The 72,089-nt window shown below is 44.8% G+C and overlaps 1 protein-coding gene across 1 annotated transcript; it reads left to right on the forward strand.

Moving 5' to 3' along the window:
- The first annotated feature begins 22,639 nt into the window (after positions 1–22,639).
- LOC123441379 (pentatricopeptide repeat-containing protein At2g30780-like) lies at positions 22,640–24,154 on the forward strand. The gene is given in 2 exon segments (XM_045117844.1): positions 22,640–24,006; positions 24,008–24,154. Coding segments are annotated over 2 exon segments (1,308 nt in total). The 5' UTR covers positions 22,640–22,746; the 3' UTR covers positions 24,056–24,154.
- Positions 24,155–72,089: the final 47,935 nt, after the last annotated feature.

Raw genomic sequence — 72,089 nt, forward strand, 5'->3', positions numbered from 1 at the left:
ATTGCCATAATTGTTAGAGGAGTTACTAGGAAAAGGCCTAGGAACATAGTTTCCTCTAAAAGCATTATTGTTGTCAAAATTGTTCCTACCAACAAAATTCACATCCAAACTAGCGCTGCTACTCTCAATCAAAGAAGATAGTGGCATGTCATTAGGATCTATGGTAGCGTTTCTACTAGCAACCAAATTCATCAACTCGTCCATCTTAGCACTAAGCGAGTTAATCTCTTCTATAGCGTGCACCTTTTTGCTAGCAGGCGACCTTTCAGTGTGCCAATGAGAGTAGTTGGTCATGATATTGTCTAGGAGTTTTGTAGCGTCTCCTAACGTGATTTCCATGAACGTTCCACCTGAGGCGGAGTCCAAGATATTGCGAGAAGCGAAATTCAAGCCAGCGTAAAAGATTTGTATAATCATCCACAAACTCAAGCCATGAGCGGGACAATTTCTAATCATAAGCTTCATCCTCTCCCAAGATTGTGCAACGTGTTCATGATCAAGTTGCTTGAAATTCATGATATCGTTACGTAAGGAGATGATCTTAGCCGGCGGAAAATACTTGGATATGTAAGCATCTTTGCACTTATCCCAAGAATCGATACTATTTTTAGGCAAAGAAGAAAACCAAGTTTTTGCGCGATCTCGCAACGAGAAAGGAAAAAGTTTCAACTTAATCACGTCATTATCCACATCTCTTTTCTTTTGCATGTCACAAAGCTCAATGAAGGTATTGAGATGGGATGCGGCGTCTTCACTAGGAAGGCCAGAGAATTTCTCTTTCATAACAAGATTCGGCAAAGCTGCGTTGATTTCATACGATTCCGCACTAGTGGCGGGAGCAATCGAGTACCAATAAAATCATTATTATTAGTGCTCGAGAAGTCGCAAAGTTTGGTGTTTTCAGCCATGATGACTTCAACAAACAGACAAGCACACAAGCAAGCAAGAAAACCGGCAAAGGGAAACGGCAAAGGCAAAAGAAAACGGCGAAGGAGAAAGGCAAATGGAAACGGCAAATGTGAAGTGGGGGAGAGGAAAACGAGAGGCAACTAGCAACAAAAGTAAATGCAAGAGATGAGTTTGTGAGACCTACTTGGATAGATCTTGATTTCTCCTCCCCGGCAACGGCGCCACAAATACTTCTTCTACTGCAACAAAAGACCTTCCAATGGCGCGAGAAATAGGCACGTTGTCGGGAAATTATCTTGACGTGCTCCTCAGCAGCGGCACCAGGAATACTTCTGCTACGGCTATGCCTTAAGGGACTTCCTAGGCAAGTATGCAAAGGATTTCCCCCGTGGCCTTGGAGCCTTGCGTTGGTGTTCCCTTGAAGCGGAAAGGGTGATGTAGCGTAGCGATGGTAAGTATTTCCCTCAGTTTGAGAACCAAGGTATCAATCCAGTGGGGGAGTATCTCAAGATACTGCACAAACACAAAAGCTTGCTCCCAACGCTATGAAGGGGTTGTCAATCCCTTATAGATTGTTTGCCAAGTGAGAACTGAAAGCAACAAAGTAACAAGCAAAGTAAAAGCGGAGGTGTAAACGATGGATGTGAATAGACCCGGGGGCCGTAGTGTTTACTAGTGGCTTCTCTCATGAAAGCAAGTAGACGGTGGGTGAACAAATTACTGTTGAGCAATTGATAGAACCGCGCAAAGTCGTGACAATATCTATGGCAATGATTATATCTATAGGCATCACGTCCAAAACAAGTAGACCGATACTTTCTGCATCTACTACTGTTACTCCACACGTCGACCGCTATCCAGCATGCATCTAGTGTATTAAGTCCAAAAGAACAGAGTAACACCTTAAGCAAGATGACATGATGTAGAGGGATAATCTCAAACCAATGATGAAAACCCCATCTTTTTACCCTTGATGGGAACTACTTAATGTGTGCCTTGCTGCCCCTACTGTCACTAGGAAAGGTCACCACATGGTAGAACCCAAAACCAAGCACTTCTCCCATTGCAAGAATCATAGATCTAGTTGGCCAAAGAAAACCCAAGACTCGGAGAGACTTACAAGGATATCAAATCATGCATATAAGAAATCAGCAAAGACTCAAATATATATCATAGATAATCTGATCACAAATCCACAATTCATCGGATCTCGACAAACACACCGCCAAAGAAGATTACATCGGATAGATCTCCATGAAGATCATGGAGACCTTTGTATTGAAGATCCAAGAGAGAGAAGAAGCCATCTAACTACTAACTACGAACCCGTAGGTCTGAAGTGAACTACTCACGAATCATTGGAGGGGCGATGATGATGATGAAGAAGCCCTCCAACTCCAAAGTCCCCTCCGGCAGGGCGCCGAGAAGGGTCTCCAGATGAGATCTCACGAAAATGGAAGCTTGCGGCGGCGGAAAAGTATTTTTGAGGCTCCCCTGATTTTTTGCTGAATTTTTGGGAATATATAGGCCAAGGATCTAGGTCAGGGGGCGGCCAGGGAGGGGACAAGCCCTCACACCACCGCCTCCCCTGGTGGCGGAGCGGGAGCTTGTGGGCTCCCTGGAGCCCACTTGGCTTGACCTAGAGGCCCCCTGATCTTCTTCCGTTCGGGAAAAAAATCATTTCGGGGTTTTTATTCCGTTTGGACTCCGTTCCAAAATCAGATCTGAAAAGAGTCAAAAACACAGAAAGAACAGGAACTGGCACTTGGCACTGAATTAATAAGTTAGTCCCAAAAAAGATATAAAAGGTACATAAAACATCCAAAGATGACAAGATAACAGCGTGAAACCATCAAAAATTATAGATACGTTGGAGACGTATCAGTCATCAATACCTACCTCGCGGGAGTGTTGCAACACCCTCAATCTATCGAGATGCGTGAGGGGATGCTGCACATCCGTGATGTTGAGGGGCCCAAGAAGACCGGAAGCATGGAGGCGAGGCTCGAAGCAATGGAGCAACTAGTCTTCAAGTGCCAAGGGATGGTGGAGCGTGGACTCAACGCCAACCACCCGATGATCACGGAGTTCACCAACAAGCACAAGATCGATGTGAATGACATCGAGAAGCACCTCTCCAGGCTCTATGACAGAATTGATCACCTCCAAGCCCAGATCTATGACCTGCAGAACTAAAATTGTGAGTGTGAGTATAGATTTAAATCAATACGGTTGGCTGCAGATTTGAGGATTTCGGAGACTCGGTCGTCTTTCCATGATGGATCACCTATGCCTTGGAAGACGGAGGATCAAACCCATGTTGCAACAACTCCACCACCATCACCTCCAAAGGAAGACGATTAAGCATGGGTATGGGCAATCCCCTTGGCTTGTGCCAAGCTTGGGGGAGTGATACGTCTCAAACGTATCTATAATTTTTGATGGTTTCACGATGTTATCTTGTCATCTTTGGATGTTTTATGTACCTTTTATATCTTTTTTGGGACTAACTTACTAATTCAGTGCCAAGTGCCAGTTCCTATTTTTTATGTGTTTTTGACTCTTTTCAGATCTGATTTTGGAACACAGTCCAAACGGAATAAAAACCCCGAAATGATTTTTTTCCGAACGGAAGAAGATCAGGGGGGCTCTAGGTCAAGCCAGGTGGGCTCCAGGGAGCCCACAAGCTCCCACTCCGCCACCAGGGGGAGGCGGCGGTGTCAGGGCTTGTGGCCTCCCTGGCCGCCCCCTGACCTAGATCCTTGGCCTATATATTCCCAAAAATTCAGCAAAAAATCAGGGGAGCCTCGAAAATACTTTTCCGCCGCCGCAAGCTTCCGTTTCCGCGAGATCTCATTTGGAGACCCTTCCCGGCGCCCTGCCAGAGGGGACTTTGGAGTTGGAGAGCTTCTTCATCATCGTCATCGCCCCTCCAATGACTCATGAGTAGTTCACTTCAGACCTACGGGTCCGTAGTTAGTAGCTAGATGGCTTCTTCTCTCTCTTGGATCTTCAATACAAAGTTCTCATGATCTTCATGGAGATCTATCCGATGTAATCTTATTTGGCGGTGTGTTTGTCGAGATCCGATGAATTGTGGATTTGTGATCAGATTATCTATGATATATATTTGAGTCTTTGCTGATTTCTTATATGCATGATTTGATATCCTTGTAAGTCTCTCCGAGTCTTGGGTTTTCTTTGGCCAACTAGATCTATGATTCTTGCAATGGGAGAAGTGCTTGGTTTTGGGTTCTACCATGTGGTGACCTTTCCCAGTGACAGTAGGGGCAGCAAGGCACACATTAAGTAGTTGCCATCAAGGGTAAAAAGATGGGGTTTTCATCATTGGTTTGAGATTATCCCTCTACATCATGTCATCTTGCTTAAGGCGTTACTCTGTTCTTATGGACTTAATACACTAGATGCATGCTCGATAGCGGTCGACGTGTGGAGTAATAGTAGTAGATGCAGAAAGTATCGGTCTACTTGTTTTGGACGTGATGCCTATAGATACAATCATTGCCATAGATATCGTCACGACTTTGCGCGGTTCTATCAATTGCTCAACAGTAATTTGTTCACCCACCGTCTACTTGCTTTCATGAGAGAAGCCACTAGTAAACACTACGGCCCCGGGGTCTATTCACATCCATCGTTTACACCTCCGCTTTTACTTTGATTTGTTACTTTGTTGCTTTCAGTTCTCACTTGGCAAACAATCTATAAGGGATTGACAACCCCTTCATAGCATTGGGAGCAAGCTTTTGTGTTTGTGCAGGATCTTGAGATACTCCTCCACTGGATTGATACCTTGGTTCTCAAAACTGAGGGAAATACTTACCACCGCTACGCTACATCACCCTTTCCGCTTCGAGGGAACACCAATGCAAGGCTCCTAGGCCACGGGGGAAATCCTTTGCATACTTGCGTAGGAAGTCCCTTAAGGCGTAGCCGTAGCAGAAGGATTCCTGGTGTCGTTGCTGAGGAGCACGTCAAGATAATTTCCCGACAACGTGCCTATTTCTGGCGCCGTTGAAAGGTCTTTGGTTGCAGTAGCAGGGAGTTGCCCCGGTATCGTATCGCCATCACATATTTTGCCTTTACCTTTTCTTAGTTCGATCCTTTTTGGTTTTATCTTTCTCTAGTAGAATAAAGGTCTTAGTGTTTTAGGCTTGAGTTTGCTTTGTGTCACCCCCGATGTATTCGAGCTCGTGCTCATATAATAAAGAGTGTCTTAGTTAAAGGGCCATACTTCATGCCATGATCAAAAGAATGAGAAAAGAAGAAAAGCAAGAAATATCATGTAATGATCTTATGGGAAGTGATGGCTTCACATACAAAAAGAATGTTGATTGAAACTTGTTGAGGGTAGAAAAACGTAGACCTTGGTCATTGTTGCAATTAATAGGAAGTGATAGAGAAGGAGAGGTTCACATATAAATATACCATCTTTGACACCATCTATGATTATGAACACTCACTAAACTATTACATGCTTAGAAGTAAATGTTGGACAAGGAAGACAACATAATGAATTATGTTTGCTTGGTTCCGAACAATGTTATATGATTATAGATCCCTTTAGCATGTGACGATTGCTTCCACCCCATATTAGCCAAAACTTCCACACTAAGTAGAGATACTACTTGTGCATCCATAAACTTTCAACCCAGTTTTGCCATGAGAGTCCACCATACCTACCTATGGATTGAATAAGATCCCTCAAGTAAGTTGTCATCGGTGCAAGAAATAAAAATTGCTCCCTTAGTATGTATGATCTATTAGTGTGTGGAAAATAAGCTTTGTACGAACCTGTGATGAGGAAGACATAAAAGCGACAGACTGCATAATAAAGTTCTTTATCACAGGAGGCAATATAAAGTGACGTTCCTTCACACTAAGAGGTCACACATCCAAACCTCAAAAGCGCATGACAACCTCTGCTTCCCTTTGCGAAGGGCCTATCTTGTACCTTTACTTTTTTCCCTTGAAAAAGTCATGGTGATCTACACCAATTCCTTATTTCACCTTTATCTTGGCTAACGTCATATGCTAGGGAAAGATCTACATTCATATGTCAACTTGGAAGTAAGTATTCATGAATTATTATTGTTGACATTACCCTTGAGGTAAATGGTTGGGAGGTGAAACTATAAGCCCCTATCTTTCTCTGTGTCCGGCTGAAACTTTGATCTCATGAGTACCACGTGAGTTGTAGCAATTGTAGAAGACAAAAAGATGATTGAGTATGTGGATTTGCTTTACAAGCTCTTATTTGACTCTTTCCGATGTTGTGATAAATTGCAATTGCTTCAATGACTAAAGGCTATCGGTTGTTAATTCTCAGTAAGGCTCTTGATCCATACTTTACTTTGTGAAGGAATTGTCACTTTAGCATGAGAGATTATATGATGATATTGTTGTTCTGATTATGATCATGATGCCTGCATGTCCGTATCTTGTTTTGTCGACACCTCTCTCTCTAAACATGTGGGCATATTTATTGATCTCGGCTTTCGCTTGAGGACAAGCGAGGTCTAAGCTTGGGGGAGTTGATACGTCCATTTTGCATCATGCTTTCATGTTGATATTTATCGCTTTTTGGGCTGTTATTACACTTCACGGTACAATACTTATGCCTTTTCTCTCTTATTTTGCAAGGTTTACATGAAGATGGAGAATGCCGACAGCTGGAATTCTGGCCTTAAAAAGGAGCAAGTTTGAGATACCTATTCTGCGCAACTCCAAAAGCCGTGAAAATCAACGAGGATTTATTTTGGAATTTATAAAAAATATTGGGCCGAAGAAGTGCCAGAGGGGAGCTAGCAGGAGGCCACAAGCCTGCTAGGCGCGACCCCCTGGTCGCACCTAGGGGGCTTGTGGGCTCCCTGGTGGCCCTCTGGCCCCATCCTTTGCTACAAGAAGGGTTTCGTTCTAGAAAAAATCAGGAGGAGGCTTTCGGGAGGAATCACCGCCGCCACGAGGCAGAACTTGAGCAGAACCAATCTAGATCCTGCCGGGGAAACTTCCCTCACGGAGGGGGAAATCGTCGCCATCGTCATCACCAACACTCCTCTCATCGGAGGAGACTCATCACCATCAATATCTTCATCAGCACCATCTCATCTCCAAACCCTAGTTCATCTCTTGTAACCAATCTCCATCTCGCGACTCCGATTGGTACTTGTACGGTTGCTAGTAGTGTTAATTACTCTTTGTAGTTGATGCTAGTAGGATTACTTGGTGGAAGATTATATGTTCAGATCTTTGATGATACTCATTACTTCTGTGGTCATGAATATGATTATGCTTTGTGAGTAGTCACTTTTGTTCCTGAGGACATGGGATAAGTCATGCTATAAGTAGTCATGTGAATTTGGTATTCGTTCGATATTTTGATGTGTTGTATGTTGTCTTTCCTCTAGTGGTGTTATGTGAACGACGACTACATAATACTTCACCATTATTTGGGCCTAGAGGAAGGCATTGGGAAGTAGTAAGTAGATGATGGGTTGCTAGAGTGACAGAAGCTTAAACCCTAGTTTATGCGTTGCTTCGTAAGGGGCTGATTTGGATCCACTAGTTTAATGCTATTGTTAGATTTTGTCTTAATTCTTCTTTCGTAGTTGCGGATGCTTGCGAGAGGGGTTAATCATAAGTGGGATGCTTGTCCAAGTAAGGGCAGTACCCAAGCACCGCTCCACCCACATATCAAACTATCAAAGTACCGAACGCGAATCATATGAACATGATGAAAACTAACTTGACATAAATTCCCATGTGTCCTCGGGAGCGTTTTACCTCCTATAAGAGTTTGTCCAGGCTTGTCCCTTGCTACAAAAGGGATTGGGCCACTTTGTTGCACCTTTGTTACCGTTGTTACTTGCTACTTGCTATGAATCATCTTATCACACAACTATCTGTTACCGATAATTTCAGTGCTTGCAGAGATTACCTTGCTGAAAACCACTTGTTAGATCCTTCTGCTCCTCGTTGGGTTCGACACTCTGACTTATCGAAAGGACTACGATAGATCCCCTATACTTGTGGGTCATCATGCTGCTGCACGCTTGGTCGATTGCCTCGTTCCTCGCCGCTGCTGAATCCTTAGGCCCTGCATCCCTTCGTTAGTACGCGTGTTTTTAATTTATTATTAGTTTGGCGTGAAACCAAATGACCCCCGTCTGGGTCTGCAGGGTACTTAGCTCGCGGGTTTGCGCCGGTCCCATCTGTAGCTCCTCTTGAGTATCTCCTGCTCTGTAGGTGGGATGGGGTGGAGACCCTTTCAACACTCTATGTTTGCGGGCCCTGGTCCCGCACCATATGACCGTCGAGGCTCCTGAGGTTTGATGCTCACGAGCCCCCTTTGGCGCTTGAGCGATTCCTCTTACCGTTTCTTTTTTTGGTCATCGCCCAGGACGCCCTGAGGTCTCCTGAGACTATTTGTGGTGATACCATGCTTTGATCCGGACCCCCGAGCAGGGGTTGATCGCCGAAAATGTTTGCCCCTCGGACGACAAGTCCTTGCTTTCGCTCCTTGGCCCTTAGGAGCGGTGTGGAGCATGCAGCTCCTCAGAAAATCCAAAAAAGAGAGGCTTCAAAGCTGGGAAAGCGCAAGAAAAAATTCCACCCCTTTTTTTTAACACATCAACTTTTAAAATTGACATATTTAAGTCCGACACAAGATAGTTCGAAATCCAGGAAAAAGCAAGAAAACGCCACGTCCGACACCTAGGCTGGCATAGTCATTGGTGGACTATGTGGGTTTTGTTGCCAGTTGCGGGCATAGTCATTGGTGGATTGAGTCAATTGCCTCCGTCTTCCCCCCCCCCCCAGCATGGAGCATAGGGCTTCCACTAGGTGTGGGGTGGACCCCTTCCGCGTCCTCGGGGGCCCCTGGGCGCATACAGCCTCGACTCGTTATTACGTGAGACTGTCATGATGGGGGTGTCACTGGGAGGTCGCGAGGACGCTTTAACCTCGCGAGTGTCCCTACCCCTGAGGCATAGGCGCCTGATTCCGGAAGTCATTGATGGACTGTGTTGATCGCCGCCGTTCCCCCCCCCCCCCCCCAGCGTCGAGCGTAGGGCTTCCACTAGGCGTGGGATGGACCCCATCCACGTCCTCTGGGGGGTCTCGGCGTATACAGCCTCGGCTCGTTATTACGTGAGAGTGTCACGGGATGAAGTAGGTTCCGGAAGGATTGAAGGACGATGCAGAGGTGCGATGGGTTGATGCAGGTCGTGCGCGCTCTTTCTCCTGAGGCCGGTTGAGGGCTTTTCTATTGCTCTACGTTGGCAGGTCCCAGTCCCGCACATTTTCCCTACCGCGTGAGGCGCCTCATGTTGGAAATATGCCCTAGAGGCAATAATAAAGTGGTTATTATTATATTTTCTAGTTCATGATAATTGTCTATTATTCATCCTATAATTGTATTAACCGGAAACCGTAATACATGTGTGAATATATAGATCACAATGTGTCCCTAGTGAGCCTCTACTTGGCTAGCTCGTTGATCAATAGATGATCATGGTTTCTTGATCATGGACATTGGATGCCATTGATAACGAGATCACATCATTGGGAAATGATGTGATGGACAAGACCCAATCATAAGCATAGCACTAGATCGTGTTGTTCGTCTGCTAAAGCTTTTCTAATGTCAAGTATCATTTCCTTAGACCATGAGATTGTGCAACTCCCGGATACCGTAGGAGTGCTTTGGGTGTACCAAACGTCACAATGTATCTCGGTGATTATAAAGGCGCACTACGGGTATCTCCGAAAGTGTCTGTTGGGTTGTACGAATCGAGACTCGGATTTGTCACTCTCTGTGACGAAGAGGTATCTCTGGGGCCACTCGATAATCCATCATCATATTGAGCTCAGTGTGACTAAGGAGTTAGCCACGGGATGATGTGTCATGAAACGAGTAAAGAGGCTTGCTGGTAATGAGATTGAACAAGGTATAGGGATACCGACAATTGAATCTCGCGCAAGTATCATACCGGTAGACAAAGGGAATTGCATACGGGATTGATTGAATCCTTGACATCATGGTTCATACGATGAAATCATCATGGAACATGTGTGAACCAACATGGATATCCAGACCCCGTTGTTTGTTATTGGCCGGAGAGATGTCTCGGTCATGTCTGCATGTCTCCCGAACCCGTAGGGTCTACACACTTAAGGTTCGATGATGCTAGAGTTGTAAAGGGAATAGCATGTGGTTACTGAAGGTTGTTCGGAGTCCCGGATGAGATCCTGGATGTCACGAGGAGCTCCGGAATGGTCCAGAGGTAAAGATTGATATATAGGATGTCCTGTTTTGGTCACCGGAAAAGTTTCTGGCTCATTGGTAGTGTACCGGGAGTGCCGGGAGGGTGCCGGAGGGCCCCCGGGAGGGGTGTGACGACCAAAGGAGTCCATGGGCTGTTAGAGGAGGTGGACCAGACCTTATTGGGATGGCCAAAGACTTTCCTAAATGCACATGCGCATAGGGATAAAGGAGATAAGGCAAGGAAGCTTAAAAGGAAAGGAGGAAGAGTCCTACCAAGGGAGTCCACCTCCCTTGTGGGAGGAGGACTCCTCCCTAGCTTCGGCCGAAGCTCCCTCTCCTTGGAGGAGGGGACAAGGCAGCATCCCTCTCCCTCCTCCTCTATATACTTGAGGTTTTGGCCTTTTGGGAACACACAATTAATCTCTCCCAAGGCGCAACCCTCTCTCTCTCTTCTTCCTCCTCCGCAGAGCTTGACCAAGCCCTCCCGGAGAACCACATAGCTCCACCGCCACTACGCCGTCGTACTATTGGAGCTCTTCCTCAACTTCTCCTCTCTCCTTGCTGGATTAAGAAGGAGGAGACGTCACCGGGCTGTACGTGTGTTGAACGCGGAGGTGTCGTGATTCGACACATAGATCGGAATCCACCGGGATCTGAATCGCTGCGAGTACGACTCCATCAATCGCGTTCATAGTAACGCTTTCGCTTAGCGATCTTCAAAGGTATGAAGATGCTCTACCCCTTTGCTTGTTGCTGGTTTATCCATAGATAGATCCTTGTATGGCATAGGAATTTTTTGAAATTACTACGATCCCCAAGAGTGGCATCCGAGCCAAGGTTCTATGCATAGATTCTATGCACGAGTAGAACACAAAAGTTCTGGGCACTGATCTGTCAATTTGCTTGCTGTTACTAGTCTTATCTTGATTCAGCGACATCGTGGGATGAAGCGGCCCGGACCGACTTTGCACATACTCTTACGTGAGACTGGTTCCACCGCCTGACATGCACTAGGTGCATAAGGTGGCTAGCGGGTGTCTGTTTCTCCCACTTTAGTCGGATCTGATTCGATGAAGAGGGTCCTTATGAAGGGTAAATAACATTGGCATATCAATGTTGTGGCTGTCACGTAGGTAAGAAATGTTCTTGCTAGAAACCCTAACCAGCCATGTAAAACTTGCAACAACAATTAGAGGATGTCTAACTTGTTTTTGCAGGGTATGCTATGTGATGTGATATGGCCAAAAGGATGTGATGTTACATATGTGATGTATGAGATTGATCATGTTCTTGTAATAGGATTCACGACTTGCATGTCGATGAATATGACAACCGACATGAGCCATAGGAGTTGTCTTAATTTATTGTATGAGATGCAACACCATGTTGATTACTTTACTTGATCGCTAACGGTTAGCTATAGTAGTAGAAGTAATAGTTGGCGAGACGACTTCGCGATGACACAACGATGGAGATCATGATGATAGAGATCATGGTGTCATGCTGGTGACGATGATGATCATGGTGCCCCGAAGATGGTGATCAAAGGAGCAAGATGATATTGGCCATATCATGTCGCTATATGATTGCATGTGATGTTTATCATGTTTTACATCTTATTGCTTAGAACGACGGTAGCAAATATAAGATGATCCCTCATAAAATTTCGAGATATGTATTCCCCTAAGTGTGCACCATTGCGAAGGTTCGTTGTTTAAAAGCACCACGTGTTGATCAGGTATGATAGATTCTAACGTTCGCATACAACGGGTGTAAGCCAGTTTGCACACGCAGAACACTTAGGTTGACTCGACGAGCCTAGCATGTACATACATGGCCTCGAATACTGGAGATCGAAAGGTAGAACATGAGTCGTATGGTTGATACGATCAACATAGAGATGCTCACCATTGATGACTAGTCCGTCTCACATGATGATCGGACACGGGATAGTCGACGTGGATCATGTGTCACTTGGATGACTAGAGGGATGTCGATCTAAGTGGGAGTTCATTAGTAATTTGATTAGATGAACTTAATTATCATGAACTTAGTCTAAAAGTGTCTTTACAAATATTGTAGATCCAATGGCCAACGCAAATGTCCCATTCAACTTCAACGCGTTCCTAGAGAAAACCAAGCTGAAAGACGATGGGAGCAACTATGCAGACTGGGCTCATAACTTAAAGCTCATCCTCATGGCTTCCAAGAAGGCATATGTCCTTGATGCACCGCTAGGTGATCCTCCCGTTCCTGCGGCGACCCAGGACGTTAGGAACGCCTGGCAGTCGCGGAGTGATGACTACTCTCTCGTTCAGTGCGGCATGCTTTACAGTTTAGAACCGGGGCTCCAAAGGCGTTTCGAGCAACACGGAGCATATGAGATGTTCGAGGAGCTGAAACTTGTTTTTCAAGCTCATGCCCGGGTCGAGAGATATGAAGTCTCCGACAAGTTCTTTAGCTGTAAGATGGAGGAGAATAGTTCTGTCAGTGAGCACATACTCAAAATGTCTGGGTTGCACAACCGCTTGACTCAGCTGGGAGATGAACTGCCGGATGATGCGGTCATTGACAGAATCCTCCAGTCGCTTTGTGACAGCCCGTTGCCGACGTTCCAGAAGATTCCCCCTTTTTTTCCGTTTTCGTCGTGTGTCTCTTTTCTGTTGTCGCATCATCATCGCATCATGTGCATCATCAGCATTGCATCGGCATCCCGTTGTCGCCTGTTTTCAAAACTTGCATCCGTTAGTAATTGCCGGTTCTCGTCGTTGTCCGTTCTGAGTCCGACCGCACACGCACGCGCCCGCGGCACCGTCGAAACCCTGTTTTAAAAGTGTGCGTTAAACTTTCTATGATCGAGGTGAAACTTGGCATGCGGTCGTAATTAGTTGTAGCTAGGCCGCCTGTCGAATTTCGTCGCGATCGGAGACCGTCTGGTACCCGAACGGTCGCCCGTAGCGGCACCGTATTCGGTCTACCGTCGCACGTCTGTCGGTGTTTCAAAATTCGTGCCGCGTCGCCCGTTCTCCCTCTCGTCTCCGGATATCCCCTCTACACGGCCGCATACCCATACCCGCGTTCGGAATCGTCCGAATCCGACCCCGTGGTTGGATCCGGAACGCGATTCCGGTTAACTGAGACCCCCCGTTTGTCTATATATATAGCCCCCATGCCATTAATTAGACAACCCCCTCTCTCTCCTCCTCGTTTTCTGCGCAGCCCCCACCAAACCCTAGCCTCCCACCTCTCTCTCCTCCACCCACCAGCCCCCGCGGGCCTGCCAGGCCCGATCCAGGACCGCCCGGGCCCGAGCCGCCGTCGCCCCCGTTCGAGCTCCCTACCCAAGCTCGTGCCGAGGCTTCCCCCACGTGCGCCGCCAGCCCTGCCCGTGCTCTCACTGCCCGCCGCCGGCTGTGGCCGCCCTGTGCTCGCCGAAGCCCGCCGGCCGACCTCCTCAAACCAGCCGCCGCTAGATCCGGCGTTGTCGCCTTCCATGCCGTCGGCCGAAGCTCGCATGCCGCAGCCGCCATGGATCCGGTGCCCCTCGCGTGCTCCGCTCCCCGTAGCCGGCCGGATCCGGTCTGATCCGGTCTGGGCTGGGGTCCCTCCGCCTCCCCGCGTCCCAAGACGGCGCCCGCCTCGCTGCATGGCCGCCGCCATTGCTGTCACGAGCTCGTGCGGGAGGAGGCAACCGTCGCCCGAGCGGCTCAGCATCGCCCTGGCCGCGTGGGCCTGCTGCGCCCCAACCGGCCCAGGTCCCAAGCCTGCACGAGGAGCCTCCGCAGTGGCCCAGCACCGAGCCGGCCCAGGTCCCTGGCCGCGCCTTCGCCCCCAAGGCAAGGCCCAGTCACCTTCTCCACCGACCTGGCCCATGGCCCAGGTGAGTCCCGCCCCTATCCAGCGTCGTGTGCGCTTCTTAGTGTCTTGCGCTGCCCCTGTCGGCCCATTTAGTAATTTAGGTTTTTATTTCGTTTTAGATAATTCCAGTAAATATACGTATATTAATATGCCCGTATCTTTTTATCCGTAAGTCGGAACGAGGCGTATCTTATATGGTTTTGGGGTAGCTTCGCGAGTAGAACACGATTTCACAACTTGCAAATATGTTTGACGTAGTTTAGCGTGCCATATACATTGTTTACCATGCTGTCTATATAGGATAGACGCCGTATTTTTTTTCGCGCTAGGCCGTTTTGTCCGAATGCCGTTTTAGAAATGCCCATGTTTTAGGGACCATTTTTTCCAAGCTTTTAAGAGCAGTCATTTGTATTTTTGCGTGTAGGGAATTGCCTCTAGTTTATTTTCCCGTATATAGGTTATTTTCCCGCATTAATGTGTGGCTTTATTTTGTGTTGCAAACCCCACGATTTTTCTGTGCAATTAGTTTTAGCTTTCGAGTAAGTTAGTTCGCGAGATATTTTGCTATGTTGCCCCTTTGATTAATTCGTAGGATTTATTCCGTGCGTCGTTTGACGGAGTTGTCAACTAGAGAGTTGATCTTGGATGTTTTGTTTGGCCCCTGGTATTTTTGGTTGCAATAGAAATGCATGTTTAGGTGTGTATTGCTTGCTCTCAAGTTGCTAGAAATAGTGCTGTTTTAGAGGAGCTGAAATATTTCTAAGTCTGGAATCTGTTATTATTTTGTTGCTGTTTTGTTTTGCTTCTAGCTTGTGATCTGTAGCTCTTTTGAGGTTGGTCCAATGGAGTTATTTGTACCCCTTGTGTTTCTCTAGCATGCTGTTAATTTTCATGCCATTTGGAGACCTGTAGCTATAGGTTTTGCTGTTGTCAATATTGCTTCAGATCAAAAACTGCACTTTCATCAGGTGTAATTTTCACTAAGTCTGAAATAGTGTGTGGGAAGTCATTTTGTGACTTCTTTCCCTAGTGATCCTTGCTGCCATGCTAGTTGATGTTAGTTGTTCGTAGTAGTGCGTCTTGCCCTCTTCCGTTCCATGCCTTGCTTGAGTTTATCGGAGTTGTGTAGCCCGTAGTTGTGGGGTGTAGAATATGTTATGTGGCTGATTTTGGCAGATTGTAGTCATTTCTTGTTTTGCTCGTAGTTTTTAAACCGTAGCTCCGATTTGATCGTGTCCTACATGAAACTTGCTTAGAATATCATGTAGTCTCATGTTCTCTTGCTGTTTGTATATTTTGAAGCGCTCGTGACCGTCGTTGCACACATTTTGCATTCATGCCATCATATCTTGCGGTGCTTGTATCTTTTGATCCGTAGCTCCGTTGGAGATGTTCTCTACGTGTAGATTTCTTGCCTTGTCGCGTAGAATCACGTGAACCTGTTTGTTTTGCTTTTTAACAACTAATTAAATGCATTAGTTCAGATCTGGACAGAATTGTAAATTAACATGTGAGGTCGTCTCGGAGATGCTATATGTCGTTTCCGACCTCATTTAAAATGTCTAGATAGGTAGTTTAATTTCTGCTTCACCTCTTGCATGTTTGACAACATTAATATTGCCGTGTAAATAACCGGGAGTGAACTAAATAATTCATATGTGGAGTTTCGTCAATATGCAACTCGTGCATATTGAACTTCACTTAATGTGTAGTGTTTGATTGTGTGAATTGTCATGCCGTGACTTGCATATATTCAGCTGCTCATGCATCATATGTGTTGTGCATCATGTGGGGAATTTCGAGTGTTGATTTGTGTTTCCGGTTTGCTTCGTCTCGATAGAGTTCCGCAAGCGTGTCGGATGTGAGGACCCGTTCGACTACGTCGGTTCGTCTGCTTCACGGAGTCATTCTTCTTTCAAGCGGGATCTCAGGCAAGATGGTCATTTCCCCAGATACCATTACTATCATTGCCATGCTAGTTTACCGTTTCTGTCGATTATGTCTCGTTGCCTACCACATGTTAAATATCAGCCTCTCAACAATGCCATGAAAACCATCAACCTGTTCAACCTAGCAAACCACTGATTGGCTATGTTACTGCTTGCTTAACCGTGTTGATAGCGTTGCTAGTTGCAGGTGCAGATGCTTCCATGTGATAACATGGGTTCCTTCTCATATCACCCTATTAAATGCTATTTAATTTAATGCACCTATATACTTGGTAAAAGGTGGAAGGCTCGGCCTTTCTAGCCTGGTGTTTTGTTCCACCTTTGTCCCCTTAGTTTCCGGCTACCGGTGTTATGTTCCATAATTGAGCGCTCCTAACACGATCGGGGTTGTTATGGGGACCCCCTTGATAATTCGTTTTAGATTAAAGTTGGTCTGGCAAGGCCCAACTTTGGTACTACATTTGCCTAATAACTAATGAACTGCATAGGGAGTAATTAACCCGAGGATAATTTAATCAACCCCCGGGCCAGTGCTCCTCATGAGTGTTGGTCCAAAACAGAGCAGCTTATTAACGCTACCCGGGGCAACTCGACGTTTGGCGTGGTAACCATCGCTCATCCGTCGTGTCCTGAGAACGAGGTACGCGACTCCTATCGGGATCGTCGACACGTCGGGCGGCCTTGCTGGGTTAGTTTTACCTTTGACGGAATATCTTGTGCATCGGGATTCCGGTGATGCTTTGGGTAATCTCAGAGTTGAGGTTTTCCACTAGGGAATCCGACGAGATCGCGAGCTTCGTGATTGAGGATTTCTATGCGGCTTGTGATAATTTGTGATGGACTAGTTGGAGCACCCCTGCAGGGTTAAATCTTTCGGAAAGCCGTGCCCGCGGTTATGTGGCAACGTGGAAACTTTGTTTAACTCTGGTTCTAGATCACTTGAAGTTAACTTAATTAAAATTTGCCAACTATGTGCGTAACCGTGACTGTCTCTTCCGTGAGTTCCTTCTCCGATCGAGGACACGGTGGGGTTATGTCTGATGTAGGTAGGTGGTCAGGATCATTCATTTGATCATCAGTAGACATGTCCGTTATGAGTAGATCATCCCTCTCTTATTTCTTGTACTCGTAAGTTAGCCACCAAATATATGCTTAGCCGCTGCTGCAACCTCACCACTTAACCTTACCTCACCCATTAAGCTTTGCTAGTCTTGATACCTTTGGAAATGAGATTGCTGAGTCCCCTGTGGCTCACAGATTACTACAACACCAGTTGCAGGTACATGTAAAGGTTACTTGACGCGAGCGCGTTGATTGTTCATTTGGAGTTGCTTCTTCTTCTTCTTCTTCATCGATCTAGGATGGGTTCCAGGCCGGCAGCCTGGGATAGCAAGGATGGACGTCGTTCTTATTTTTCTCGTTTGTTTTCGTCCGTAGTCGGACCCTACTCTTACTCTTGATGATTATGTAATGTACTGATGTGACTCTGATGTAGCTTGTGGCGAGTGTAAGCCAACTCTTTATATATCTCTTCTTTTCAGTACATGTACTTGTAACGATATCCATTCTTGCGGCACGACGAGATGCGCTTTTATCCCTGACAAGGCCCTCGTGCCAAATTGAGGATAGGGTCGCATCTTGGACGTGACAAGTTGGTATCAGAGCAAGGACCGACCTAGGAGCCCCCTTGATTGATCGAACTTGGCCGAGTCGAGTCTAGTGAAAAACTACTTTGAGTCTAGTTATATATCGGAGGGTTGGATTCTTTTTTCTCTTCTTCTATGCTCTGGTGAGGAATCTTGACGTAATAATTTACTCTACTTCTTTTCTCACTCAATTTTTTTTAGGATCACGCAGATATATTTGGAATCTATATGATGCCGATGTGACGGAGTTCTGTCTTGGTGCCTCCTGTCTGACTTGATTTTCTTCCGGGGAGTTGAGCTCCAGGGGATTCTTGAGCACATCGTTATCATTCAGATTTCTTAGTATCTTAGTACGAAGGATGTTCGTAATTGCTTCAATACTGGTAGTGGCGAGATAACCCCGATGTCCCCAGTACTGGTGCAGATTGTTCGGGAGTACTGCCATACTTTGTATCGTTGTGATCACGAGGGTCTGTTGTAGATGAAGGTCCGAGATTCTGGTCGTGTGTTGACGGATGTGATACAAGTGACAGGTTAGTATAGGAGTTGTGTGATTATTACTCCTTGTATCCGTGTACCATATTGCATGACCAGATATTTCGGGAATTCATAGGTCGGAATTCAAGTACTTACTTATAGGACATTCTTCCAACAAATGCATGATGTTAGGTTGGGGTTCGACATTTAGTGGATTCGTTTGTTCACGGTCGACTTACAGCGGTACACGTTGTGTCTTAAAGAGTCCTTGTAGCTTGCTACGACTCGAGGACGCTTCGTATGTCGGGTGCACTGCGTATGTCGGGTGCACTGCCTTGCACTTGATGTCTACTGTAAAATCGAGCCCGTGCGATCCTGTCCACGAAAATATCGAACGGAAATCTTTCTCATGAGTTTGTTCTGGCTTGTTTCATAAGCCGCACCCTTTGTTTTGTTGAAATATGGTAATTCAGTTGCTTCGATGTCAAGTGGTGATATCAGATCTTTTCTAAGAGGTGTTCTCATATTTTTATGAGAGTATTAATCCTTTTGCTCAATCAGTTGTCTTATCAATTTTGTCAACCGGAGTTGCCATATCAATTCTTTTTCAACCGGTGTGTTTCTCTCCAAGTGGATTCAATCCTCTCCAATTTTTGCAAGATCATTCTCTCATTTTATTCCGGTGTTCATCTCATCTAGCCCAAGTTGTCTTTGTTTTTCCCCACCCTCTCGCCCTTTTCTCAGTGATTCAATTTCCATCCAAGAGTTTCTTTTCATTGTGCTTCCGCTATGTGTTCTTTTCTCTCTTATCCGGTGATTCGTTGTGAAGATTCTCAGGAGCTTCGTGTTCATCTTTGTTCATTCTTGTCATCCTTACCGGTGAATTTAATTCAGCTATCCGTGTTCATCATATCCTTTTCATCCTTGTAATTCTCTTTCATGTTGGAGATTCTTTCAGCCTATCTTGGTTATTCATTCCTCTCTTTTCATCCGGCGCGTTGAAGATATCTCAGAGTTTCTTGTTTCAGATCTTTCATTATTTCAAGGATCTCAACCTCATCTAGTTTTCATTTGTACCAGTGCAGTATCCTTCTTCTAAGCAATTTTGTCAACGGTGATTTCTTCGAGTGGGCCCATTACCCACAGGTTCTTCCCAGGATCTTACCTGGCTATTTTATCTTTTCCGAAGATCCTTAATTCTTTTCAACTATGACGTAAGTATGATTTTCATCAGTCATATTCTTCTTCAAGATCTATTTGCATTAATTCTCATATGGCTCAACCTTTCATTCTTTCTTATTCCGGAGTGTCTCAGTTATTCGTGGGTTGTTTCTCGTCATCATTCTCAATCTTGCTCCATTCTTGTGAAGATTATCATCTCAGCTTCGTGTTTTCCTCTCAATTGTTTCTATCGTGAGTAATCCCTTTCGTGCTATCCGGTGCATTTCTGAGTTGTTTTCATTCTCGATCCTCCGAAGGACATCATTTGAGAAGACTTCTTTGTTCTCATCTTTCGTTCTCTAATTCTTCTCCATTGTTGTCTCTTCGTTCGTCTCTCGATTATCCGGTGCCTTGTTCAGTTTTCTATTAGATGGATCATGATCTCTTCGTTCTCATGTTTCTCCATTATTTCGTGGTGTTCCCATTCAATTGTGAATTCTTACCGGTACTTTCTTCAATTTTGCTTCAAGTGGTGCTTATCTCTCTATTTCTTCAAGGTTCTTTCAAGTAGAATAAGTTGTATGCTAGATCCGTTGCTTGTCATCAATTTAACTTGATGAAGGATAAGCGTAACATAATTCTTATTCTTGTTTCATCAAATGATTTCAATTATTCTTCTGGAGTGGCTCATGGTTTCAATTCTTTTCTCAAGTGTTCGTATCTTTTCTTTTCCGGAGTTCCAAGTGTTATCAACTATCTCTTTGTGAGGCTTCATCTTAATTTTGGCAAGGCCATAATCTTATTCTTTTCCACCTTCATATCGTTGCATCATTCATACGGAGGTCCTTCATAGTGGTTCTTCAAGGTTTCAATCCATTCTCAAAGTGTTCTTCAAGATGCCTGTTGGAATACCTAAAATATTCTTTCTCTTCCATTTTCAGTGTGTTTGTTCTTCCGTTATCCTTTGAGGTGGTGTTATAGCTTTCTTGTTAGTGTAGGAGTTTCGAAGAGTTTTCCTCTCAAGAATGAGATAATTGAACCCACCAATTCTATGATCATGAGATATTTTCAACCCATGATTTCTTCATTGAGCTATCTTGGTTTGGACTTCACCTAAAGCTTTTCCTATGGATTGTTGCTATCATGGTGCTTGTCATTAATCCAAGTTCTCAATGTATCCTCTTGGTGTAAGAAATTGTTCATATCTTGTTTCTCCCAATCAATCCTTGTTTCTTTTAGTGGTTGGTTGTCACCTCATATTTGTTGAGATGATCTTCATAAGCCCACTACTGTCTTCTTCTTCGTTGTCGATTTTCCATCTACTACGTCAATTCTATGACCGGGGGCTCTTCAATTCTATTGTGATGATAGTTGTCATTCTTTTCTTCTTTCTCTTCTTCCGCTTGAGCTAGTTCCTATTCTCTTGTTCCGGAGGCCTTGTGATGTTGCTTTTTGGGTCTATTATGTTGTTCTACCAAGATCATGGTGTTCCCTTGCTCTATTTACTTGTTTGTTGTGAATATTGTCTATTTCTTCCACCTTTTCGAAATTTTTGTCCCTTTTTCCTACCAAAGTGCTGTCGAAATTTTCCGTGAATTCTTGCTTCTTTCTCCTTTCATCCCTCATCGCCTTGCAACCTTCAAGGATCGTTGGTTTCACTCGTGGGTCAAAGAAGTGACTAAGTTTTTACCTCCCTTGTTCTGTGTGATTTTGGTTTAACCACCTGGAGTTTTAGTTATGTAGACCGCAGGTATGATCAAGGTTACTGCAGGATGTCCTACCTTCGAAGGAAAGGACTTTCCCTATTGGAAGACCAAGATGCAGATGCATCTTCAGGCTATTGACAATGATCTGTGGTACATTGTAGAACATGGTATTCCCTCCATCACTGCTACTATGTCTGCCACTGATGTGAAGAAATTCAAGCAACTTGACTCACAAGCGAAGAATATCATATGTGGCCATCTGAGCAAAGGTCAGTATGGCACAGTGAGTGCTTTGGGCACAACTAAGCTTATCTGGTATAGGCTATCCAAAGTCAATGAATGAATCTCAACCCAGCGCGGCTCTCGTGTTGATGTTCTTTGCAATCTCTTCAACTGCTTCAAGATGCTTAACAATGAAAGCTGCCAAGATACCTTTGATCGCCTCACTGACATTTCAAATGAACTGCAAGCACTGGGAGTTCGAGACATCACTCACCATGAAGTTGTGAAGAAACTGCTAAGATCTCTTGATCCATCATTTGATACACTGGTTCTCATGATTCAAGAAAGAGGAGACTATAAGATGCTTGATCCTGCTGATATACTTGAAAGACTCAATACCCATGAATTCCAACACGAAGAAAAGAGAGATCTGTATGGACCAAGCTACTCAAGACCTCGTGCATTGAAGGCTAAAACAATTTCCTCATTTGAAGAAGAAGACTCGGATTGCAGCATTGGTGACCCTGAAGAACTTGGACAGGAGTTTGCAATGCTCGTGAGGAAATTTCAGAAGTTTACAAAGCGTGGCCAATTTGGTAAATCTTCAATAAAAGATATGAGGAAATCAAAATCTTCATATGAGGACTACAAGAAAAGAACCTGTCACAAATGTAAGAAATCTGATCACTACATAGCTGACTGTCCTCGTTGGATGAAAGAATCAAATAAAAAGAAATACAAGGATGAAAGTTCTGATGACTCGAAAAAAGAACAAATCTTCAAAATCCTCATCCTCAACTTTTTTTTTTAAATTTGATGAACTCCTTTTAAATTCGATGAACTATTTTTCAAAACCTGTGAGTTTTTTTTTCAAATTTGATGAACTCGTTTCAAATATGATGGCCTTTTTTCCAAAATCAATGAACTTTTTTCAAAATTGATAAACTTTTTTCAAAATTCGTTCAATGTTTTTCAAAATCGTGTTTTTTTCCAAAATTGATAAACTTTTTTTAAATTCAGCGATTTTTTTAAAATTCGATGAACTTTTCTAAAATTTGAATGAGCTATTTTAAAATTCGTGAACCATTTTAGAATTTTTTTCGATTTTTTATGTTTTTTTTCTGGTTTTCCAAAGTCAACCGTTCAAACGGCGACCACACGGAGCGGGGAGCGTTAGGAGTGGGGGGCGCGTCGCTCCACTGGGCCGGCCTAAATCTGAGGTACTGCGGGCACCAGTTCTTTATCGGGCGCCTGCAGCGCCGATTAAGGGCTCCCAGGCCATTCAGGCCCGTCAAACGTACTGTGTTTTGCAGGCCTCAGGAGGCTTTCGTTAACCAGGGCACCAGGCCGGGCCAAGCCTTCTCCAAGTTGTCAGCTTGGTCCAGTCCAACGCGAGACAGGTCAGGTGATGCAAAAACGCTACGGCGAGCTGGCCGCCTTTGCCCCTCTTCTTCCTTCCCCAATATACCGATCCCTAAAACCCACCGCGCCGCCGCCGCCGCCGCCGCCGCCGAACCCCTCCTCATCCTCCCATGTCCCGCCACCCCGCTCGGCACTTCCTCCCGTTGCTTCGCCGCCGCCACCTCCACCGTTCGGTCCATCTCCCCTACACATCCGTGCCCATTCCCCCGGACGCGATCCCCTCCACCTCCATCCCGTCGTCCCCGTCCCCGCCGCCGTTTCATCCCGCGCCCTGGCCGCAGTGGTGTCCCCCCAGCTCCACGCCCTTCCCGCCTTTCACGGCTTCCCACCTCCGCGCGGCCGTTTCCTCCCTCGCCGCCTCTCTTCTGGCTCTGCCGGAGGCGGATCCCGACCCCCTGCCCGCCCTCCACGCCCACTCATTCCCCACCCTCCTCGCGGTCTCGCCGCTCGCCTCCCTCGAGCTCCTTCCCCTCCTCCGCCTCAAGCCCCATGTCGGCCTCGCGGTCTTTTCGTTTCGCCGCACGCTTTCGCCGCCGCCCACGCTCCCCGAGTTTGTCGTCGCCATCTCGCTTGCCAGCCGCGCCCGCGACCCCACCGCCGCGGCCAACATCTTCACCGATGCCTCCAGCGCCTACTGCCCCGACCAGGCACTCTACAATGCCCTCATGTCCGCCTACATGCACAGTGGCCTTGTGAATTGCTGCGTCGAGGCCTTCCACGCCCTGCAGCGTGATCCACGGTGTGGCCCGCCCAATGCGGACTCCTACAACATCCTCATCGCTCTCTTCGGTCGCTCCCTCCTGGTCGACCACATGGAGGCCACTCTCCAGTCGCTGGATGTCTCCGGACAGCCCCGTACAATTGGCACCTATAACGCAATCATCGCTGGCTATCTCACGGCATGGATGTGGGACAAAATGGAAGCAGTGTTCCATGAAATGATTGCAGGTGGAGTTGGTCCAGACACCACTACGCATTTGTTGATGTTAAGAGGTTACGCACATGCTGGGAAGATTTATAAGATGGAGCTGGCTTATGAGCGTGCTCGTGAGCATGCTGGCGAGGTTGATATGGTGCATATACGTGCAATGCTATGTGCTTATTGCAAGTTTGCACATGTAGATAGGATTCAAAAGATCGAGGAGCTGCTTCTGAAGTTGCGTCCTGAGGATTATAGGCCCTGGCTCAATGTGTTGTTAATTAGGGTGTATGCAGTGGAGGGTTTGGTCGAGGGGATGGAAAGAAGGATCGCTGAAGCATTGGAACACAATACCACAGTCACCACAACACAGGTGATGCGGTCCATCATAACCAACTATTTCCAGTGTGACGCTGTGGACAGACTCGCACACTTCGTCCGGCAGGCTGAAGGGGCTGGATGGAAACTGTGCCGGAGTTTATACCACTGCAAGATGGTGATGTATGGGAAGAACCATCGACTGTCAGAGATGCATGGGGTGTTGGATGAAATGGAGTATTTTAGGTTTGACCGGACAAAGAAGACCTTCTGGATTATGCACAAAGCATATTCAAGTTGCGGAAGAAGATCCGAGGCCGATACGATACTTGGCTTGATGTGGAAGTACGGTTTTGGATCCCCTTCCGGCGTATTTGTTCAATAACATGTGAGTACACACCTCTATTCTTATTGCATTGACTGATATTCATAAATTTATGTTATTTTTACATATAGTAGCATACTTCTGTTACAGACGCAGGCATCTAATCTTTAATTTAGCGAACTTGGACAACAGCAAGACAAAGACACGTCTTAAATTTGTATTATGATAGTAGTGCAATTGTTGTGTAGAAGAAACAATGAGCCTCTATTCACTATTCAAAAGTGCTGCGATGCCTCGTCCATTTAATATGTGATGAGGTCGTAAAGCATGTTATAATATAATTTTTATTCTTTGGCATCTTATAGGTAATTCAATCAATTTGTCTGGATTAGATGTATGTTTTCAGCTGCTCACCCAGAGATAACATGAAAAAACACCCCTTCATGGTTGTACCATGAATTATGGTTATTTGTGTTTAAGCCACTTGGCATCACAATCTGAATAGACCTTTACAGTGAATAAAATGACGCCTGAATCATTGCTTCATAGTCTCGATTTACAATGTCCCGCGTTCTTTGTTTACACCTATAGTGTGTGATGTTACAGCATAACTGGCTTGGAGTTAGGTTTCAGCATTTAGCAATGCCTTTTATTGCAATTATACATATCCTTATACTCCAACAACTGCATATATTTTCACACTGGCTGGTAGTTACATTTCAGTGTTTAGATATGCTTTTTGTTGCACTTATATATCCTTATTCTCCAACAGCTGCATATATATGCAGGCAGAGGCTCTTATTGGCCTACGTTTTCTGCACCCGTATTGTTCTGTAGTTTGCTGCTTATTATAGGAAATATTTTGTTCTACGCAGTTGTTCCATAGGACTTTTTTTCATACACCTATATTGTTCTGTATCACAAAGCAAAGACTGTCTAGAGACTAACAACATAGGTGAAGTCTGGTAAAATAAGCTGCTGATTGTACATTGCTAGTAAGGTTTAAGAGGAGATGTTGCACACACCAACTATATCTATTGTTTCTCTAACATTTCTTAACCTTCAAACTGCACATCAGGATGTTTTTGCACGTTTTGAAGCTATTATGACTGAGAGCGAAAGTTGACTTGTAAAATATGCTGCATGCTTATCAGACATCGTTTCTTTTTTGTTTATCTTGCAGTACCTCAAAACACATTCACCTCAAGGTTGCCAATGTTGTTTGCACGTTTTGATTCGAGCGTCACCTTTCTAGAAATACTTTTGGCCTTTTTGCTGTTATTGGACCTGGCATTGGCTTTGATCCCATCCAATCACCAAATTGACGTATGATAACACATGCCTGCTGCTCGCATGTTGTATTGTCTTGCAACAAATTGATCACTTTCAAACAATGATCTATGTCATAAGCAACAAACATGCCATTGATTTATGCTAGCTATGCTTAGCTGCCCACTTTTAAACAATTATCCAGCTTGTTTTCTTCTCATGCTTATCCTACCTATTGTGCCCATAAAGTGTAGCATCTTTGTTGCTGAGTATTGATTCTTGGCTGTGATCTCTATATGCTCTCTTGCTCATAGCTAAAGTCATAGCTGCATAGGTACATAACTACTGTCAGTATTGTAGTTCAACAAGGTACGGGTTGATGGCATCAGTGACTGACAATATATGAAAAGGAAAAATCTGAAGTTGTTTTATCTGCATCGTCTTGACCTGAAATCAAAGCTTAGCAGTAACATGCAATTTGGCAGAACATGGGCTGTCTTGTTATACTGGACAAAATTGATTAATGCATTAGGGTTGGTTCGGTTCGTGGGCGGCGAGGGATTGGTTGGGGATGTCCATATTTGTTGTTTTGTTGTAAGGATGAGAGATAGAGAGGATAACCTGTTCTTTTTTGTTTGATTGAAGGGATTGGAATGTATCATTAAAAGCAATTTCTATTTGTAAAGATGTTGCCAAACAACTGAACCGAATATCTCTAAAGAAATGCAATTGCTCATCTCCTCTAATCTGATCTAAACTGATCAAACACAATGTTCAAAAAAGCGGTAAGCGTAAGCGCAGCGGAAGGCCACAGCTTAGAGTAATGGCCGCTTAAGCGCAGCTTAACCGGGATTAAGGGTATTTTTAATATTGACCAGAATTTGGCTGTTTTTGAATAATATGCCCAAGAAAATAGGAAATATAGCACATGTAGATAACTGAAAGTCTGAAATAGCATATGAGGATAAGGTTTAGTGGTTCACACAGCAAGCATAAATGCATAGTAATGTCTTAATAGCATATAAGATACTCCCTCCGTTCCTAAATATAAGTCTTTTTAGAGATTTTACTGGAGGACTATATACGAAGCAAAATTAATGAATTTATATTCTAAAATATGTTTATATACATCCGTAGTCTTCTAGTGAAACCTCTAAAAAGACTTATATTTAGGAACGGAGGGAGTAAATGGCAGCAGCTCAAGCATAAGTGCCACTTCATCTTTATCATCCTCATCCTCGTACTCTATAATACATAAGCACATCATGCTCTCCTTTAAACTGAATTGTGAAACTATCATGGTTGCTGCTGATGGTGACACACTAGAGACCCTTGCATATAAGCACATCAAGCTTTTCACCTGCAGACAGAGCCGCCAATCGCCTCTGCGTCCCCTGTGCACCTTGCCACATGCATGCATGTCTGAGTGGAGTGAACTAGGGCGCACTCCTACAGCGAGCAGCCCAGCACACACGCACACACAAAGCGCGCCATAACGCCTCTTCAGCAGCGATTCCTCCTAGACTGGAAGGTACACAGCAGCAATTTCCGTCGCTGGACTAGCTCCACCTTGGTATGGAGGCCATGCTCTCCCTGACCCTGGCGTACAGTAGGAGCGGCTCCTCCTCGAGCCTGGACTGCACTTGGTTGACGGGGCGGCTTCCACGGCTGTCCTGTACGGCTGTACCCAGACGCGCCAGACAGATGGCGACGTGGGCCACCGGCCACAGGCCGAGTCCACCGGACCCGAGTGGCACATGGCAGCGTACCAGAGGGGCGACACTGAGCTGTGCCCAACGAAGCACGGGAGTGGTGGCAATGGGCGACGGCTGTGGAGGATCGCCGACAGCAACGGTAGTCGGCGTGCAATGTCGTCAGCGTCAACCTGTGACAGTGATAGATCGAAGGAAAGAAGGAGAACCCGGTCGGGGGAACGAAAACGAAAGAAAAACACTTAGGGTGAGGCTGACGCAAACTGGCTGCCCATATCCACCACTTTTTTGTGGACGAGCTCAACCACCAAAAACAGGAATATTCCCGGAATTTTTCATCCATAGAACCAAACGCTGGGCAACCATGTAAAAAGTGGCTATCCCTGTCCACCGAGAAATAGCCACTAAACTAAACACACCCTTAGTGTGCTAGTCGTATTGTTTGCATGATAGATGTCCCAAATCTTGATTATAGACAGATAATAGAGTTGGTTTTCGGCTCGTTTCCCTTATTAACTAGCCCGATTTTTTTGTTCTTAATAAAGAGGTAGAGCTCCTCCTGGTTCATTTTTTTTAGGGTGGGGGTGGGGGGTGGAGGGGGGTGGGATGATAATAGAGATTGACCGAAGAGTTGGAGAAAGGATTGTAATAAAAATCATGTTAATCAATTGGGGATGTTGCTCAGGTGTCCAGAATAATAGATAAACAGCACCAGAATCATTGTTTCTGGAAAGTGGAAAATCAAATGTGCTGCAATGAAGCCTCATTGGCAACAGAAACAAATCTACAGCTCTTGAAACTGTGATGCTGTGTTGTTTAATTTAACAGTCAGGCCATAAATATTACTCTCCGAGCCATAATAAGTGTCGTGGTTTTAGTCCAGTTTTGAACTAAAACCACGACACTTATTATGGATCGGAGGGAGTACCTTTTAAAGTGATTGTTTCTCCTTCTGCATGTTAATTGCTTGGTCTTCAGGTTTCACCTTCCGTGTTATGCCATACTGCAAGCCTGCAGCATAGGCTTTGCTTTTTTCTTGCATAAACACAGTCTTTCCTCGGCAAAAGCACTTTGGATGAATAGGCATATTTTGTAAAGATAATCTCACAAAAGCTGGTGGTGGCTTTGCACAAAGAATCGCGCACACCCTGTATTTCAAGCACCAATCTTGTTTTTTTAAAACTAAAAATGAAAGGAAGTTGAGAAACCATTGGTGTACTGTCAGTGTTAAGCTCAAGTTTGGTCTACAACAAAACTTACAAAAGTTTGGTCTACAACAGGAGAAACAAAAATGATACATCTGCTGCAGCAAATAGAAGAGGAAAAATGAAGAAAACTAGTCACTGAAGACACAAAATTTGTACGCTTGTTTGTAATGTCCAAAATTTCTTGGTGTTTGTAATCGACATACCTTCTTTGCAGAGAGAAATGTGTTTACTGAGATAGGCACAGTATTTAGCAGTGGTTCGTTGCCCTAGTATATTATGATATCCGCGGAATGTCACAAGGTTGCTTTTAAGCATGCATATCATGGTACCAAACTGTGTTTTATGGGTTCCACCTTGTTTGTCAGGTCTACATCTAAATACTTGAACAATTTATGGTAACAGCATCAATCTCAACTAAAAAGCAATCACTGCATGAAGTGAACGAGTCCGGATGCTCACAGAATGTGTAGTTAGTACCTTCTGAGTAATAATATCAGTTTTGCATTTTTCATTTAAGTTTTTATATCACACTTAACCTAGTATACTTCACTGACCATGGTACATTTTCAGGATTTATTTGCTCCACATGGGGAATTTTTGAAGTTTTTTGCTTTCTGACAAGGTATCTGAATGCAACATGAGGCTGTTAACATCATATGCTGCTCAAAAAAGTAAAAGGCACTCCATATGGAAGCCTAGGGCTCTGAATCTTAAAACAAGACATTTAGCATTGCACTCGGTGGAGTTGAGGACGTGAGATGACAGCTGAGGTTGATATGAACAAGTGGACCTTGGATGCATGAAACTGCTACTTTTCTTGTCCATTCTTGTTCTGCGCATGGCAGCTAAAAATGGGGATGTGAAGTACCATCTTTGGTGCTTATCAAGAAAATCCATCATGGTTACATGACAGGATGAAGCCAAAAGGAGAATCAAACGTGAGGTTTGATTTGCATCCCTACTTGTTGAAAAGCTCATCCTTGATGGCAAACGCAATCTGAGGTTCCTGGTCGTCTTGTATTGCATTTCCAGCTTTATTGAAATGGTGGCTCTACTGATAAATCATGGTCAGAAGGTTCTCTGGTTGAACTTGCGTGTCTACTTCATGTGACGCGAGATGTTCTTGAAAGTTCAGTAATGAGGGAAGCTTATTTCGCAGTAAAGCTTGAAGGTCCCATGTTCAGTAATGAGGGAAGCTTATTTTGCAGTAAAGCTTGAAGGTCCCATGTGCAGTCTGAGGACGCTGCCTGCTTTGTAATCTACACAACAGTGCCAGGTAACCTTGGAGCTTGCAGTTGATGACTTGCAGAGCAGTAATGAACAAGTAAGCACTTTGGTGGTCTAGCAGCAGCCCAAGTGGCTGTATAGTACATACAAAAGACTGGAGCTTTGTCTGTCATGTTTAAAGAAGGAGCAGAACGTGCGGGGGATACAAAAGCATATACTTTTTTGTTGAAAACGCCATTCTTGTGCCAAGGCACTTACATGTTAACCTCATTTTCAAGCCATAAGGCGAGAGGCCATAATGTTTTCCTGATAATTAACACATGCACCAATTTTGACATGGGTGCAATGATTCTTTCGGCAACCATACAAGTTTTACTGGCAGGAATATAGTTGGCAACCTTGTCACATAACTTGTTGCTTTGTATCATGCATCGTGGTGCGTCTCCTTTTGCACCTGCAAATAATTGCATGCTGCTGTGTCAAGTATAGCTTTCAGATTGGAACCCAAATGATATGATTTGGTTCTTGCAAATACTTGCTCCTTGTGACCTGGAATGCATCAGTGAGATATGATATCGTCCTTTTTTATTTGGAACATTCTCTTCTGTCTATACTAGAAAAAAGTTTCAGCGTTTCTTACGCTTCCTCATGTCTGAGGGAAGGCCTACCAGAAAAGAACAAGGGCAATGCATATATAGGTTACCGGAATCTTTTCCAATTTAATATAAGTACGTTTATATGATTGTAAATCTGGCTGGTTGGGTTGATCTGGCCGGATTACGGAATATTGAGGTCGAGTCAACTCAAGTGCTTGCAATTACTAGTAGATTATTGGCAGTTCGTAGCTTTGCAGCGTCGCCAGGCCAAGTGTCAAGGGTCAGAGTCTAGCAGCTGTGCCTGAACCCTCTTGTCATTGAGCCAAACGCTAAGGATGAGAGTCGATGGGCTGTGCTTGCGACCGATGGGGTCAACTCAAGGCACTCGAGCGAAGGAGATACTTGTTCATTTCATGATTATTATCCGTCTAATCTGGCGCACATTACAGGCGGATCTTTTAGTTTATTTATTCATCATTATTATTATCCGTCTAATCTATTACTCCCTATGTAAACAATATAAGAGTTTTTAGGTAACTAAAATAGTGATCTAAACGCTTTTATATTAGTTTACGGAGAAAGTACAACTAAAAGCAAATCCTTTAGTTTGTGCATTCTTCATGATTACTATCCATCTAATCTACTATACACTGGAGGTGGAGCAGAACATCACAACTCGTATCTTCCGAGAAGATCACAGGATTTGGGAGTACTATACAATCATCCATCCCTAGTGGAGGAGGATCATTTGGTGTGTTCACTCATCATGATTATTATCTGTCTAATCTACTATACAGTAGAGGTGGATCCTTTAGTTTGTTCATTCATCATGATTACTATCCGTCTAGTTTACTGCACACCAGAGGCGAATCCTTTAGTTTGTTCATTCATAATTTTTGTACTCAATTTATCTTAAAATATAAGGTGTGTTAGCTTTTTTAAAGTCAAGCCTCTATAAATTTAACCAGATTTTATAGAAATATATCACTATTCATTATGTCAAATCAGATTCTTAGATTCATTATGAAATAAAATTTTATATTTTATTATTAAGTATTATGGATGCCGATATTTTTTGCCTTTGAACTTGATCAAAGTCTTTAAAAAGTCGTTTTTTCATTAAACTAACACATCCTAGATTTTAGAACGGAGTGAGTATTAAGTTTGATTAGTGGAAAAGATGATGGAGTGTCTTTTCTTTTGTATTCATATAATTCAGTGTTTTGGTGGGCTTTTGTCTTGTGATTTTGTGATCCGCTAATCAACTCATACTTATGTGGGAAAAATTTCCATGTCGTGGCTGCATGTACTATATTGGTGCTACAATATGAAATATTGTTGATAGGTTTGGAATGACTTATCACGCTTGCCGCGCGATTACAACATGAAATGTTGACGCTATTTTTTAGGTGATGAGAGGATGCCTAGGATTGCTAAATTTTTATAGGCGAGTTGCTTCCAATTAATTTGAAAAATTATTGATCCAGTCAAATCATGGATGAAATCCAACATTTACTTTTTGAGTGAAATAAAATAGAGCATAGTAAATTAAAATAATAGAGTGAAAGACTGTTGATCCAGTCAAAATCGATGACCCAATTCCAAATTGACGACCTTCAATTCTAAAGAGCTTAGTGATGCATAGTGAATTAAAATAATTGTCCGGGAGGTTGTTGCCCGAGTCAAAATCGATGACCCAATTCCAAATTGACGACCTTCAATTCTAAAGAGCTTAGTGATGCATAGTGAATTAAAATAATTGAGTGAGATTGATGACTGAAAGGCCTTCAATTCTAGAAAGCTTTTTGATATAGTATATTCATCATGATAATTATCTATTTAATCTACTGCACACTAGAGGCATGTCCTTTAGTTTGTTAATTCATCATGATTACTATTCCTCTAATCTATTGTGCACTGGAGGCGGGGCAGAACATCACAACTCATATCTCCCGAGGAGACGAGGCAGGGCAGAACATCACAACTCATATCTCCCGAGGAGACGAGGCGGGGCAGAACATCACAACTCATATCTCCCAAGGAGACGAGGCGGGGCAGAACATCACAACTCATATCTCCCGAGGAGATCGCAGGATGAGAGAGCTTCATACAATCATGCATCCCAAGGGGAGGAGGATCCTTTAGTTAGTTCATTCATCATGATTATAATTCGTCTAATCCACTGCACACTCAACGAAGAGAACATCACAACTCGTATCTCCCCACGAGATTGCATGAGAGCACCCCCCGCCGTCTAATCATCCAACCCCCCTCGCCCCATCTAATCTACTACACACCAAAAGCCAACTGACGTGGTATTTCCGTGGCAGATGCCAGGTGTGACTTAGATCATGGTTTGGGGTCGGCGGATGCCGGCGGCATCTCGGAACGGGTGAAGGGACAAGACACATGACATCGATCTACCTAGGTTCAGGGCCCTCCGGTGAGGTAAAACCCTTAGTCCTGCCGGTGTGATTATAGGTGATCACAGTACAATGGTGCTCCTCGAGCTGAGGAAGGGTACGAAGCTCTCGTTGCCGGTCTTGCTACCTCTTTGATGTGTTACGTGGGGGGTTTTGGTACTCGGGTGTTCGCCATCCCCTCTCTTGGGGGCTGGGGTTTGGCTTTATAGGCTAGCCACGAATATACAGTAGTGGGAGAAGACATGAGGCAGGGCTCGGCTGCCAGCCTCTCCGGCTGTCGGATCTTGTCCAACGCGGGGCCCGCTGGCCGAGTGCCATAGTGGTCAGCACGCCGGCCGTCACGGAGTAGGTAGGCGCAGGCATGGCTACACGGCCGCCTCGCGCCGGCCAAGCTCGGGAGTGACCGGTGGCCCTGTAGCCTCGCTGCCCCTCGCATCATGACACCCATGGCCTCGTCGGACATGCCAATGCGCATTGTAGCCATGCGTGCTTCTGCATCATGAGTCTTGTCTTGTCGTCATACGTTGGTACGACCGGATGGAATGGGCGCTGACCCGCCGATTGCCGTTGGGGCCAGCTGGACGGGCCGGCTATCACCAGCCGGCCAGCAACACAACGACCAGATGGGCCGCCAGTCGCCAGCCGGTCCCCAAATGTCTTGGAAAAGAGTTTCCTCCGCTTTGGTATACCCAGGGGACATTACCCCGTTAAAAGCCCCCGAAACCGTTGGGGCCCGAAGGCCTATGGGCGAGGGGGCCAGCGGTTTCCCCCCACCCCCGGGGATCGATCATTGTTGGAGTTGATGCGTCCGCCGGAGCCGGCGGGCGAGATGCCTAACCGCTGGCCGGCTGGGGCGACAACCGGCTGAGGGCGAGTCGGGCGCCATGACGCCTGGGGCCGTGTGACGGTGCTTTGGGCTCGACGCCGGTAGGCGCGCGCCATGTGTGGCCCGGTCGTGTGTGTTGGGGAACGTTGCACGGGAAACAAAAATTTCCTACGCACATGAAGACCTATCATGGTGATGATCATCTATGAGAGGGAGATCGGATCCACATACCCTTGTAGATTGCTAAGCGGGAAGCGTAAAGAAACACGGTTGATGTAGTGGAACGTCTTCACGATCCAAATAGCCGCCGTCCCACGACCCGTCCCGATCTAGCGTCGAACGGTCGGGACCTCCGCGTTCAGCACACGTACAGCTCGATGACGATCTCCACCTTGTTGATCCATCAAGAGAGACGAAGAGGTAGCTGAATTCTCCGGTAGCACGATGGCGTGGCGGTGATGATGGTGGAGCTACTCCGATAGGGTTTGTCATGCCGTACCGAACTAGCTACGGGGTGTCATGAACTAGTGGAGGGAGAGGGGGATGTACAAAGCCTTGGGGTGCCAAAAGCCTCTCAAACCTCCACTATATATAGGAGGAATAAGAGGGAGGGTGGCTTGCCTCCTACTCCAAGTAGGAGGAGTCGGCCGAGCCAAGAGGGAGGAGTCCTCCTCCAATTTGGTTTGGTGGAAGGACTCCTTCCCATCTTCTCCACTTCCTTCCTTCTTTTTTTCTTCTTTTCCTTCTTATTATTGCTTTGGCTGAAATAGGCTTATTGGGCTGGCCTCACCAGACCACTAAGGGCTGGTGTGCCACCCATGGGCCTATTAGGTCCTCTCTCGGGTGGGTGGCCCCTCCCGGTAAAACCCCGAAACCCATTTGTCACTCCATGTACTTTACCAGTAATGTCTGAAATCTTTCTGAAAGCCAAATGTAACAATCCTATATATCAATATTTGTTTCGAGACCATTCCGGAGACCCTCGTGACGTCCGGATCTCATCCGGGACTCCGAACAACATTTGGTCACCAACATCAGTAATTCAACTATACCGAAAATGTCACCGATCCTTAAATGTGCAGACCCTACGAGTTCGAGAACTATGCAGACATGACCGATACACTCTTCGGTCAATATCCAATAGTGGGACCTGGACGTCCATATTGGATCCTACATATTCTACGAAGATCTTATGAGTTGAACCTTTATGTTAAGGATTCACACAATCCCGTATATCATTCCTTTGTCCTTCGGTATATTACTTGCCAGAGATTCGTCGTCGGTATCGACATACCTATTTCAATCTCGTTACTGGAAAGTCTCTTTACTCGTTCCATAATACAAGATCCCGTGGCTAACTCTTTAGTCACATTGCTTGCGAGGCTTGTTTGTGATGTTGTATTACCGAGTGGGCCCCGAGATACCTCTCCGCCACACGGAGTGACAAATCCCAGTCTTGATCCATGCTAACTCAACGAACACCTTCGGAGATACCTGTAGAGCACCTTTATAGTCACCCAGTAACGTTGCGATGTTTGATACACACAAGGCATTCCTCCGGTGTTAGTGAGTTACATGATCTCATGGTCATAGGAATGTATGCTTGACATGTAGAAAACAATAGCAACAAAATGACACGATCATATGCTACGTTTATAGTTTGGATCTTGTCCATCACATCATTCTCCTAATGATGTGATCCCGTTATCAAGTGACAACACTTGTCTTCGGCTAGGAAACCTTAACCATCCTTGATCAACGAGCTAGTCAACTAGAGGCTCACTAGGGACATTGTTTTGTCTATATATCCACACATGCATTTATATTTCCATTCAATACAATTATAGCATGGATAATAAACGATTATCTTGAAACAAGGAACATAAAAATAACTATTTTATTATTGCCTCTAGGGCATATTTCCAACAGTGTGTGGCAGGCTCGCCACTATGCGTGCGATGGGACATTGTCGCGGGCCTAGCCTGCTAGTCCTCGACCTGTGGACATGATTGTTTGTGGCCACGGGCCGCCGGATGGGATGCCCTGTGCGATTTATGCGCGCATGCATTGTGGGTTAGTGGGGGGCGTGGGCATAACTGATCCCACACCCCACGTCTTCCTGGGCTTTAAAAGGGGGAGGAGGGGAGGCTCAGGCTGCCGTTGCCTTCCCACTCCTCGCCTTCCACCTCGCCCTTGCGATGCTTCAAAGCTCGCCGCCGTTCGCCCTTCAACCTTGCACCTGCAGCGCCCGTCACCACCTCACCTCACTCCTCGCACCCGCAACGCTCTCCCGTCGTTGACCTGTAGGGGCCCCCCGACTCGAGCTTCTTTGTCTGTGCCCCGCCGTCGGCGACCATCAAGATGGCCGTGCCACCCGCCGTCTTGTGGGAGAGTTCCATGATGATCGACGCCCACATCGAGTTCCTCCAACGAACGCAGAGGATCCCGTCCGTGGAGCGTGTCGAGGCGCTCATGTCGGAGTCGCGCACCGGTGAGCGTGTCGTGTTTCTCACACACTTCATCGTCAGTTTCGGGTTGCTGGCAAGCCGCTTCCTGCGGCAATTTGTGGATCTCTTTAGGATCCATATGCATCACATGGTGCCGAACTCGGTGATGTACCTCGCGTGCCGCGCCACCCTGTGCGAGGGGTACCTGAGCTTCAGGCCCTTTCCTGCCTTGTTCCGTCTATTCTTCGACTTTCACGCCGAGAAGAACGAGGAGGTGCCATACTCCTGCGGCGACGCGATGGTGTTCGTGCTGTGGAACGGGCTGTTCCTAAAGATGAGGTGGATAGACTCCTTCAAGAAGTTGTAGCAGTTCTTATTCTATGTTTGTAGTGTCGAGGAGGGCCGAGACTGGGCCAACCTCCCGCCGTTCACCGATGTGTCGCCGACTGGCGCGAACTGGAACCTCGAGGTACATAACAACAAGATAACGATGATTGCGGGGCAGGTGAAGGAGATCTAGGCTTCCAAGGGGTTGATGACCACGGACCTGGTGGTAGCCTTTATCTCGTGTCGGGTGATGCCGTTGTAGGAGCGGCTGCACCGGATCTGCAACATGGGTCTCCGGAAGGACCCGTGCCGACTGTCGATCGTCGAGCTCGCCCCGGGCAAGATTACCGCCAGGGTGAACGGCATCACCCGATTCGGGCTCGACGTGGAGGGGTGGTAGTTCAGCATGGAGCCGTTCTATTGCAGCAACCCTGCGCCGATGGTAAGTTCTGTCTCACTCGAGTTGCACTTGTTGCTTATTGTGGCGACTAACGCGTGGTCGTGATTATTTTCATATCTTCGATCGGCAAATGACGTGGGACGGTTCGAACCCGCAAATGTTTGCACCAGACCGCACAGACTCCGACTCTGAGGACTACGAGTCAGATGGGGGTGATCCGCCGGGCCCGGGGACTCGGAAATGCCGGAGGCAGAGGAGGAGGAGGAGGAGGAGGTAGTGCTAACTGGCACCACGGCCGGCACGGCTGGGACGTCAAGCGCCCCCACCCAAATGTGACTTTGAAAGACTGGACAGATGATGACAATGATGATGTGCGCATCGTGGACGGGCCGCGTGCAGCAAAAGGGACGCCCCAGCAAGGAGGGAGCGCAGAGCTCCCGGCTGGGAGCTAGCTAGTTGCGGGGCAACCGACCCGTAGCCAGATGCTACGGCAACAAAAGTCCTTCCCCGGCAATGGTGCCAGAGATCCTTTTGTCGTCTCTTGAGCTTGCGTTGGTTTTTCCCTTGAAGAGGAAAGGGTGATGCAGCACAGGAGCAGTAAGTATTTCCCTCAGTTTGAGGACCAAGGTATCAATCTAGTAGGAGAATCTCGTCAAGTCCAGAGTACCTGCGCAAACACAAAAGAGCTTGCACCCGACGCTTTAAAGGGGTTGTCAATCCCTTCAAGATTGATTGCAAAGTGAGATCTGAAGGCGGAAAGTGCAACGCAGGAAAAAAAGTAAGGCTGAAAATATGGTGTGGAGTAGACCCGGGGGCCATAGTGTTCACTAGAGGCTTCTCTCAAAATAGCAAGTATTACGGAGGGTGAACAAATTACTGTCGAGCAATTGATAGAACCGCGCAAAGTCATGACGATATCTAAAGCAATGATCATACATATAGGCATCACGTCCGAGACAAGTAGACCGATACTTTCTGCAACTACTACTATTACTCCACACATCGACCGCTATCTAGCATGCATCTAGTGTATTGAGTTCATGACGAACAGAGTAACGCCTTAAGAAAGATGACATGATGTAGAGGGATAATCTCAAACCAATGATGAAAACCCCATCTTTTTACCCTTGATGGCAACAACACGATGCGTGCCTCGCTACCCCTTCTGTCACTGGGTGAGGTCACCGCATGGTATGAACCCAAAACCAAGCACTTCTCCCATTGCAAGAATCATAGATCTAGTTGGCCAAACAAAACCCACAACTCGGAGAGAATTACAAGGATATGAAATCATGCATAAGAGAGATCAGAAGAAACTCAAATAAGATTCATAGATAATCTGATCATAAATCCACAATTCATCGGATCTCGAAAAACACACTGCAAAAGAAGATTACATCGGATAGATCTCCATGAAGATCATGGAGAACTTTGTATTGAAGATCTAAGAGAGAGAAGAAGCCATCTAGCTACTAGCTATGGACCCGTAGGTCTATGGTGAACTACTCACGCATCATCGGAGAGGTCATGGTGTTGATGAACAAGCCCTCCGTATCCGAATCCCTCCTCCGGCAGGGCACCAGAACGTGCCCCATATGGGATCTTGCGGAGACAGAAGCTTGCGGTGGCGGAAAAGTACTTTCGATGATCTCCTGATTTTTTCTAAGATTTTAGGGAATATATAGGCGCAAAACCTAGGGCAGAGGTGGCCCAGGGAGCCCACAAGCCAGGGAGGCGCGGCCCCTGGCCGCGGCTAGGGGGCTTGTGGGGTCCCTGCAGGCCCCCTGCCCTGATTCTCCGGCTTCCCGATCTTTTTCTATTTCGGAAAAAATCTTTTTGGCAGTTTCATTCCGTTTGGACTCCATTCAAAATCCTCCTCTGAAATGGGTCAAAAACATGAAAAAAACAGGAACTCGCACTTGGCACTGAGTTAATAAGTTAGCGCCAAAAAATATATAAAAGGCATGCAAAACATCCAAAGTTTGACAAGATAATAGCATGAAACCATCAAAAATTATAGATACGTTGGAGACGTATCACTAGACGGCTTAGGAATGGCGCAGGGAGAAGCGGCCGTTCGAGGGGCCTGTTGTCGCCCCGGAAGCCAAGAAAGCTCGGTCGGCTGCGCTGCCGCCGCGGAGGGCACCGAGGCGTGGCGCCTGTCTGCTTCCCCTTGTTTTGGGGTAAGTTTCCTTCACAGCTCATGCCCTTTTATCCTTTTTGTCCTTGCCGCATGGCACTGAGCGCGTGCCCTTTCTTTTTTGGCAGCAAGGCCATCGATCCCGTTGTTGGAAATATGCCCTAGAGGCAATAATAAATTAGTTATTATTATATTTCTTAGTTCATGATAATTGTTTATTATCCATGCTATAATTGTATTGATTGGAAACACAGTGCATGTGTGGATACATACACAAAACACTGTCGCTAGTAAGCCTCTAGTTGACTAGCTCGTTGATGAAAGATGGTCAAGGTTTCCTGACCATAGGCAAGTATTGTCACTTGATAACGGGATCACATCATTAGGAGAATCATGTGATGGACTAGACCCAAACTAATAGACGTAGCATGTTGATCGTGTCGTTTTGTTGCTACTGTTTTCTGCGTGTCAAGTATTTGTTCCTATGACCATGAGATCATATAACTCACAGACACCGGAGGAATGCTTTGTGTGTATCAAACGTCGCAACGTAACTGGGTGACTATAAAGATGCTCTACAGGTATCTCCGAAGGTGTTCGTTGAGTTAGTATAGATCGAGACTGGGATTTGTCACTCCGTGTGACGGGGAGGTATCTCGGGGCCCACTCGGTAATACAACATCACACACAAGCCTTGCAAGCAATGTAACTTAATGTAAGTTTCGGGATCTTGTATTACGGAACGAGTAAAGAGACTTGCCGGTAAACGAGATTGAAACAGGTATGCGGATACTAACGATCGAATCTCGGGCAAGTAACATACCGAAGGACAAAGGGAATGACATACGAGATTATATGAATCCTTGGCACTGAGGTTCAAACGATAAGAACTTCGTAGAATATGTAGGATCCAATATGGGCATCCAGGTCCCGCTATTGGATATTGACTGAGGAGTCTCTCGGGTCATGTCTACATAGTTCTCGAACCCGCAGGGTCTGCACACTTAAGGTTCGACGTTGTTTTATGCGTATTTGAGTTATATGGTTGGTTACCGAATGTTGTTCGGAGTCCCGGATGAGATCACGGACGTCATGAGGGTTTCCGGAATGGTCCGGAAACGAAGATTGATATATAGGATGACCTCATTTGATTACCGGAAGGTTTTCGGAGTTACCGGGAATGTACCGGGAATGACGAATGGGTTCCGGGACTTCACCGGGGGGGGGGGGGGGCAACCCACCCCGGGGAAGCCCATAGGCCTTGAGGGTGGCACACCAGCCCTTAGTGGGCTGGTGGGACAGCCCAAAAGGGCCCTATGCGCCTAGGAAAGAAAATCAAAGAGAAAAGAAAAAAAAGAGGAGGTGGGAAGGGAAGGAAGGACTCCCACCCACCAAACCAAGTCCAACTCGGTTTGTGGGGGGGAGCCTTCCCCCTTGGACTCAGCCGACCCCCTTGGGGCTCCTTGAGCCCCAAGGCAAGGTCCCCTCCCTCCCACCTATATATACGGAGGTTTTAGGGCTGATTTGAGACGACTTTTCCACGGCAGCCCGACCACATACCTCCACAGTTTTTCCTCTAGATCGCGTTTCTGCGGAGCTCGGGCGGAGCCTTGCTGAGACAAGGTCATCACCAACCTCCGGAGCGCCGTCACGCTGCCGGAGAACTCTTCTACCTCTCCGTCTCTCTTGCTGGATCAAGAAGGCCGAGATCATCGTCGAGCTATACGTGTGCTGAACGCGGAGGTGCCGTCCGTTCGGTACTAGATCGTGGGACTGATCGCGGGATTGTTCGCGGGGCGGATCGAGGGACGTGAGGACGTTCCACTACATCAACCGCGTTCACTAACGCTTCTGCTGTACGATCTACAAGGGTACGTAGATCACTCGTCCCCTCTCGTAGATGGACATCACCATGATAGGTCTTCGTGCGCGTAGGAAATTTTTTGTTTCCCATGCGACGTTCCCCAACAGTGGCATCATGAGCTAGGTTCATGCGTAGATGTCTTCTCGAGTAGAACACAAAAGTTTTTGTGGGCGGTGATGTGCGTTTTGCTGCCCTCCTTAGTCTTTTCTTGATTCCGCGGTATTGTTGGATCGAAGCGGCTCGGACCGACATTACTCGTACGCTTACGAGAGACTGGTTTCATCGCTACGAGTAACTCCGTTGCTCAAAGATGACTGGCGGGTGTCAGTTTCTCCAACTTTAGTTGAATCGGAATTGACTGAGGAGGTCCTTGGATGAGGTTAAATAGCAATTCATATATCTCCGTTGTGGTGTTTGCGTAAGTAAGATGCGATCCTACTAGATACCCATGGTCACCACGTAAAACATGCAACAAAAAAATTAGAGGACGTCTAACTTGTTTTTGCAGGGTATGCTTGTGATGTGATATGGCCAACGATGTGATGTGATATATTGGATGTATGAGATGATCATGTTGTAATAGTTAATATCGACTTGCACGTCGATGGTACGGCAACCGGCAGGAGCCATAGGGTTGTCTTTATAACTAACGTTTGTGCTTGCAGATGCGCTTACTATTTTGCTAGGATGTAGCTTTAGTAGTAATAGCATGAGTAGCACGACAACCCCGATGGCGACACGTTGATGGAGATCATGGTGTGACGCCGGTGACAAGAAGATCGTGTCGGTGCTTTGGTGATGGAGATCAAGAAGCACGTGATGATGGCCATATCATGTCACTTATGAATTGCATGTGATGTTAATCCTTTTATGCACCTTATTTTGCTTAGAACGAAGGTAGCATTATGAGGTGATCTCTCACTAAAATTTCAAGACGAAATTGTGTTCTCCCCGACTGTGCACCGTTGCTACAGTTCGTCGTTTCGAGACACCACGTGATGATCGGGTGTGATAGACTCAACGTTCACATACAACGGGTGCAAAACAGTTGCACACGCGGAACACTCGGGTTAAGCTTGACGAGCCTAGCATGTGCAGACATGGCCTCGGAACACATTAGACCGAAAGGTCGAGCATGAATCATATAGTTGATATGATTAGCATAGAGATGCTTATCACTGAAACTATTCTCGACTCACGTGATGATCGGACTTGAGATAGTGGATTTGGATCATGTACCACTCAAATGACTAGAGAGATGTACTTTTTGAGTGGGAGTTCTTAAGTAATATGATTAATTGAACTAATTGTCATGAACATAGTCTAATGGTCTTTGCGAATTACGATGTAGCTTGCGCTATAGCTCTACTATTTTTATATGTTCCTAGAGAAAATTTAGTTGAAAGTTGATAGTAGCAAACTTTGCAGACTGAGTCTGTAAAACCGAGGATTGTCCTCGTTGCTGCACAGAAGGCTTATGTCCTTAATGCACCACTCGGTGTGCTGCACCTCGAGCGTCGTATGTGGATGCTGTGAACATCCGACATACACGTTTCTGATGACTACACGATAGTTCAGTACAAAAATACTTAATGGCTTAGAAGCAAGGCGCCGAAAACGTTGTAAAACGTCACGGAACATAAGTGATGTTCTAAAGAGATGAAATTATGATTTCATGCTTGTGCCCTTGTTAAGAGGTACGAGACCTCCGACAAGATTCTTTGTCCACAAAGTAAAGGAGAAAGGCTCAATCGTTGAGCATGTGCTCAGATTGTCTGAGTACGACAATTGCTTGAATCAAGTGGGAGTTAATCTTCGAGATGAGATAGTGATAGTTCTCCAAAGTCACTGCCACCAAGCTGTGAGAGCTTCGTGATGAACTATAACATATCAAGGATACATACAATGATCCTTGAGCGATTCGCGATGTTTGACACTGCGAAAGTAGAAATCAAGAAGGAGCATCAATAGTTGATGGTTTGTAAAACCACTAAGTTTCAAGAAGGGCAAGGGCTAGAAGGGATACTTCGTGAAACGGCAAAACAGTTGCTGCACTAATGAAGAGACCCAAGATTAAACCCAAACCCGAGACTAAGTGCTTCTGTAATGAGGGGAACAATCACTGAGGCAGAGCAACTCAAGATACTTGGTAGATAAGAAGGCTGGCAAAAGTCGAAAGAAGTGTTTTTGATATACATGATGTTGATGTGTACTTTACTAGTACTCCTAGTAGCATGAGGGTATTGGATACCGGTTCGGTTGCTAAGTGATTAGTAACACGAAATGTAAGCTACGACATAAACGGAGACTAGCTAAAGGCGAGGTGACGATACGTGTTGGAAGTGTTTCCAAGGTTGATATGATCAAACGTCGCACGCTCCCTCTACCATCGGGATTGGTGTTGAACCTAAATAATTGTTATTTGGTGCTTGCGTTAAGCATGAACATGATTGGATCGTGTTTATTGCAATACGATTATTCATTTAAAGAGAATAATGGTTACTCTATTTTCTTGAATAATCACCTTTAATGGTTTATTGAATCTCGATCGTAGTGTTACACATGTTCATGATATTGGTGCCAAGAGATACGAGTTGATGATGATAGTACCACTTACTTGTGGCACTGCCGCTTGAGTCATGTTAGTATAAATTGCATGAAGAGGCTCCATGCTGATGGATCTTTGTACTCACCTGATTTCGAGTCACTAGTGACATGCAAATCATACCACATGAGCAAGGACTTGTTTTCATTGAGATGAAATAAGATAGTAACTTGTTGGAAGTGATACATTTTGATGTATGCAGTCCAATGGGTGCTGAGGCACGCAGTGGATATCATTATGTTCTTACTTCACTGACGATTTGAGTAGATACAGGAGTATTTACTTAATGAATCACAAGTCTGAAATGTTGAAAAGTTCAATTCCGTTTCAGAGTGAAGTTCGTCGTAACAAGAGGATAAACTGTCTACGATATGATCATGGAAATGAATATCTGAGTTACGAGTTTTCGTACACAGTTAAGACAATGTGGAAATTGTTTCGCAGTTCATGCCACCTGGAACATCATAGTGTGATGATGTGTCTGAACGTCATAGCCACGCACTATTTGGTATGGTGCATACTATGATGTCTCTTATCGAATTACCACTATCATTTATGGGTTATGCATTAGAGACAACCGCACTCACTTTAAATAGGGCACCGCGTATTTCCGTTGAGATGACACAGTATAGACTGAGGTTTAGAGAAATCTAAACTGTTGTTTCTTGAAAGTTTGGGGTTTCGACACTTATGTGAAAAAGTTTCAGTCTGATAAGCTCGAACCCAAAGCGGATAAATGCATCTTCATAGGATATCCAAAACAGTTGGGTACATCTCCTATCTCAGATCCGAAAGCAAAGTGTTTGTTTCTAGAAACGGATCCTTTCTCGAGGAAAGGTTTCTCTCGAAAGAATTGAGTGGGAAGGGTAGTAGAACTTGATGAGGTTATTGAACCATCACTTCAACCAGTGTGTAGCAGGGCGCAGGAAGTTGTTCATGTGGCGCCTACACCAATTGAAGTGGAAGTTGATGATGATGATCATTGAGCTTCGAATCAAGTTACTACAAACCTCGTAGGTCGACAAGGTCGCGTACTGCTGCAGAGTAGTACGGTAACCCTGTCTTGGAGGTCATGTTGTTGAGCAACAGTGAACCTACGAGTTATGGAGAAAGCGATGGTGGGCCCAGATTCCGACAAATGGCTAGAAGCCATGAAATCAGGATCCATGTGTGAAAACAAAGTGTAGACTTTGGTAGAACTACTTGATGGTCATAGGACTATTGAGTAAAAAATGGATCTTTAAAAGAAGCCAGACGATGATGGTGATAAGTCACTATTAGGAAAAGCTCGACTTGTTGCAAAGATGTTTTCGACAAGATCAAACAGTTGACTATGATGAGACTTTCTCACTCGTAGCGATGCTAAAGGTCTGTTAGAATTATGTTAATTGTTGATGCATTATTTATGAAATATTGCACGTAGGATGTCAAAACATTGTTTTCTCGACGGTTTCCTTGAGCAAACATTGTATGTGATACAACCAGAAGGTTTTGTCGATCCTAAAGATACTGGCAAGTATGCAAGCTCCAGTGATCCTTCAATGGACTGGTGCAAGCATCTCGGAGTTGGAATATACACTTTGATGAGATGATCAAAGATTTTGGGTTTGTACAAGGTTTATGAGAAACTTGTATTTCCAAAGAAGTGAGTGGGAGCACTATAGAATTTCTGATAGGTATATGTGGTTGACATATTATGGATCAGAAGTAATGTAGAATTTCTGTAAAGCATACAAGGTTGTTTGAAAGAAGTTTTCAAAGGAGTATCTGGATTACGCTACTTGAACGTTGAGCATCAAAGATCTATGGAGATAGATCGAAAGCGCTTATTAGAAGTTTCAACAATATGCATGCCTTGACAAGTTTTTGAAAGAGTTCAAAATAGATCAGCAAAGAAGGAGTTCTTGGTTGCGTTGTGAGGTGTGAATTTGAGTAAGACTCAAAACCCGACCATGGCAGAATAAAGAGAATAGACGAAGGTCGTCTTCTATGCCTTAGCCGTAGAATCTAAAGTATGCCATGCTGTGTACTGCACCTGATGTGTGCTTTGACTCAAAGTATGTTGAGAGGTACATAGAGTGATCCATGATTGAATCACTAGCAGCGGTCAAAATTTATCCTTAGTAACTAATGGACTAAGGAATTTTTCTCGATTATGGAGGTGGTTAAAGAGTTTGTCGTAAAGGGTTACGTCAATGCAAGCTTTGACACTAATCCGGATAACTATGAGTAGTGAAACGGATTCGTATAGTAGAGTAGATATTTGGAACATTTCCGAATAGCACGTAGTAGCAGCATCTGTAAGATGACATAAATATTTGTAAAGAACGCACGGATCTGAAAGTTTCAGAACCGTTGACTAAAACCGCTCTCACGAGCAAGACGTGATCAAACCCCATAACTATATGGGTGTTGGATTCGTTGGAATCACATGGTGATGTGAACTAGATTTTTGACTCTAGTGCAAGTGGGAGATTGTTGGAAATATGCCCTAGAGGCAATAATAAATTAGTTATTATTATATTTCTTAGTTCATGATAATCGTTTATTATCCATGCTATAATTGTATTGATTGGAAACACAGTGCATGTGTGGATACATACACACAACACTGTCCCTAGTAAGCCTCTAGTTGACTAGCTCGTTGATCAAAGATGGTCAAGGTTTCCTGACCATAGGCAAGTATTGTCACTTGATAACGGGATCACATCATTAGGAGAATCATGTGATGGACTAGACCCAAACTAATAGACGTAGCATGTTGATCATGTCGTTTTGTTGCTACTGTTTTCTGCGTGTCAAGTATTTGTTCCTATGACCATGAGATCATATAACTCACGGACACCGGAGGAATGCTTTGTGTGTATCAAACGTCGCAACGTAACTGGGTGACTATAAAGATGCTCTACAGGTATCTCCGAAGGTGTTCGTTGAGTTAGTATAGATCGAGACTGGGATTTGTCACTCCGTGTGACGGGGAGGTATCTCGGGGCCCACTCGGTAATACAACATCACACACAAGCCTTGCAAGCAATGTAACTTAATGTAAGTTGCGGGATCTTGTATTACGGAACGAGTAAAGAGACTTGCCGGTAAACGAGATTGAAATAGGTATGCGGATACTAACCATCAAATCTCGGGCAAGTAACATACCGAAGGACAAAGGGAATGACATACGGGATTATATGAATCCTTGGCACTGAGGTTCAAACGATAAGATCTTTGTAGAATATGTAGGATCCAATATGGGCATCCAGGTCCCGCTATTGGATATTGACCGAGGAGTCTCTCGGGTCATGTCTACATAGTTCTCGAACCCGCAGGGTCTGCACACTTAAGGTTCGACGTTGTTTTATGCGTATTTGAGTTATATGGTTGGTTACCGAAAGTTGTTCGGAGTCCCGGATGAGATCACGGACATCACGAGGGTTTCCGGAATGGTCCGGAAACGAAGATTGATATATAGGATGACCTCATTTGATTACTGGAAGGTTTTCGGAGTTACCGGGAATGTACCGGGAATGACGAATGGGTTCCGGGACTTCACCGGGGGGGGGGGGGGGGGGGCAACCCACCCCGGGGAAGCCCATAGGCCTTGAGGGTGGCACACCGGCCCTTAGTGGGCTGGTGGGACAGCCCAAAAGGGCCCTATGCACCTAGGAAAGAAAATCAAAGAGAAAAGAAAAAAAAGAGGAGGTGGGAAGGGAAGGAAGGACTCCCACCCACCAAACCAAGTCCAACTCGGTTTGGGGGGGGAGCCTTCCGCCTTGGACTCGGCCGACCCCCTTGGGGCTCCTTGATCCCCAAGGAAAGGTCCCCTCCCTCCCACCTATATATACGGAGGTTTTAGGGCTGATTTGAGACGACTTTTCCACGGCAGCCCGACCACATACCTCCACGGTTTTTCCTCTAGATCGCGTTTCTGCGGAGCTCGGGCGGAGCCCTGCTGAGACAAGGTCATCACCAACCTCCGGAGAGCCGTCATGCTGCCAGAGAACTCTTCTACCTCTCCGTCTCTCTTGCTGGATCAAGAAGGCCGAGATCATCGTCGAGCTGTACGTGTGCTGAACGCGGAGGTGCCGTCCGTTCGGTACTAGATCGTGGGACTGATCGCGGGATTGTTCGCGGGGCGGATCGAGGGACGTGAGGACGTTCCACTACATCAACCGTGTTCACTAACGCTTCTGCTGTACGATCTACAAGGGTACGTAGATCACTCATCCCCTCTCGTAGATGGACATCACCATGATAGGTCTTCGCCCGCGTAGGAAAATTTTTGTTTCCCATGCGACGTTCCCCAACACCCGTCGGGTCCCGGGGGTGAGGGTGCTGCACAACTGGCTATGGAGCGTGCAGCAATGGAGCGACTCGAATGGGAGCGCGCCTCCCAACTATGTGCGGCCAAGGCGGTGTCCGGCTCGAGCAGCCCTTCAGCTAGGGCGACCAACGACACTACGACGCCGGTGACCCCTGAGGCTCGTGCCTCGGAGGCCTTGCCGGCATGCACGAAGACGCATCGAGAGCCAGTCCCAGAGATGAAGGTGCCACTGGTTGTGGAGCCAGTGGGGGAGGAGGTGATAATTCCGGCGTCTTACCATGGCCACCGACCCGAGTCTGAGGCTAGGGGCAGCGATGACCGGGCCCTGGTCGTTTCATCGATGCAGCCGAACCCAACGACAACGGGAGCGACTAGTACTGGCGGGGCCTGTCGGACGGTCCAGTCAATGCCCATTGTCTTGGACGAGTGGGCGAAGCTGAGCCACGCTATGGAGTCGACCGGAGCAAGTTCCTCCGCTGGCGGACATGCCCTTGTATCAGCCGGCGTGGTCGACGTGATGGCGAGGTACCACCAGGGGATAGCCGGCTTTGCCCAGTCGGTGGTGAGCAACTTCATGCTGGTGGAGAAGGCGGTTCAGGTAGGCTGTGTGGAACCTTTTCTCTTCGTGTGTTTTTTAGTGGGGGCGCGCGAGCACACCCACTTGGTGTAGTCCCCATGAATCGGGCCGATTGCGTGGCTACGTGGCAGCCGGACCAAATCTTTTGTCTTCTGATCTTCTCTTGTGGTTTCTTCTTAGGTTGACGTGGCGAAGAGCGAAGCACTCTTCAGGGAGGCGGACGTGCTGTGCCCTTACAATGAGAACTCGTACTTCAGGGTCCGAAAAGAGCTCAAGCTCCGAACGGCCAAGCTGCATAAGACCCGCGATATCTCTTCGAATTGGTGGGTGTGGGCGAGCGAACCCACTAGGTGTAGTCACCAAGATTTGGGCCGACTGTGCGGCTGTGTGGTAGTTGGGACAAATCTTCTTTGCTTTGGATGTTTCTTCGTCGAGCCGGCTGTTGACTTCCCGTTTTGTGCAGAGGGGGCGTTTCCGAGGCCGGGGTGGTGGAGCTGCACCGCTCGGCAACGGCGCCAGAAAAAGGTCTTGATAATCCACAAGTATAGGGGATCGCAACAGTTTTCGAGGGTAGAGTATTCAACCCAAATTTATTGATTCGACACAAGGGGAAGCCAAAGAATATTCTCAAGTATTAGCAGTTGAGTTGTCAATTCAACCACACGTGAAATACTTAGTATCTGCAGTAAAGTATCAGTAGCAGAGTAGTGTGGTAGCAACAGTAGCAACAGTAACCAGTAGAAATAGTGACAGCAGTAGCGACAGAGTTACAGTGGCAGCAGTAACAACACTAGCGGCAAAGTAATAGTAGCAGCAGTGACAGCAGTAGCAGCAAGGACCAGTAGGAAAAGCTCGTAGGCATTGGATCGGTGATGGATGATTATGTCGGATGTTATTCATCATGCAACAGTTATAACATAGAGAGATGTGTAACTAGCTCCAGTTCGTCAATGTAATGTAGGCATGTATTCCGTCAAAACTAACTCGATTACATGATAGATCTCATCCAACCCATCACCGTCCAGCAAGCCTACGATGAGATTACTCACGAACGGTGAAGAGCATCATGGAATTGACGATGAAGGAAGGTTGGTAATGACAATGGCGACGATCAATCCCCGTCAAAACTAACTCGATTACATGATAGATCTCATCCAACCCATCACCGTCCAGCAAGCCTACGATGAGATTACTCACGAACGGTGAAGAGCATCATGGAATTGACGATGAAGGAAGGTTGGTGATGACGATGGCGACGATCTCCCCTCTCCGGAGCCCAGAACGGACTCCAGATCTGCCCTTCGGAGGAAGAACAGGAGGTGGCGGCGCCTCCGTATCGTAAAATGCGATGAACTCTTCTCCTTGATTTTTTTCCGGACGAAAGGGACTAAATAGAGCTGGGATTGGAGGCGGTGGAGCAACGTGGGCCCCACAAGCCTACCAGGCGCGGCCAGGGGGGCCGCGCCTGGTGGGCTTGTGGGCTCCACGCTCCACCACTCCGGTTGATTCTTATGCCAGTATTATTTATATATTCCACAAAAATCCCTGTAAATTTCCAAGTCATTCCGAGAACTTTTATTTCTGCGCAAAAACAACACTATGGCAATTCTGCTAAAAACTAGAGTCCAAAACAAGGGCAAAAGAGTTTGGAAAAGTAGATAGGACGGAGACGTATCACATCTCTTGTAACCAATCTCCGTCTCTTGACTCCGATTGGTACTTGTAAGGTTGCTAGTAGTGTTAATTACTCTTTGTAGTTGATGCTAGTTGGATTACTTGGTGGAAGATTATATGTTCATATCTTTGATGCTATTCAATACCTCTCTGGTCATAGACATAATTATGCTTTGTGAGTACTCACTTTTGTTCCCGAGGACATGGGATAAGTCTTGCTATAAGTAGTCATGTGAATTTGGTATTCGTTCGATATTTTGATGTGTTGTATGTTGTTTTTACTCTAGTGGTGTTATGTGAACGTCGACTACATAACACTTCACCATTATTTGGGCCTAGAGGAAGGCATTGGGAAGTAATAAGTAGATGATGGGTTGCTAGAGTGACAGAAGCTTAAACCCTAGTTTATGCGTTGCTTCGTAAGGGGATGATTTGGATCCACTAGTTTAATGCTATGGTTAGACTTGTCTTAATTCTTCTTTCTTAGTTGCGGACGCTTGCGAGAGGGGTTAATCATAAGTGGGATGTTTGTCCAAGTAAGGGCAGCACCCAAGCACTGGTCCACCCACATATCAAACTATCAAAGTAGCGAACGCGAATCATGTGAACTTGATGAAAACTAGCTTAAAAGAAATCCCCATGTGTCCTCGGGAGCGCTTTACCTCCTATAAGAGTTTGTCCAGGCTTGTCCCTTGCTACAAAAGGGATTGGGCCATCTTGCTGCACCTTTGTTACTACTGTTACTTGCTACTCGCTACGAATCATCTTATCACACAACTATGTGTTACCGATAATTCCAGTGCTTGCAGAGAATACCTTGCTGAAAACCACTTGTCAGTTCCTTCTGCTCCTCGTTGTGTTCGACATTCTTACTTATCGAAAGGACTACGATAGATCCCCTACACTTGTGGGTCATCAAGATTCTTTTCTGGCGCCGTTTCCGGGGAGTGAAGCGCCTTTGGTAAGTGGAATTTGGTAAGGAAACATTTATATAGTGTGCTGAAATTTATTGTCACTTGTCACTATGGAAACTAATCCTTTGAGGAGCTTGTTCAGGTTATCTTCACCTCGAACGGAAGCACAAGGAGTTGCTCCGCAACCTTCTGCACCTACTAAAAATATTTGTTATGAAATTCCTTCGAGTATGCTAGATAAACTGTTGGCTAATCCTTTTACACGTGATGGAACATCACATCCCGACTTGCATCTAATCTATGTAGATGAAGTTTGTGGTTTATTTAAGCTTGCAGGTTTGCCTGAGGATGAGTTCAAGAAGAAGGTCTTTCCCTTATGTTTGGGGGATAATGCATTGACATGGTATAGGCTATGTGATGATACTGGATCATGGAACTACAACCGATTGAAATTGGAATTTCATCAAAAGTTTTATCCTATGCATCTAGTACATCGTGATCGGAATTATATTTATAATTTTTGGCCTCGTGACAGAGAAAGCATCACTCAAGCTTGGGGGAGGCTTAATTCAATGTTATATTCATGCCCCAACCATGAGCTCTCGAGAAAAATTATTATTCAGAACTTCTATGCTCGGCTTTCTCATGATAATCGCACCATGCTTGACACTTCTTGTACCGGTTCTTTTATGAAGAGAGATATTGACTTCAGATGGAATTTATTGGAAAGAATTAAACACAAGTCTGAAGATTAGGAGTTTGATGAAGGTAAGGAGTCAGGTATAAATCTCAAGTTTGATTGCGTTAAATCCTTTGTTGAAACAAATACATTTTTTGATTTTAGCGCCAGATATGGACTTGACTGTGAGATAGTAGCTTCATTGTGTGAATCATTTGCTACTCATATTGATCTCCCTAAAGAGAAGTGGTTTAAATATCATCGTCCTTAGAAGTCAATGTAGTTAAACCCAATCCAGTTTAAGAGGAAGTCATTGCTTATAATGATCCTATTGTTCCTAGTGCTTACATTGAGAAACCACCTTTCCCTGTAAGAATAAAGGATCATTCTAAAGCTTCAACTGTGATACGTAGGGGCTACATTAGAACACCTACACCCCCTGAGCAAATTAGAGTTGAACCTAGCATTGCTATTATCAAAGATCTCATGTCCCACAATGTTGATGGGCATGATATTGACTTCTGTGAAGATGCTGCTAGAATTGCTAAACCTCATACTAGAGACAAACATATGCATGTTGTTGGCATGCTTGTTGTTTCTGTTAAGATAGGAGATCATTGTTATCATGGTTTATGTGACGTGGGTGCTAGTGTTAGTGCAATACCTCAATCTTTATATGATGAAATTAAAGACGAGATTGCACCTGTCGAGATGGAACCTATTGATGTCACTATTCATCTTGCCAATAGAGATACTATCTGCCCTTTGGGAATTGTTAGAGATGTTGAAGTCTTGTGTGGTAAAACTAAGTATCCTGCTGATTTTCTCGTCCTTGCTACCACACAAGATAGCTTTTGTCCCATCATATTTGGCAGACCTTTCCTCAACACTGTCAATGCTCATATTGACCGTGAGAAGCAAACTGTTACTGTTGGCTTTGAAGGTGTGTCACATGAGTTCAATTTCTCCAAGTTTGGTAGACAACCTCATGAAAAAGAGTTGTCTAGTAAGGATGAAATTATTGCTCTAGCCTCTATTGTTGTGCCTCCTACTGATCCTTTAGAGCAATACTTGCTTGAGCATGAAAATGATATGCATATGGATGAAAGGAATGAGATAGATAGATTTATCTTTGAACAACATCCAATCCTTAAGAATAATTTGCCTGTTGAGATGCTTGGAGATCCACCCCCACCAAAGGGTGATCATGTGTTTGAGCTTAAATAGTTACCTGATACTCTTAAGTATGCCTATCTTGATGAAAAAGAGATATATCATGTTATTATTAGTGCTGGCCTTTTAGATCATGAAGAAAAGAAATTATTGAAAACTGTGAGGAAGCACCGTGCCGCTATTGGATATACTCTTGATGATCTTAAGGGCATTAGTCCCACTCTATGCCAGCAAAAAATAAAAAACCGATCCTAATTCCAAACCAGTTGCCGATCATCAACGAAGATTAAATCCTAAGATGAAAGAGGTAGTAAGAAAAGAAGTACTAAAGCTCCTGGAAGCAGGTATTATCTATCATGTTGCTCATAGTGATTGGGTAAGTCCGATGCATTGCGTCCCTAAGAAGGGAGGTATTACCGTTGTCCCTAATGATAAATATGAATTGATCCCACAGAGGATTATTACTGGCTATAGGATGGTAATTGATTTTAGGAAATTGAATAAGGCCACTAGGAAAGATCATTACCCTTTTCCTTTTATTGACCAAATGCTAGAAAGATTGTCCAAACACACACACTTCTGCTTTCTAGACGGTTATTCTCGTTTCTCCGAAATACCCGTTGCACAATCTGATCAAGAGAAAACCACTTTTACCTGCCCTTTCAGTACCTTTGGTTACAGACGTATGCCTTTTGGCTTATGGAATGCACCTGCTACCTTTCAAAGATGTATGATGGCTATATTCTCTGACTTCTTTGAGAAGATTGTTGTGGTTTTCATGGATGACTTCTCCGTTTACTGGTCTTCTTTTGATGATTGCCTCAGCAACCTTGATCGAGTTTTGCAGATATGTAAAGATACCAACCTTGTCTTGAATTGGGAGAAGTGCCACTTTATGGTTAATGAAGGCATCGTCTTAGGACATAAAATTTCTCAAAGAGGTATTGAAGTCGATAAGGCTAATGTTGATGCGATCGAGAAAATGTCATGCCCTACAGACATTAAAGGTATAAGAAGTTTCCTTGGTCATGCTGGTTTCTATAGAAAGTTCATTAAAGACTTCTCTAAGATTTCTAGGCCTCTTACCATTCTCTTGCAAAAGGATATTCTCTAAGATTTAGGCAAGATTCTCTCTAAATGGGAAGGTACTTACGTTGTTGAGGAAGTATATCGTTCTGGTGCCATCAAGATCAACAACATGGAAGGTAATTTTCCGAGAGTTGTAAATGGGCAAAGAATCAAGCATTATATCTGAGGAACTCCCATAAATGTTGAAAGCAATATCATTAATACCATAACTCCGGAGGAGTACATAAGGGATATTTATCAGCCTCTTTCAGACTCCGAAAACGAAGAGGTATGTGATTCGGTAAGTAAACCGAGTCCAAAACTTTTCCAGTAGCAATTTTCCTCTATTTTGGAATTTTTAGAAAAATAGAAAAATTTAAAGTAGTCCGGAAAGTGCACGAGGAGGAGACAAGCCTGCGAGGCCCGACCTACCCCCTGGCCGGGCCGGGGTGGCTTGTGGGCACCTTGTGTGCCTCCCGGACTCCGTTTCCTTGCGGAACACTCCTTTTGGTCAGGAAAAATTCATTATATATTCTCCCGAAAGGTATGACCCTCGTATCATGAAAATCTCCTCTGTTTTTGTTTCGAGCTTCTGTGCAGACAGATCTAGATCGCTATGACGTCCCCAAAAGTTCTGAAGGACAAGTTCTTCGAGAAGGTCATCAATCGCTACCTTGCGGGAGTGCTGCAACACCCTCAATCTATCGAGATGCATGAGGGAGTGCTGCACATCCGTGATGTTGAGGGGCCCAAGAAGACTGGAAGCATGGAGGCGAGGCTCGAAGCAATGGAGCAGCAAGTCTTCAAGTGCCAAGAGATGGTGGAACACGGACTCAACGCCAACCACATGATGATCACGGAGTTCACCAACAAGTACAAGATCGATGCCAATGACATCGGGAAGCACCTCTCCAGGCTCTATGACAGAATTGATCACCTCCAAGCCCAGATCTATGACCTACAGAACCAAAACTGTGATTATGAGTATAGATTTAAATCAATACGGTTGGCTGCAGATTTGAGGATTACGGAGACTCGATCATCTTTCCATGATGGAGCACCTATGTCTTGGAAGACGGATGATCAAACCCAGGTTGCAACAACTCCACCACCATCACCTTTGAAGGAAGACAACTGAGCACGGGTATGGGCAATCCCCTTGGCTTGTGCCAAGCTTGGGGGAGTTTCCCCGGTATCGTATCACCTTCACATCTTTTGCTTTTACCTTTTTCTTTGTTTCATCCTTTTTGGTTTTATCTTTTTCTAGTAGAATAAAAGCTCTTAGTATGTTCTAGGCTTGAGTTTTGCTTTGTGTCACCCCCGATGTAATCGAGCTCGTGAGTCATATAATAAAGAGTGATTTAGTTACGAGCCTTGCCTCATGCCATGATCTAAAGAAAAGAATAATAAAAGAACAATAGCATGAAAGATCATGTAATGATGTTATGGGAAGTGACGACTTCACATATAAGAAGAATGTTGATTGAAACTTGTTGCGGGTGGACAAAGGTAGACACTGGTCATTGTTGCAATTAATAGGAAGTAATAAAGAAAGAGAGGTTCACATATAAATATACCATCTTGGGCACCATCTATGCTTGTGAACACTCATTAAACTATTACACGTTTAGAAGTAGAAGTTGGACAAGGAAGACAACATAATGAATTACGTTTGCTTGGTTCTGAACAATGTCATATGACTAGAGATCCCTTAGCATGTGACTCTTGCTTCCACCTCATATCAGCCAAAACTTCCGCACTAAGTAGAGATACTACTTGTGCATCTGAAAAGGATCGAGACGAACCTAGAGGGTGGGGGGTGAATAGGTACAGTTCCAAATTTTAATAATTACTTAGCAATTTTAGGCAAAAGTGCGGAATATGAGTGTAGGCCTAATAATTGCTACGACAAGGAGTAAGCTATTTAGAGTGAAGTAAGGCAAGCGGTAAACAATAATCAAATACAAGTACGTAATAAGGATTAACACAAGTAGAGAGTTAGGATTAGGAATAACCGAAACTCCAAGAGAGACAAGGATGTATCCCGATGTTCACTTCCTTGGAGGGAAGCTACGTCACCGTTAGAGGGGCGGATGTTACCACGAAGGCACACCAACGCCACGAAGGCTCACCCTATTCTCCCTTTGAGATAACTCCACGAAGGCGTTTCTCAACCACTAGTGGTAAGCCTTGAGGTGGCTTCCAAACCTTCACAAACTTTCCGGGGGAAATCACAATGGTTTGATTCCTCTCCGAAGACTCCTACCGCCTAGGAGTCTCCAACCTCCAAGAGTAACAAGATCACGGGGATTGCTCAAAACTTGCTCAAATCACAAATCACTTTGGTGGGAAGGAGAAGAAGGAGACGATCTATCTTTTGATTGGAACAACACTCAAAGGGACTCACAAATGCTCTTGGGATCTAAGATTTGGTGTAGACAAGAGTGAGTGAGAAGAAAGGTGTTCTTGGATGTGTTCTAGCTGTGTTGGACACCCTCTCACGAAGTGGGAGGGGGGGTATATATAGTGGGGAGTGTAAAACAGCCGTTGGGGACACTTTAAGTCACATAGGGCTCGGACGTCCGGCAGTTTACGGAAGTCCGGGCGTCCGCAAGGAGTCGGACGTCCGACAGGGATCGGTCGTCCGAGAGCTGTAGATATGTTTGGAAACACTGTGAGTTGAACAGGGACCGGACGTTCGGAGAAGGCCGGAAATCCGAGTTATTCGACTCAACTTCTTCTCGTGCAAGGTTCCGAATTTCCGAAGGGGTCGGACGTCCGGCCCTCGGACGTCCGGAGGGAGCCGGAAATCCGAGTTATAGAGCTCACGTTCTTCTGGTGCAGGGCTCCGGATTTCCGAAGCTTGTCGGTCGACCGGCCCTTGGATGTCCGGAGGGAGCTAGAAATCCTAGTTATAGGGCTCAAGTTCTTCTGGTGCAGAGCTCCGGATTTCCGAAGCCTGTCAGTCGTCCGACCCTTGACCGACCCTCGGACGTCCGGAGGGAGCCGGAAGTCCGAGGCATTAGACCTGTTTTGAGATAGGAGCAGGGTAGAGAATATGTGGTATTGAGCAGGATAGTGAAGATGTGGTATGAGCAAGTTCATCGCAAAACCTGTGATCCCCTCTTAATAGTGCGGGATCCTTATACTCAAGAATTGTAAATTCAAAAGGATAGTCTACATCATCTTTTCTCCATCCCGAGCCTTCTTGACATATAAATCCCGATACTCTCAGACCACCTTTGGCACATAATTCTCAATCTACTAAAGTACTTGTCATCCTGAGATACACTCAACAAATAGGATTAGTTTCCTATGTATGTGTTGTCATTAACACCAAAAGTCGATTAGGGGTATAGCATGCACTTTCAGCATCCATAAACCTTCAACCCAGTTTTGCCATGAGAATCCACCATACCTACCTATGGATTGAATAAGATCCCTCAAGTAAGTTGTCATTGGTGCAAGCAATAAAAATTGCTCCCTAAATATGTATGATCTATTAGTGTGTGGAAAATAAGCTTTGTACGAATCTGTGATGAGGAAGACATAAAAGCGACAGACTGCATAATAAAGTTCTTTATCACAGGAGGCAATATAAAGTGACATTCCTCCACACTAAGAGATCACACATCCAAACCTCAGAAGCGCATGACAACCTCTTCTTCCCTCTGCGAAGGGCCTATCTTGTACCTTTACCTTTTATCCTGGCTAACGTCATGTGCTAGGGAAATATCTATATTCATATGTCAACTTGGAAGTAAGTACTCATGAATTATTATTGTTGACATTACCCTTGAGGTAAGTAGTTGGGAGGCGAAACTATAAGCCCCTATCTTTCTTTGTGTCCAACTGAAACTTTGATCTCATGAGTACCACATGAGTTTTAGCAATTGTAGAAGACGGAAGGATGATTGAGTATGTGGATTTGCTTTACAAGCTCTTATTTGACTCTTTCCGATGTTATGATAAATTGCAATTGCTTCAATTATTAAAGGCTATTGGTTGTTAATTCTCAGTAAGATTCTTGATCCATACTTTATTCTGTGAAGGAATTGTCACTTTAGCATAAGAGATTATATGACGTTATTGTTGTTATAATTATGATCATGATGCCTGCATGATCGTACTTTGTTTTGTTGACACCTGTGTCTCCAAACATGTGGGCATATTTGTTGATCTCGGCTTCCGCTTGAGGACAAGCGAGGTCTAAGCTTGGGGGAGTTGATACGTCAATTTTGCATCATGCTTTTATGTTGATATTTATCACTTTATGGGCTGTTATTACACTTCATGGTACAATACTCATGCCTTTTCTCTCTTATTTTATAAGGTTTACATGAAGAGGGAGAATACCGGCAGCTGGAATTCTGGTCTGAAAAGGGAGCAAGTTTGAGATATCTATTATGCGCAACTCCAAAATCCGTGAAAATCAACGAGGAATTATTTTGGATTTTATGAAAAATACTGGGCGGAAGAAGTACCGGAGGGGAGCCACGAGGAGGCCACAAGCCTGCCAGGCCCGACCTACCCCCCTGGCCGGGCCTCGGTGGCTTGTGGGCCCCCTGTTGCCCCTCCGGCGCTCATCTTTTGCTATATGGAGGGTTTCGTCCCAGAAAAAATTATAAGGAAGCTTTCGGGAGGATCCGCCGCCGCCATGAGACAGAACTTGAGCACAACCAATCTACAGCTCCGGCAGGGCCGCCCTGTTGGGGAAATTTCCCTCCCGGAGGGGGAAATCATCTCCATCGTCATCACCAACACTCCTCTCGTCGGAGGGGACTCATATCCATCAACATCTTCATCAGCACCATCTCATCTCCAAACCCTAGTTCATCTCTTGTAACCAATCTACGTCTCGCGATTCCGATTGGTACTTGTAAGGTTGCTAGTAGTGTTAATTACTCTTTGTAGTTGATGCTAGTTGGATTACTTGGTGGAAGATTATATGTTCATATCTTTGATGCTATTCAATACCTCTCTGGTCATGAACATAATTATGCTTTGTGAGTACTCACTTTTGTTCCCGAGGACATGGGATAAGTCTTGCTATAAGTCGTCATGTGAATTTGGTATTCGTTCGATATTTTGATGTGTTGTATGTTGTTTTTACTCTAGTGGTGTTATGTGAACGTCGACTACATAACACTTCACCATTATTTGGGCCTAGAGGAAGGCATTGGGAAGTAATAAGTAGATGATGGGTTGCTAGAGTGACAGAAGCTTAAACCCTAGTTTATGCGTTGCTTCGTAAGGGGATGATTTGGATCCACTAGCTTAATGCTATGGTTAGACTTGTCTTAATTCTTGTTTCATAGTCGCGGATGCTTGTGAGAGGGGTTAATCATAAGTGGGATGTTTGTCCAAGTAAGGGCAGCACCCAAGCACGGGTCCACCCACATATCAAACTATCAAAGTAGCGAACGTGAATCATGTGAACTTGATGAAAACTAGCTTGACAGAAATCCCCATGTGTCCTCGGGAGCGCTTTACCTCCTATAAGAGTTTGTCCAGGCTTGTCCCTTGCTACAAAAGGGATTGGGCCATCTTGCTTCACCTTTTTTACTATTGTTACTTGCTACTCGCTATGAATCATCTTATCACACAACTATCCGTTACCGATAATTTCAGTGCTTGGAGAGAATACCTTGCTGAATACCACTTGTCAGTTCCTTCTGCTCCTCGTTGGGTTCGACACTCTTACTTATCGAAAGGACTGCGATAGATCCCCTACACTTGTGTGTCATCAATCTTCATCAATTTTTAGCATCCACAACAAGTTCACCTACATGCCATATCATCAACGTCATTCGAAGGCATGTACTCATATCATTGATAAAGCTCTACACCAATTCATGAGGTAAAGCAACTCAAGTGATATGAAGACATTGAAATGCTTAATCAAAAAATGGTAACCCCATTTCATGCTTAACGACGAGTATGACCTATGATCAAGCATACTTGCTTGACTCCTCAAGTCAAGTACTCTAATATAGGTGACCTAGTCACCGCCCCACATCTAGATGTAGATTATTGATTGGTTCGCATTTGACGTTTCATATTCTTTTGGAACCATTCGACTCTCATATACATGTATGTATATACTATAAAAAAATATTTGCTACGTTTTCTTCTCTTTGTTTTTCTTTCAATCGGTATCTTTCACAATTGGCATCTTGAAACAATTCTCTCGATCAGCCTATTTTCTGTTAAGGAGTTGATATTCATTGCAACTCGGTGACTCCGAGAGGCCTGAATCTCATTCTTGGTTCTGAACCACTTTGCCTCGGTGACTCTGATATTATAACAGCCTTAGTTGCTCTGATATATTTTTGTACTTTTGTCGTAGGGGGAGAAAGATTATCAATGATCCCATGTTTCATAGCCTCCTAACATATCATTGGTGATTTTCTGAGACAAAATTCATTTTAGCATTATTTTTCTAGGGGGGGGAAAGATCTCACTGATCCTATACAATATAAGAGGTAGAATCATCTAGGATCCCTAAAATAGGGGGAGATAGTTCAAGGAACTCTTATCCATATCAAAGGGGGAGAACATTCGATGAACCCTACAAACTATCTAAGGGGGAGAAAAGACAAATCCAAGGAACCCTTATCAAAGAGAGAAGTATCCAGGATCCCTTTCTCTTATTGAGTCCTTACCCTCTAACCTTTTTGGAAATTTATGCCAAAGGGGGAGAAATATCAAAGCTTCCATTCAATTAACCTATTTATAGGGGACAACTATCACCTAGAGACTTACACAAAAGGGGGAGAAATATCAGACATTATATCTTAAGGGGGAGAGAGATAAAATTAGTTTATTGGTTTGAACTTATCTTACCCAGCCTACTCCCAATATCCAATGCTATGATTCAGGGGGAGAGGAAATTATCACATATTCATCCTTAGGGGAGAAAGTTCTTATTTCTCTTGGAGGCATATTCTTTCATCAGATCCTATCTTCAATATGTCTTCAATATCTCGGTACTTTTGAAGTTATTTGCATCTTTACAATAGGGTACTCTTGTGTTATCTAACATCTGTTTTCCCAAGTGTACTCCTATGTTAAGACGCTCAAGATCCTCAAGGTAAGTATATGCATCATATCCTTGTTCATGATGGCCTCTTGTTTCTTGCACATACAGTTTGTAAGAGGGAGTCTTGAACATGGAAGCTCTTCATTCACTTATGTTTGATGCACATAGCCAGGATGTACATGACTTGTCTTGTCCTTTCTACCATGTGTGTGCCCATGCATTCAAAAGCAACTATCCTTTAGAGGAATTGCACACATTTAGGGGGAGCTTGTACTAGTCATGTTTCTTTCAAATATGTCATATTCTTATGCGTATCCTTATTTGAAGCTTTGATTGTATGTTGTCATCAATTACTAAATGCGACATTGAAAGCAAATTATGCTCCCTTGGTGGTTTTGATAATTCATGAAAACATATATTGTCTCTTGGACTAACACTTTTACTTTGGCTAGAGGATTATGTGGAGATGCCCCTTGATGCGAGAAAGGAATAATATTGGCTCAAGCTTCAAGCTAGAAGACTCTTCATTTTATATTTGTGATAAATCACTTTTGAGTCCATAGGAAAGCCAATACTATTAAAAGGGGGTGAGGTAGTAAAATGAACTAATTTCTCAAAGTGCTCAAAGTTAGCCACCAAAATCCTGAGTCATTTTCCCACGTATCCATTCTGTCAAATTCCATATACTCAAATTCGGTGTCACCAACTTCCACATTTCGGACTCACCGAGTTTGAGCATAGACATAATCCCTAGCCATTCCCACCAAATTGGCAGTTCCGGTGGGTTCGAACCCTTGTCATAGTCATTCGAATGCATAAACATGAACATTGTCATAGTCAAAATTCTATTGAAACTCTTGTTTCTTATGAGGGAACTTCATCCGATGATGATTATGTGGAGCATGTCTACTATGATGAAGATGAGGACTTCGACATCGAGTTCGAGAATACCATGAGGAACCTTAGTCTTATGGCGAACCTTAGAGGCTACCTGGCCGGTGGAAAGGAGTGGGTTCTCGATAATGGATGCTCCGATCACATGACTAGAGATAAAGACATGTTCCATGAGATCACACCAAACCGTGGACCTCGAAGGTGTGTGACCTTTGTTAATAACTCCAAGGGTAAGTAACTTGGTCTTGGTAAGGTGGTCGTACCTCATTATAGTTCCATTCAAATGTCATGCTTATTGAATCCCTTGGCTACAATCTTCTTTCCGTATCTCGACAAGGAGACTTCGGTTTCGATGTGCTATTTATGAAAGTTGAAAGCCGAGTGCTTCGCACCGACAACCATAAAATTGTCTTTAGTTGTTTCCGTAGAGGTGATCTATACATTGTTTATTTCTCAAAAATATCCAAACCCCGTACATGTATTATTGCAAAATCTTCTAAAGGTTGCTTATGGCATAGAAGGTTGGGACATGTAGGTATGCGTGAAAGGATCGATATGGTTGACTAGAGGGGGGGTGAATAGACAACGACCACTTTTTAAATAATCTTAGCAAGTTAGGGTAAACAACATACGGGTTCACAAATATAACAACAATGGGGTGAACCGTAATGAAGCTAACAACGAGAGCTACTAAGACAAGTAAGAGATAGAAAACAACATAACCATTCACAAAGTAAAGGTTAGAGATAACCACAAGTGGAACCAATTAAGACGAGGATGTGTTACCGAAGTTCCTTCCCTTTGACAGGAAGTACGTCTCCGTTGGAGCGGTGTGGAGGCACAATGCTCCCCAATAAGCCACTAAGGCCACCGTATTCTCCTCAAGCCCTCGCACGATGCAAGGTACCGTGATTCCACTATAGGTGCCCTTGAAGGCGGCGACCGAACCTTTACAAACGAGGTTGGGGCAAACTCCACACAAAGCTTGGAGGCCCCCAACAAGACCACGAAGCTTCACCACAATGGAATGTGGCTTCGAGGTGACCTCAACCATCTAGGATGCTCAAACACCCAAGAGTAACAAGATCCGCAAGGTATTGGTGGGGGAATCAACTTTTCTCTTGGTGGAAGTGTAGATCTAGGCCTTCTCAACCAATCCCTAAAGAATCAACAAGTTTGATTGGCTAGGGAGAGAGATCGGGCACTTTTGAGCTTAGGGATCAACAGTGGAGCTTGGGAGGGTAAGAGATAAGGTTCCACAGCTAGAAGAACCCCTTATATAGTGGGGGGGGGGGGGAATCCAACGGTTTTCCCACTCACAGCCCGTGCCTAGCGGTACTACCGCTGGATGCAACGGTACTACCGCTAGCACTCCAGCGGTACTACCGCTGGCTGCAGCGGTACTACCGCTCGGCCCATGGTAGTGCCTAAGCACTACCGGGCCAACCAGCGGCAAGAAAGTCTTCGCAAAAAGGTCCGTCCAAGTACAACCGCTAGGAAAGCGGTACTAAGCTCCTGGAGCGGTACTACCGCCAGCTAGTGGTACTACCGCTGGCTGCAGCGGTACTACCGCTAGCACTCGAGCGGTACTACCGCTAGGGCTAGCGGTACTACCGCTAGGCACAGCGGTACTACCGCTGAGGGACCATTTGCAAAGAAGAGAGAAACACAAAGGCGGGAGCCACTCCAAAGTTGCCGGCAAGGGGGAAAGCAGATGAAGTGTGCGCGTGCAAAATTGATTCCACCCAAACCTTTCCAGTACGGTTCCCCTCTTAATAGTACGGCGTTCCTATGACTCAAATAAAGAGAATCGTAGAGTACACCGTGCTTCTGTTCCATGAAAGAGGGGCGAGTCGTCTTGTGCCGTTGACGTGTGTTATCTGAAATCTTAGCACAAACGATTAGTCCTTTGCGGTACTGTCATCAATTACCAAAATTACTTAGGCATAAACTATGCCCTAACAATCTCCCCCTTTTTGGTGGATTGATGACAATACCGGATTTGCACAGTGAATAACATGTGAACAAAAAGATAGAGATATATGAAAATAAGGAGCATATGACTCACAACATATGATGGAAATAAATCTCACACTAGTTCATGTCTCACGTCGCACAAAGCAAAGATAGCAAAATAGAAGCAAACCAAGTTCAAAGCAAACACGAAAGATAAGCAAAGCTAAGCAAAGTTCAACTCTCAAATCCAGCTCCTAGACTCTCTCCCCCTTTGGCACAAGACACCAAAAAGGGGCACACCTAACGACACAGGTGGTCACTCCTCATCCTCATCATCCCCAGACTCGTCCGTAGCATCCGGATCGTCCTGCTCCTCCTCATTGTCCTCCTCCTCCTCGGCATCAAACCACTGATAACCTTGAGCCCGCATCCAAGCCGACTCTGGAGTGATGTCGTCCTCTGAGCCGCTGGAGATCTCAACATCAAGTGTCCTTAGAACACGCTTGTGCCTCTGACGGTTCTCCTTCTGGGCCACATGAGTCTGATACTGTCCCTTAGCCTGCATACAGAAGAGAGTCTTCATTTTATCCTGCAGTTTCACGGCCCAAGATGGCATAGCAGAAGAGCGGGACTGGGAAGCGGTGCCTCTGTCAGCAGCAGTCTCTGTGTCAGTGTCCATGTGCTATGATGAAGTTGATGGGTTGGCCCATTTGTCCTTTATGTGGAGCTTGATAGGATCATGCACAAAGTAATCGGCCTGAAGGTGAAACTCCTCAAGCGGATAAGTGTCTTGCCACTTCTGGCGAATATAGGCAAACAAGTAGGGCCCGTAGATGGGAACCTTGCGCATCATGATGCAGTTCCAGAGCTCAGTGAACATGACATCAGAAATATCGAGAGGTGCAGACTCGTTAGTCATAGCCTCCTCACAAAGTAGAAGCATCTCAGCCAGAGAACCGTGTTCCTCGTCGAAGTTGCCAATACGAGGGAAAAGGGTGTTGCGAAAGATTCGATGCATGATATCCAGATGCCTGGGGAGCACACCTTTCTTCACATAGAGTTGCCGCAACCTGTCCTTGGCGGGGGGCCTATCGGTGGAAGCTGCAGCATGAGGACGCGACCCAAGTGGAGTGTCAGCTCCGTGAAAATCAATCTTGAGAAATGCCATGAATTCACGCCAGGAACCTGTCATCTTCTGAGTCCCAGTCATCCAAACCAGGGAGTGCTCGTCATCAGGCGAGAAGTGAACCATGACATAGAACTGGGCAACAACATCTGGATCAAAGTCTTTCTTGAAGGAGATGATCTCCTTAATGCCCAGCTTTTCAATCAGAGAGAGAGCGTCACCAAAGTAATCCAGGTTCCGCTGAAGGTGAGCCAAGTCAATCCACTGAACTGGAACAAAACTCTTCTTGAAATGCTTGATGATGTCACGATAGATCCTGCAGTGATCCGTTGCCCAAACATGCTCGACATTCCTGATCACAGCCCTCTCTTGGAGATAGTGATTTTGGGTGCAGAACCGCAGAAAATCCTTAGGGGGGATAGTGCGAACGTTGACCCCCTTGTCCCTGTGAGCGGCCATCTTGAAGGACTTCTTTTTGGGTTGCAGACCTGAAGTGGCGGAGCCCTCTGGAGCCTCTGGATTGCGATAATGCTTTTACTGTGTGTCTCGTGGGGGTTCGAGCGGCGAGCACCACCTGTGACAGAAAACACACACCTAAAAAGAGCGACAGAAGGAGTCAAGACAATGAACAAGAAGAGGCATAAAAGTAAACACACATTGCCAAGCAGATGAAAAGAAGAAACAGATTATCCTCCTCGCTGTAGTACAGCTACCCCTGGCGGTAGTACCGCCGGGGTCCGAGCGGTAGTACCTCTACCCCTGGCGGTAGTACCGCCGGGGTCCGAGCGGTAGTACCGCTACCCCTGGCGGTAGTACCGCTAGGGTTTGACTTTCATATCTGAATATGAAAAGGACCCATAGAGACGGCTACATGGGATTTCCGAGGGCCATGGGACTGTGTATAATCACTAAAAACTCCACCACAGCCCTAAGCACATGAGGATCACAAGTACCATCTAAATAAGGACATGCCTAGTCAAGAGTGTTAGAGCATATATCTCCATATGTGGTTTTGGTAATTGATGACAATTCCTATGGACTAATGGTTGCCTTAAGTTATATTTATAGGATTTGTCCATAGGCACTTCTTGAAGTCCATCTGTTGGGTTCAAGGAGTTTATATGATGACCAAGATGGTATTCAAGGTATTATCCAAAGAATGGCCATAGAGACACTAGGTTGATCAAGATCTTAGACAAAGAGTAAATCAAGATGATCGACACACAAAGCATATAAGATGTACCGAGAGGGATCAAGTGATCCCATGGTATGGTAAGCATTGTACATTACGTGTTTGTGTACTAACCCATGGTCTTTGTGAGAGTCCTATGTGGGGGTTAGGTGTGCTTCCATGGGCTTGCGTCAAAAGGAAGATCTCATACAACCCATGAAGGATGACGTCAAGTGGCGATCGTCATCAAGATTGTGGTGTGCAAGTTCAAGTGGATCATCACGAATATATCATTGAAACTATTGTTAATGATCATGTGTTGATAAGGACAAGCTCATGTGCTAACAAGGACAAGATCAAGATAAGCATTCCTGAGCACTACATGCTTGATTCTAGTGGATGTTCACATGGTGGACAAATGAAGATGAATACATAAGCTAGGCTTTCCACATTGTGTATGGGAGAGCTACTTGAAGACTTCATCATGTCTTGCTTTCAACTTGAGCCAAGAAGGAACAACAACATCAAGCTCAAGTGAAAGGGCTAACTCAAAGGTATCAGTTCCTTTGACGTTAGTTGTGCGGAGTGATGATCAGCGAATAAAAGTATACACTCAAGTATGGATCATCAGTACCCCTTTTATGATTCTTGAGTCCTTAGGGATCCCGCACTATTAAGAGGGGATCACAGGTTTTGCAATGAACTTGCTCAAACTACATCTCCACTGTTCTGCTCAGACCACGTCTCCACTGCTCTGCTGTTATCTGAAAACAGAACCAGTGACTCGAACATCCGGCTTCCTCCGGACGTCCGAGGGCCGGACGACCGTCTGCTTCGGAAATCCGGAATCCTATACCAGAGAAATCAGAGCCATATAACTCGGACTTCCGGCTCCCTCCGGACGTCCGAGGCCCGGATATCCGACCAGCTTCGGAATTCCGGAAATATGCACCAGAGAAACTTGAGCCATATAACTCGGACTTCCGGCTCCCTCCGGACGTGCGAGGGCCGGTCAAGGGTGGGACGACCGACAGGCTTCGGAAATCCGGAGCCCTGCACCAGAAGAACATGAGCTCTATAACTCGGATTTCCGGCTCCCTCCGGACGTCCGAGTGCCGGACGTCCGTCCCCTTTCGGAAATCCAGAACCTCCCACCAGAAGAAGTTGAGTCGAATAACTCGGATTTTCGGCCTTCTCCGGACGTCCGGTCGCTGTTCAATTCATAGTGTTTCCAGTCATAGCTACAACCCTCGGACGACCGACCCTTGTCGGACGTCCGACCCCTTGCGAACGCCCGGACTTCCGAGAACTGCCGGACGTCCGGACCCTGTGTGACTTAAAGTGTCCCCAACGGCTGTTTTTCTCTCTCCACTATAAATACCCCTCTCCCACTTCGTGAGAGGGGGCCCAACACAGCCTTATCCTCATAAGAACACACTTCTACCTCACACACATTTTCTCACACCAAATCTTAGATCCCAAGAGCATTTGTGAGCCCCTTTGAGAGTTGTCCAATCAAAAGATAGATCGTCTCCCTCTCCTCCTCTCAACCCAAACTATTTGAGATTTGAGCAAGTTTTGAGCATTCCCCGTGATCTTGTTACTCTTGGAGGTTGGAGACTCCTAGGCGGTAGGAGTTCTTCGGAGAGGAATCAATCCGTGTGATTATCCCCCGGAAAAGTTTGTGAGGGTTTGGAAGCCACCTCAAAGGCTTACCACTAGTGGTTGAGAAACGCCTTCGCGGTGTTATCTCAAAGGGAGAATAGGGTGAGCCTTCGTGGCGTTGGTGTGCCTTCGTGGTAACATCCACCTCTCTAACGGTGACTAGCTTCCCTCCAAGGAAGTGAACATCGGGATACATCTTCGTCTCAGTGACCTTGGTTATCCTTAACCCTAACTCCTTACTTGTGGTTTACTTGTGTTACTGGAGCATACATACATTGCATATTGTTTGTGCTCATTATATTGTGTTGGTTATTTCTTGTACAAGATTAATCATTCAAGCATACCCTCTATATCCACACGTTCATACTTGCAGCCTTTGATATATCGTGTGATATAGTGTGATCTAGTATCTTGTGTTGTTCACCTACTTGTCGTGTGAGATAGCTCAAGTAAGTTTGTGTAACTTACTTGTGCTTGTTAGTAACTGTATTGTGTTCATCTTGGTAGATCATGTTGTTAATAGACGTTGAAGTGCCTAGTGCATTTAGGATTTGTGCTTGACAAGTACCCTCTTAGTTTATTTCCGCATTAGTTTCAAGCCAAATCCGAAGAAGTTTTTAAATAGCCTATTCACCCCCCCCTCTAGGCGTCATCGAGGTCTTTTCAATTGGTATTAGAGCTAGGTCTCTCTTTAATTAGGTTTCACGACCTAGAGAGTATCGATGTCGACTATTGGATTAGTGCGCAATGGCATCTTTGACTTTGATGGCACAAATTATACCCTATGGAGAATTCGTATGCTTCATCACTTTCGGGCCATGGGCCCAAATACTTGACGAATTGTTCTTGTAGGGATTGCCGACAAAAAGGATGATGCATCTTCATCTACTAATGAGATGTATCTTGATTGTGAGGCTTTTCTTGCCATTTATCGAACCATAAGTCCTGAAGTGTTTAAGTCTATCTCGACTTGCAAGTCAGCTCATGAAGTTTGGACTAAACTTGAAGATATATATGGTGGGTCCAATCTTGATGAAGACGGTATTATGATGAAGGAGTTGGTGCATGAACTCTTCACTCTTTTCGATCTTAAAGAGTCCACCACTACTTCCATATATGATTGCTTGCACACCTCGGCATCTTCAATCTCACAAGGTAATGACATGGTGAGTGAAGAAATATATGTTGATGAAAATGTCATAGCCTCTATGGACACGAGCATATCTAGCACCACACATAGTGTACATTATTGTGCTGATAGGTCATGCATTTCACCTAAAGATCCCTCGACAAATGTCTGTGGTGATATGCCTGCTTCCTCGTGTCCTATTGATCAAAATATCTTGTTTCTCCCTAGTTGCTCTATGACTAATCATTTAGGGGAAATCAAGAAATATGAAGTACCTTTGACTAATGAAGAATCTGATTCACCAAAAGAATCATCATCAACTCCTCCAGTTCACATGTGCCTCATGGCAAGAGGTAATAATGAGGTATCATCTTCCCTGTGCAATAACGATGATATTTGCGATGAGGATGATGATGATGATTTGACCGAAAATATCTATGTGATCAGTAAAATTCTTCATAAAGCTAAAAATAATGCTCTTCAAATATTCCAAGATGTTCTTGCTTATTTTGAAAATTGTAATGATTCACTTAATCATGAACAAGGTAAAAGTGAACAACTTGAACATGAACTTGAGAAGAGTCATCAAGCATGTAGAGACTTAAGATCTTCAAAAGGAGAGATTGAAGTTGCTCATGATAAACTTAAAAAGGATTTTGAGGTCCTTCTCCTTGAATGCAATAATGTCAAGGGAGAGCTCATCAAAACCTCTAAGATCTATGAGGAGCTTCAGTCTACTCATGAGAAGTCTCTATTTTGCTACTTACTCCTCTCATATTGTTGATGATACTTGTACATCTAACTCTACCTCATTTGAAGTATCAACATTGAAGGAGAATATTGAGCTACGTGCTCAACTTGATTTACTAACAAGCAATTATGGGAAGTTGGAAGAAAACCATGTAATGCTCACAAGCTCTCATGCCGATCTCCTAACATCCTATAATGTGCAAAAGTTAGCTCATGAGGCTATCATCACCAAGGTAACATCAAATAAGCCTCATGTGGACAATGGAACTACTTCTAGTCAAAGTACTATATTTCCATGTGTTAGTCCTCGTAATTCGTCTACTCATAATGTTGCTACCTCATGTGATGTATTACTTTCCTTGCCTTGTTGCTCTAACAATGAAACTTACACTTCCTATAGTATTTGCATTAAAACTAACCATGCAGAGGAAATCGAAGAGCTCAAGGCCTAAGTCACTTCTTTGAAGAAAGACTTGGAACAGTGCCATGAAGGGATGTCCACACTCAACAACGTCCTGTGTGAGCAAACATCTCCGAATGACAAAAATGATGTTGGAGTAAACTCAAACAAGAACAAGAGTGGCCTAGAACGAGTTAAGAATTCGGCCAAAATCATTTGCTTCAAGTGCAAAGTTAAAGGGCACCATGTTAGATCTTGCCCTTTGAAGACGAAGTCTCAAAGTCACAAGCAACAAGGGAAGCGGCCACAAACTCAATCACACACACAGCTACAAGTTGAAGGAAGGCCTCTTCCCAATAAGACCCAAGCCAACACTCCCCAAGGTGAGAAATCAACTGGGAAGAAAACAAAGGGTAGATGTTGCTACTTATGTCGTGAGAAGGGTCACGTCGCTTCGTCTTGCACGAGAGGTAACTTATCCAACCCAATCACTATTGATGATATCTATTCCCTTGGGAAGGATAAGGTTGGCAATGTGTTTGCCAAGTTTGTTGGTACTCAAAATGGTGTCAAGAAAAGAACCATTTGGGTTGCCAAGCCTATTGTGATTAACCTCTTAGGACCCAACGTAGTTGGGGACCAACAAGCTCAAACTTGATCAATAGGTGACTATGGAGGACATTAGAGACTTGGATACATAATGAAGAATTAAGGGGTCTTCATCATTCATATTATCTCAAGCCAAGTCATTTGGATTATCGAGTTTCTATCTTATATCCAATGTGCCTCCTTACGGTAACTTATACTTAAACTGTTTACATTGTTAGGTGCTCGCCCCTTTGCATGTTGTGGTTTTGTACCTTGCATGCGTTTGTATATGTTGTGCTTCCAACTTGCTTATCTTGAGTAATCGAGTATGGGTATGTTGGTTTGCATATCATGTACATGTGAGTCTTGTATTGAGCCTTTTTGCATCTTGTTTATATTTTTTCGTTGGCTCTTGTGAGAGATTAATGGATTATCCCATTGTGGGGGAGTGATGTGCCTTGCACACCTCACAATCCTATAAATGTGTATACATGGGGAATACCACTTAGTTTTGATACTTCAAGATTATCTAGTTTCTATGTGGTATGTCTTACTCATGAGAAATTCAAATTCTATATGGTCCATTAAGTATCTCTTGTTGGTTTTAATTTGCCACTTGTTAATGTTATTGGTTTATCACATTATGAGGGAGTAATATGCTATGTGCATATTACAAACCTAGAAAATGTGTACATTTGACGTGTTGCCACTTAGTGTTGATATTGTAAATTATCTTGTTCCTAGGTGGCATGTTAGCTCTACAAGTGTCATTTGCTTGCGTTTTATGGGTAAAGATGATCTTGGATATATCTGTGATCTACCAATGAGTATCACTTCGAAAATACTTCTTGTCCTTGACAATTGGTATTCCCATCATGTGATAGGAATTGCTAATCATCTTTACATTGGATTTTGTGTTTCGTCTGTCTTCCTTGCCTCTTATGAATCTATTTTAACATGTCTAGTGTTTTTATAGATATAGAGAAAGTGATGATCCCATCATGTGCGTTTTCTATTTAAATGCAAATTCTATATAATGCACGTCCCTTGGGGGAGCTATCCTATTTTCTTTAGAACACTCTCTTTATTCACCCATCATAAAATCTTTTGATCCCCATCAAGTGTGTGTTGATGGGAGGCAAGTCTTGCTCTTTATGATGCTTTGTGCCATCATGAAAATTTGTCGAGGGCTTGGTTTGTTGGAACCTAGCTCTCTTTTGGAAACTAGATACCTCGTGTTTGTTTTCCTTCAATTGGTTTCTTGTTGCCTTCTATTTGGCATGTGTCAATGGATATCTCATTCCTTGAGGTATCTTTTAATTGATATCCTTCAAGTGATAGTTCCTTTTGCTTTAGGATCTTATTATCACTTGATACCTTGTCTTTTGGTGACTTATCAACTTTGTGTTGAGTTGATTCTTGAGAGTCTTGAGCATGCGTATCTAGCTACTATATACAACTTATTTTGCTTGCTTTCCTTCTTTGACCCAATATATAGGGGAAACTCCACCTTGTCATAAATTGGCTAAAGTGTGCATGAAATTCAAATTCATATCTATATGCACATATGTATGTGGAGTTTGTCCTATGTATTGCTGGTTTTCTAACTCTTTGGTCCCAATGAGTTTGGGCACCATTTTGTTTGTTTTGCTGTTCCAGAACAACTGGAGATGCATTGGATGCTCGGCTCACCTATAAGGAAGGTGTTGAGACCATGTGATTA

Source organism: Hordeum vulgare, chromosome 1H, assembly GCF_904849725.1.
Source record: "Hordeum vulgare subsp. vulgare chromosome 1H, MorexV3_pseudomolecules_assembly, whole genome shotgun sequence".
NCBI lineage: Eukaryota > Viridiplantae > Streptophyta > Magnoliopsida > Poales > Poaceae > Hordeum > Hordeum vulgare.